This window comes from Equus asinus, chromosome 2, assembly GCF_041296235.1.
Source record: "Equus asinus isolate D_3611 breed Donkey chromosome 2, EquAss-T2T_v2, whole genome shotgun sequence".
NCBI classification, from domain to species: Eukaryota; Metazoa; Chordata; class Mammalia; order Perissodactyla; family Equidae; genus Equus; species Equus asinus.
In genome coordinates this window covers 126685090-126754649 of record NC_091791.1, presented here as the reverse complement: position 1 = coordinate 126754649, position 69560 = coordinate 126685090, and the positions used below count along the sequence as shown (strand labels likewise).

The 69560-nt window shown below is 53.6% G+C and overlaps 2 protein-coding genes across 3 annotated transcripts; both read left to right on the top strand.

Moving 5' to 3' along the window:
* Positions 1-3203: 3203 nt before the first annotated feature.
* On the top strand, positions 3204-16893 carry TBC1D21 (TBC1 domain family member 21). Of its 2 annotated transcripts, XM_014849741.3 has the most exons (11): positions 3204-3263; positions 9179-9286; positions 9427-9530; positions 10745-10839; positions 11318-11428; positions 11556-11656; positions 12712-12808; positions 13150-13250; positions 14270-14386; positions 15051-15134; positions 15494-16893. In XM_014849741.3, the coding sequence occupies exons 1-11, from the start codon at positions 3204-3206 to the stop codon at positions 15524-15526; spliced, it is 1011 nt and encodes a 336-aa protein (XP_014705227.3). In that variant the 3' UTR covers positions 15527-16893. The 2 variants fall into 2 exon arrangements, with proteins under 2 accessions (XP_014705227.3, XP_070374183.1); XM_070518082.1 differs by lacking the exon at positions 9179-9286.
* A 25313-nt stretch (positions 16894-42206) lies between these two features.
* LOXL1 (lysyl oxidase like 1) lies at positions 42207-66817 on the top strand. Its single transcript, XM_044764555.2, has 7 exons — positions 42207-43811; positions 57721-57829; positions 60933-61070; positions 61580-61736; positions 62333-62428; positions 64337-64452; positions 66472-66817. Exons 1-7 carry the CDS (start codon positions 42677-42679, stop codon positions 66476-66478), a joined length of 1758 nt encoding a protein of 585 aa, XP_044620490.2. The 5' UTR covers positions 42207-42676; the 3' UTR covers positions 66479-66817.
* The last annotated feature ends 2743 nt before the right edge of the window (positions 66818-69560 follow it).

Here is a 69560-nt window from a genome sequence, read left to right as displayed (position 1 = left end):
CTTTGAACTTTTGTATTGATGTTACTACAAGCCTCGTGGAAGCAGGCAGCATCTTGGCTCAAGTCTAGTTCATAGAAATTTTTTGGACATGTCCTGGGCATTAGCAATAATAATGGGGATGCTGAGGTTAATAATAACTACCACGCGTTGGGTGCGCCTGTGCTCCAGGCCCAGGCTGGGCTCTTTACACACACTGCTTCACTGACCCTTCAGTTCCATGAGATATTATCATGCCCCCTGGGAAACATGAGGATGCTGGGACTCAGAAAGGTAAGAGATGGTGTCAAGAAAATGACACCTGTTACCACCTCTGGGAGGAGTCCCCCTGCACAGAGCACAGCAAATAGCGCAGCAATGCCTGCCACCAGGGGCAGCATCCCAGGATGTCAACCCAGTCCATGGTTTGCAGGTGCCAAGAGGGACACTCCTCACACTGGCCCTGGAGGTAACAGCGTTTTACTCACATAGAGAAGAGTCAGAGCAGGGGCACCTTCAGTCCCCCCAGACACGGGTTCTCAACCCACAGCCAACACAGGGCCACGGTCTGCACGCACCCCTCTCAAGCTGCAGACAAAGGGCCCCATTCTCTCCCTGCCAGAAAGAGGCACAGCGGTGGGATTGGCCAGGCGCCATGTGATGCACACACTCAAGCAGAACAAAGGGGCAGACGTTGAGTCTGGAACGGGGAAAGACATGCCCAAACGAGGCGGTAAGTCACAGCACAGGCTGTGAGGGCTCCTCTTGGTGATGAGGTGTTCCAGCCCCAAGCCCCCTCTGAGGCAGCTAAGCAGAGGTGGGAAGACTATGCACAGATGGCCTTTCCCAACAAGTGGGACCAAGGTCACATGGTTGGCAGGTGGCAGGGTCAGGACTTGAACCCGGGTTTTCCTGGCACCAAAGGCTGTGAGATCTCTCACTGCATGAACAAGTGCTCTTGTGAGGATGAGAAGGTCTTCTCCAGGTGCCTTCCAAGCCTGGCCTCCCGCCTCACCACCACAAGGCCCTCAGCCAAGGCCCAGCCAGCTTCCTCAGAGAAAAGATGGGCTGGGAGGCTTGCTCCTGGCTCCCAGCACTTTAATGCAAATTCTAGGTCTCTGTAGCCCACACTCCAAAACCAAGAACAATATTTTAAACCTGGGACTCTCATGCCCCGAAGGATCACCATGTACAGAAATTTAAAGCAGAAAATTGGGCTCCCCAAACTCTGGTTTGCATTAGGGCCATTTTCCCCTGTTGAGTGGGAAATGTGAAAAGAAAAGTGATAAAGGGGAATCTAAAGAATTTGGGAAATCATGTCAATTCATGGACATGGGAAGGACCATTCAGCCCTGGAGAAAATGAGATTGGCACATGTCAATCCATGGTGAGAATCAGAAAAAGGGATCAAAACCCTTCTCGCTTCAGCGCAGGGTCCTGCAATTCCCTTTGAACACTAAGCCTCCGTGTGGTTGCTATGAGGCTTTTGCAATACGACCAAACTATCTTGGCTCATTTGGGGAAGGATTATTATCTTGGATTCGCAGACAGGGAGCCAGAGGTGAAAGGAAGTTCAGCAGATGATCTGTGTCTATCACGTCCAGTTCAGAAGCCACGTCGGATCTAGCACGCAGACTTTCCAACTCCCTGCCTGATCCTCAGCTTTTTAGGGAAAAACTGCAGTTAATTCTCAGCTGTCGATGTCGTCAATGTGGAGGAACAGAGGCGGAGATAATCCCAAACAGTGAGTAATGCTCATGCCGTGCCTCCCACTCTGGACTTTTGCTTTGGAAGCTTCTCGCAGACCTCAGGGTGAAGGCGCCTGCTGCAGGAGGCCGTCCCCTGCTCATCCCCCCCCTCCCTACTCAAAGGCGCCTGCCTCCCGCTCCCGTGAAGACGTAGGGGCGGACTAAGGGGAAGAGGCCATGATGCTTTCCCAGGTTGGGAGGGAGGCAGAGAAGAAGGCGTTCTGATTTAAAAGCCCTCCTGGAGTGCAGAAAGCTAGCGGGACAGTAACAGTAAGTGAGGCAGTGAATTGTGTCCACTGAAGACTTCCATGTGGATGCTGATTCATTGTGTTAATAAAGACGTGAAAGCCCGAGGTTGACTGTATTCTGATTTCAGTGCTGGAGACCCACGGCTCAGAAGAGGGGAACATCCAAATTTGAGGTTGGAGTCCAAATTCCAACTCCAAGCTCCTGATTCCAATTTGGTTGATTTAGTTACTATCATCTCCTAATGACTAAGGATGCTTTAGACCAGATGGCTTTAATGGCCAGGACCTGAGTAGGAATGCAGGCGATGCTTAATTAAGGTGGAGAACTGGTGAGGCTGGAACCAAGAGGAGCCGATTCCTTGGATTCGGTCATCAAATACTGAGCACTTTCCAAGTGTCAGGAGGCCAGATTGGCAGTAGGAGGGGAAAGCACACAAGAATCAGACACTGACCGTGGCCTACAGGAATTCAGGTAGGAGGGGAGACTGGGCATGCAATACATACAGAGAGGAAAGTGAGATGAGACCTAAGGGAGCTTCATTTATTTTTCCCTTTAATTACATCATTCATTCGGTTGCTCGGGCACTGTCTTAAGTGCTCTGGGCATAAAGATAAATAAAACTGGTCTCTACCCCCAGAAGCTACTATTCAAATGCTGGATCTAAGTCACCCAGGGAGCTTTTCAAAATACAGTCCCCCGGTCCCAGTCCAGACGTGCTGATTCTGAGTCTCTGGAGGTGGCACCTGAGAAACCGGAAGCTCGGACTCCAGGTGTTCCCAGGTTTGAGCTCTGCTCTGGTGGGATAACGAGTGAAGGGAGCCCCGAGGAGGAAGAGCAGGGGCAAGGAGAAAGACTGCCTGTCCACTGCCCGCCTGATGAGCCTGGCACCCTGGCCTGCCTGTCCTATGACCCCCACCTCCGCTGAACACCCTGCGTGCGCCGCAGTTCTTCTGGCTGACTGGTGGCTTCGTCTCCTTGGGTCCTGGGCACGTCTTACCTCTGAAGCTGAGTGTGCCCGTGTTCCAAGGTCATTGTGATGAGGGTTCTAGGGACCTTGTGACACACTGTTAGTGGCTCTGGCCAAGTGTGGGAGGTCAGGAGTGGCCCATTGTTCCTGGGAATGCACCTCATCTCCCAAAAAGAACATCACCTTCCCCTGCTAATTAGCATCGTTTAGGGCTCCAGGTGAGCTCCAGCCAGAGGCTACTTTGAAGACAGAGAGCAGGGGCCATGACCACCCTCTCCCCGGAAAACAGCATCTCTGCCAGGCGGTCGGCCTCCTTCATCCTGGTGCGTGTGCTTCAGCCCAAGTCCCGCCCTCCCCAGCCTCTGGTTAGGCTCATTTTCCCTTATTGGGTGGGAAGGACTAGGACCTTGAGGTGGCCTAGAAGGCGGAGCAGGGTAGGTCGTACTTTGGTCTCACTATCAGCACCAACAAGGGGGCTGGGAAGCCACGGGCCCCTTTCACCCTTCTCTCTAAGCCAGTGTTACCTTTTCGCTATATGTGACTTTCTAACTTCAGTGAGTTTTAGTTTTGCAAATTGACTCTTGAAGATGCTGATAAATTTTCCTTGGTGCTTTTGCCAACAATTTTGGTATGCTGCCACCAGGTGGCAGTAACGCTTTTGTTAGTAAGTGGTGCCAAGCCCAGTTAACAAGATTCATCTATTCATTAGAAGTCAGCCTCAGTCACAAAGATTTTCCACGTAGTATATTTTTCAAAATCATAATAACTATAATGACCTTAACCAATCTCAAGTGTCATTAATCATAGTGATTAGGAGAGTGATACATTAAAAAATCAGAAATGCAAAATGGGCACGTCTCTCCCTGAGTATTAAATGTTACTGTTTTATTGCAGACTATCACCAGGCCTTGATTTGAATTTTCTTTATGTCTTTCTTCATTTCTCTGAACTTAGAGAAAGATAATAATAAAATAACAAACTGTCACATAGCATTTATTATGTACAATGACTGTTCTAAATGCTCTATTTTTAGTCATTTATTCTCAGCACAACCCTATGAGGCGGATGATGTTTTTTTCTTCATTTTATAAATGACAAAATTGAGGCACAGAGACTAAGTAACTTGCCTGCAATCACACAGCTACTAAGTTACAGAGCTGGTACTTAGACCCAGGCAGGTGGGCTGTGGAGTCCGTTTTCTAAATCAGTGATTCTCAAAGTGTGGCGCCCAAATCTGCAGTATCAGCATCAACTGGAACTTGTAAGAAATGCAGATTCTTAGGCCCTAGATCTTCTGGGCCAGCAACTCTCGGGGGTAGGGCCCAGCGATCTGTGTTTTAAGCCCTCTGGGGGATTCTGACGTGCAGCTAGCTTTGAGACCCACTGGTATGTTTTTTTTTGAGGAAGATTAGCCCTGAGCTAACATCTGCTGCCAATCCTCCTCTTTTTGCTGAGGAAGACTGGCTCTGAGCTGACAGCTATGCCCATCTTCCTCTACGTTATATGTGGGACGCCTACCACAGCCTGGCTTGCCAAGTGGTGCCATGTCCTCACCCGGGATCCGAACCGGCAAACCCCAGGCCGCCGAGAAGCGGAACGTGCGCACTTAACCACCGCACCACCAGGCCGGCCTGAGAACCACTGTTTTAAACCATTCTTTTGGTCACTGATGACACTCCCCCTGCACCTGGGTTGATAATAATCATCTGGGGGGACCTTTCGAGTGCACACAGGGACCCCCCCTCCCGATTTTACTATGCCTGCCCTCCCTGGGCTCCCTCCCCCTCCCCCAGGCGAGGGGAGTGCGTCTGGTCCCTCAGGTGAACGAAGTGGAAACAAAATTGAGAACCTTAAGCACAGGCAACAGCCCTTCCCAGGCTTTGCTGAGGGCTTGTTGCTGTGAGAATTTGCAGCAGTGGCATCAGAAGCCCTCACAGAAAGTTTTCCTCATCTTCCAGTGGCTTCCCTATTTTACTAAAAATATTAGAGAAAATCTTTAACCCAACGATGCAGAAGGGGAAGGAGGGTGGGAGATGCAGACCCCCAGCAGCAGGAAGCTCTTAGACAGAGCGAGCCCCTTGCGGTTCCCGCTTCTGGCCTCCTTCTCCAGATGAGGCAAGGCTAAGGTTCCCCCAGGTTCGCTGGTGGGGAGCCCACCGTGAAGGTGGGAGATCTCCACACCTGCTCTCCCCAGCGGTGCTCTTCCCGGGAGACTAGCGAAGGAACTGCTGCAGAGCCAGAGGCCATCCAGCACTTCACAGGCTACGTGGTTCCCCCTCTGGGTACCAGCTCATTGTACCCACATGGTGAGGTAGGGCGTTCATAGGTCGGTGGAGCAAAGAATGGGGGAATATGGGAGGATGAAGATGGATTCGAGAGGCTATTGAGTTGACAATTGCCATCACTTTGAAGGACCCCAGATACGGGTTCCATGGTTTCTGGCACAGACAGTGTGGATGCACAGGGAGACGAGAGGGAGGGGCCTTCCATGTGGAAAATTTCCCTTTAGCCCCCTGCAGGTCAACAGGCTTCTGTACTTGCCCCTGGCTTGCAAGCAAATGTTTTAGATGTTCGTATGTGTGGCCTGTAGTTTGCTTAGGTTTGGGGAGACACAGGGAAGTGGTGTGGCTAGAGAAACAGAGTTTCCTGCAGGAGCAGGCAGTGACTTTTCCTAAATGAACTCAGCCCCGCAAAGAAGGCAGACGGCCAGCTGTGCATGTGGAGGTTTGGTAACACGGAACCTCTGACCCCCAGCTGATGCCTGCCTGCAGTGTTTCCATTCCTCTCCGCCTCGCCGCACCGACGCTGTATCTTTTATGATGGTGTGCTGTGCACATTACTTTGATTACTTTTCTACCCTTTCATTGTGTTTGACCTTTTTTCATATCTTTGTTCATCATTTATTTTTAATCTTTTTATGGCACTTGATTTTAAGGTATACCTTTTGTTAACAGCTTGTATAGATGCGTATTTTTTTTTATTCAAGCTGAAATCCTCGCCTTTTACCCTCCCTGTGGCATGGCATTGGGGTTAAGCACCCTGACTCTTGCACCAAATAGCTCTAGGTTCAAATCTCAGCTCTGATGCTTGCTTTGTGACTTCGGATGTACTGATTAACCCTCCCACAGCCTCAGTTCCCAGGTCTGTGAAGCGATGTAATAACCACAACTACCGTATGGATGGCTGTGAAGATTAATTAAATGGTCAGCATCTATGAAGTGCTTAGAACAGGGCCTGGCACGTGATCAATGCTTTTAAGTGTTTACAACTAATAAGAGAATTTAATGCATTTATTTTCATAACTGATTTCTTTGGGTTTCTGTCAAGCTTATGCTTTTATTAATTTCTTGGTTTTTTGTATTATTTGCTTTTATTTTTTAAAATGAGTTAGAAGGAAAGTGTCCTGTTCCTATAAATCTAGCATTTTTAAAGTCACAAATAAAACAGTTTCTTCTGACTCCATCCTCAAATATGATAAATAAATTGAATTTGAGGTTAAAAATCTCCCCAAGGAAACTCCAGGCCTAGATGGCCTTACTGGTGAGTTGTATCAAACATTGAAGAACAAAATAGTAGCAATTCCACACAAACTCTTCTAAAAAACGGAAAAGCAAGAATGCATCCCTACTCATTCTGTGAGGTCAACATCACCCTAACACCAAAATCAAGGATATTACAAGACAAGAAAACTATAGATCAATATCTTTCATAAACATGGATGCAAAAATTCTTAATAAAATTTTAGCAAATAATATCCAGTGATGTATTGAAAGGATAATGTATCACCACCAAGTGAAGTTTATCCCAGGAATGCAAGGCTGATTTAACATTCAAAATACATTCAGTATAATTTACTAATGAAGTAAAAAGAGAAAAACCATATGATCATTTTAATAGATGCAGAAGATCATTTGGAAAAATCTGACATCCATTCCTTATAAAAACTCTCAGCAAACTAGGAATAGAAGGGAACTTCCTCCATCTGATAACGGGCAGCTACAAAAAGCCTGCAGTTAACATTATTCTAAATTATGAAAGCCTGAGAGCTTTCCCTCTAGGACTGGGAACAAAGCAAAGATGTCTACTCTCACCACTTCTATTCAACATGGCACTTGAGGTTGTAGCCAGTGTGTAAAACAAGAAAAAGAAATAAAAGACATCCAGCCTGGAAAGGAAGAAATTAAACTGCGTTTATTCGCAGATAACTTGATCATCTGTATCAGGGTTGGTCAGTATAGTACGTATTTCAGTGTGCGTGCCATGCGTCTCCGTTGCTTTAGCTCTGAGTGAACGGGTGTGGCTGTGTGCCAATAAAACGGTATTCTAATCAACAGTTTGGAGATCAGATTTGGCCATGGGTGGTAGTTCCTGATCCTTTGCCTACATAATAAATCCCGTGGAATCCACAAAAAAAGCTCCCAGGACTAAAAAGTGAGGTTAGTAAGGTTGCAGGATACAAAATCAATATATAAAAATCCATTGTATTTCTGTATACTAGTAATGAACAATTGGAAGTTGAAATTTTAAAAAATAACACCTTTTATAATAGCATCCAAAAAATAAACATTTATGGGTAAATCTGACAAAATATGTGAATAACCTATACACTGAAAACTAAAAAATGTTGCTGAGAGAAATTAAAGATGACCTAAATAAATGGAGAAATATACTGTGTTCATAGGTCAGAAGACTCAATAGTATTATCAATTCTCCCCAAATTGATTTATAGAGTCAGCGCCATCCCCATCAAAATCACAGCTATCTTTATCATAGAAATTGACCAATCAACTAAAATTCACATAGAAATGTATTGCTAAAGTTGATGCATTCCCTTTTATAATCAAGGATCCCGGGACCCAGCCCAGCTTCCCCAACCTCTTCTGCTTCCAGCCACGGTGCACGCTGAGGGCTGCCGTCTCTGACTGGCTGTGGATTGGGAGAGCGTGATGGCCGTCAGAGGGTTCAGGAGATAGAGCTTGTATGAGTTATTAAAGTGCATCGCTCAATCCATTGCTATCAAACATGGAGTGAACAGAAATTATCCCAAATTTGGGCCTTTGGACTCTGATTCTTAATTTCCGGTGCTGTTTGAACCTCTCAGAGCTTGCTACTCATGTGGTCAGCGGACCAGCAGCAGCAGCAATCCCCTGGGAGCTTGTTAGAAATGGGTCATCTTGGGCCCAACCCCAGACTTTCTGAGTCAGAATCTGCATTTTAAGAAGATCTTCAGGTGACACTTGTGCAAATTTAAATCTGAGTTGCACGTGTGCATATCCAGGTGTAGATTAATGGGAAGCTGGGAGGATGTGTATCAGACATACCAAGCTCTATCCGTCAGCGTAGCTTCACGTCTGCAATGGGGCATTTCCAGATGTTCCTCTCTCCAGTAGAAGAATTTTCTCGAATAGAGCTTCTGTTGGAACTCTACCTCCTCGTTATTGTTTTATGAGCATTTTAATCGCTTTGCATGCAGTGCGCTCGCTTACAGACATACCCTTATCTAAACCAGAAGCCGGTCCTCATGAAGAACTGTTCTACTCTTCCAGGAAAGGTAAAATGGAGCTCATGAATGGGTTTAATTAGTGCTTATTTTATATTTTTCCATGATCAAAGTAGTATACATTATTATAGAAAAATGAGAAAATACAAAAAAAGGAAAAAAATTGCTTATAATCCTATTGCTCAAAGGTCATCACTTTTGTTTTTAGTGGGTTTTTTGGTGGGTTTTTTTTTCAGTCTTTTTTCTAACAATTATTTCTAGAGGTTAATTCACTATATAGCAGAGTATATAAGGTGCAGCTTTTGTAATATATAACAGAGATATACAGAGTATAATACATAGGAAGGATAGATGCTGAATACACAATCTTATATTCTGCTTTTTTCTAACATTTGTATTTTTACAGATTATTATTCATTCCTTGTAAGCATCATTTTATATGCCTCACAATATTCCATTGAGTATATAAACCATAGTGTACTTAACTATTCCCTTATTGCACAACATTTAGAGTGCTTGCATTTTTCATTTTGGTAAGTAATGTGCAATGAAAATTACTGTCCATATAGCATTTTTCTGTATATTTTAGTAATTTCTTCAGGATGTATTTCCAGAAATGAGTCAGAGGCTGTGAACTTTGAATCATATTGCAAAATCCAGAGTATATAATTTAAAAATCACACTTAAAAGAAAGGCCAAAGGTTCCTAGCAGAAGGCTGAAGTGGCTGTCCCTGGCAGGTGAAGAGAAAACCCCCCATTGACAAGACAGAATGGGATGGCTTCTTTGACGAGAATGGTCATTTGGCCAAGTCACGAGACTTCATTTGTGTTAACATCCTGGAAAGGGTATGGTCCCCAAGTTACCCTTGGCCTTGCCCTCGAACTGGGAGGCGTGGCTGGGCAAGGGGGCAGGCATGCCATTGGAAGGGGTCCTTTTGGCAGGCATCCAGAGGGCCATGACCTCTCACCTGCCACTTCTACCACAGGGTCTGCACCCCTTGGTGAGGACGGAAGCCTGGAAGTTCCTCACTGGCTACTACTCATGGCAGAGTTCCCAGGATGAGCGGCTCACAGTGGACAGCACAAGGAGGTAGAATGTTCCAGATGCTGTCAGGGGAGGGTGGGTAGCAGAGCAGGTGAGAGGGGGTGTCCACCCCAGCCTGGCAGGTTCAGTCTTCTTCTCACAAACAAACTTCTTACTCTGAGAGACAAAGCCCCATGGTGCTCCCGACCCAGGCCCCACACACAGGCCGTGCCAGCGCCTTCCTCACCCTGCCCAGCTCCATTTCCCAGCCCCCACACTGCTGACACGGGCTTAATCCCAGCAGCTCCTCTCACCCCACCACAGGCCCACCCCATCCTTCCCTAGGGCCTGTGCCCCCTAATAGAGGTAGAGAAGATTCATGCACAGGGGCCAGCCAGAGAATATTCCAGGGCAATAGGGGATCAGAGGGCTCGGCTGAGGAGTCCTGAGAGCCCCAAGGGCCCATCTTTGTTAGTTTCCTGAGGCTGTTGTAACAAAGTACCACAAACCAGGTGTCTGACAACAGCAGAAATGTTCTCTCTTGGTTCTGGAGGCCAGAAGCCCAAAAGCTGGGTGCCGGCAGGGCCGCGCTCCCTGCGAAGGCACTATGTGAGGACACTTCCTTGCCTCCTCGAGGTTCTGGCGGCTCCTGGCATTCCCTGGGCTGTGGCTGCATTGCTCCAGTCTCTGCCTCTGTGGTCACGTGGCCTTCTCCTCTTCTCCCTGTGTCTCTCCTGTGTGTGTCTTATAAGGACACTTGTCACTGGATTTAGGGCCCACCTGGACAATCCAGAATTATCTCATCTTGACATCTGCAAAGACCCTTTTGCCAGATAAGTTCACATTCATAGGTTCCAGGGGTTAGGGTGTGAACTTCTCTTTTAGGGGTCACCAGTCAGCCCACTACACCACCTAAGCATCTCTAAAGATGGGCACGAAACACTGCCTCAGCCAATCCTACCAATCCTGAGGCCTAGGGGCCAGCATCATCTCCTCTGTACACAGGAGGAAACTGAGGCTTCCAGAGGGAAAGTGCCATCCCCAGGGCTTGACCTTAGTTGCAGACACCCAGCTATTAAGTTGTGGAGCCAGGATTCAGGTGCTGCGGCGGGGACTGCACGGCCCATCTCCGCCCTGCACTGCAGGAGTCCGTTAGAGGACAGTGAGGGCTGGCGCAGCCGAGGTGAGGGAGCAGCAGAGGTAGCGGGTGCAGCCCAGAGGCCCCGTGATGTGCCAGGAGGGGACGGCTGCCTCGTTCAGCCTCCATTCTGTTCTCACAGGAAGAATTACGAGGCCTTATGCCAGATGTACGAGAAGATTCAGCCCCTTCTGGAAAACCTGCACCGGAACTTCATAGAGACTCGGAATAACATCGGTGAGCAGAGTGGGGTGGGCAGGGCTGGGCAGAGGGGAGGGTAGGAAGCCATCTCTGCCCCCTCCCCAGTCATGTCGAGAGGGGGTGATTCCTGGGTTCCTGAAAGCTGCCTTGACATGCTCATCCACCCATCTCCACTGGGTGCCCCAAGACGCACAGCACTGTGTATCCCTGGGTGCTTGCTGTTCCTTCTGGTTTGTCTTCGTCTTTTCCCCCCTTGGCCTTGAACTAGGTTGGATTTGAATTGGACGAGGAGGGGAGGCATTCCTGGCCTGGCCAAAGATTTGGAGGTGGGAAAAAACCCAGGCAGCTCACAGTGTGGTGAGGGGTAGAGCCTGGTGGGCTGATGCACCTTTCACAGCTCCCTTCTCAGGAGGCTCTGGGTCCTATTTCTGGGGTGGGAAGAATAAACTCACCCATGGACCCCTGTGCAGGAGGGGATCTGGTGCCACCCACCTGTCCCTTGCTCCCAACCTAGCATATGACATCCAGAAGCTCTACGACAAAGACCCCCTGGGCAACATCCTTATCGACAAGAAGAAGCTAGAGAAGATCCTGCTCCTGAGTTATGTCTGCAACACCCAGGCAGGTGCGCCACGGGCTGAGTCTCCCCTCAGCCCTCTCTTCTCAATTCCTTCCCGGAAGTCCTTCCCTGCCGGAGCCCAGGCTCCGCCCCTCCCACCAGGCCCCTCCTCACTGGCCCCTCTCCACCCCAGAGTACCAGCAGGGCTTCCATGAGATGGTGATGCTTTTCCAGCTGATGGTAGAACATGACCATGAGACCTTCTGGCTTTTCCAGTTCTTCCTTCAGAAAACGGTGAGAGTTGGGCCTTGCTCAGGGGACCCCGCCCCTTCCCCTTGAGATTAGGCAGGCATTGGCAGCCCCAGTTATTTCCTCCAACCCTGAAACAGCCCTCTGGACCCAGAGGAGCCTAAGATGGCAATGCCAGCCCCAGTAGGTGTGTTCTAAGGGGGAGGGGGCAGGCATTGGAGTTGAGAAGCAGGGTGGAAACATGCTCTCACCAGACCTTGAAAGAGCATGGCTGGCCAGGCCTGGAGATGGCACGTTCTCCTGACATTCCCTTCCCAAAATGCAGCTCTGCTCCCACAAATCCTCCATGGCTCCCCATGGCCTCCAAAATAAAATCCAATAACCTTAGCCAGGTATTCAAGGCCTCCATCTTCAGTCTTGTCTCTCTCTGCTCCCTTCACACGACCTGCACTCCAAGCATACCAGGACTCGGTATTTCCCAGGTGTAACCCATACTGTCCAGGTTGAGGGCTTTTGAAGTTGCTGCTCCCTTGAACACCCTCCCTGTAAAGCCTTTCCTCATGATCTGTCAGAGGCTGCCCAGAACCCACCCTCATCCCTTTCTCTATCCCGGCAACAATGTGTTCACTGCTCTTTCCTTGTCCTGATTGGTTCTAACCCATGTATGTGTGTGGAGGAGTAGTTGGACTCACTGCATTGTGAACCACACCTAAGACATCTCTGCACCCCTGCCACACACACACACACACATTCACAACACAGATGCACACACATATACAAACACACACTGCACACACAGATGCACACACATATACAAACACACACTGCACACACAGATGCACACACATATACAAACACACACTGCACACACAGATGCACACACATATACAAACACACACTGCACACACAGATCACAAGGACATAGACACGATGTGTGCATGGACGTACACACACATACACCCAGACTCAGACAGACATGGGCTGGGCCCAGAGCCAGACACACACAGGGCCTCCAGAATTGGGGAATTGGTGAAGCAGGGCTCTCTTCTGGTGCCTTCGAGCCTAGAAGGTCATGGTTTCCCTCCCCACATCTTCCGCAGGAGCACAGCTGTGTCATTAACATCGGGGTGGGCAAGAACCTAGACATGCTCAACAACCTGATCAACTTCCTGGACCCCATGTTTGCTGAGCACCTAAGTGAGTGGACCCCCTCTTGCCCCGATACACCCCTCACCCGGGGCAGACAGGGGCGGTGGCGATGCCCAGTCACAGGGAGAGGGAGCAGGGTCGTTCGATCTTCTCTCCAGGCCCTGGGAAGAGGGTACATCTGGATGGGATGGGAGTCTGAGCAGCTGAAAATCCACCCTAAACAGTCTCCAAGGGCAGCTGGCAAGTTGACAGCCAGGTGTTCTGCACTTCCCAAGTGTGTCTGCAGGCTCTGTCGTTGCCTCGCTGTGTGTTTTTGCTTCATGGTGCATGCCATCCCCTGTTTTCCCTGACCACAGCCTCGGGCTGGCACCCCGCTTCTCTCCCCACAGAAGGGAAGGGTGCGGGGGCCGTGCAGTCCCTCTTCCCCTGGTTCTGCCTCTGCTTCCAGCGAGCCTTCAAGTCCTTCGACGACGTCTGGAGGCTCTGGGAGGTGAGGCACTCCTCTGGAGACAGAAGGGAGAGGCCCCTCACACAGGTGGTGGGAAGCCCTTTTCCTGGCCTCCCCTTCACCACTGTCTGGATGGAGTTCAGTAGCTTGGGGTTCATCGGGCCAGTGACCCTGCTCCTCCTTGTTAGAAGAGGCCAGAGTACTATTCATCCAGTCCCACCCACCATACCTTCTCAGGGCAGGAGGGGTGGGGGCCTCACACCTGTGCCTATGGAAGCCTGGCCTGCCATCAGCTCTCCTGCTGTCCTGGCCTCACTCTGCTCTCACTTACCCAGCTGCCCCGCCTCCCGAGTGCCAGCTCCTTGCTGAGTCCTCACTCCTGAAGAATGCGGGGCCCCCAAGGACACGTCACACCTGCAGTCCTTGGATCACAGTCCCCAAGGCCATCAGCAGATGAACCTCCCCAGGAATATGCCCACCACCTGTCACTGCCCGGCCCACGGCCTCCACTGCCTGCAGGATCCCACCCAATGTTCAGCCTGGCATTCAGTGCCCCACGAGTTGACTCCCACCTGCCTCATGCCTCCTTCCTGGCCTCTGGTCTCCACGCCCTACTCCATGAGCACCCCAAGCCTTTGGCGGCACCCTTGGATTGTTGATGTCCCATCCACCGCTGCTTTGCCCAAGCTCCACTCGAATGCTACAGTTACCCAGTCTTTCTCTCTCCCTCTCCTCTCTCTCCTCTCCCCTCCTCCTCCCTCTCCCTCCCTCCCTCTTCCCCTACCTCCTTCCCTCCCTCATTCTCTCTCCTCCTCTTCCTTCCCTCTATCTAATGAGTTCCCTGAAGCCTTTTTCTCTGAGTCCCCCGTAGCCAGCACAATGCCTAGAAGCCCAGAGGTAGCTGTGAGCACTTGCCTGAAAGAATGAATGAATGAGCATGTCAGCAGCAAGGCCCAGGTGCGGCTGACCCCAGCATGTTGTTGGTGGGTCCCTCACCATCCTAAGGGCGTCTGCAGTCCCAGGCCATAGGGCCCAGGCTGAGACCCGCCCGCCACCTGCAGGTGCTGCTGACGGGGAAGCCCTGCAGGAACTTCCAGGTGCTGGTGGCCTACAGCCTGCTGCAGATGGTGCGCGGGCAGGTGCTGCAGGAGAGCATGACTGGCGACGCCATCCTCCTGGTGAGAGCACCATGGGCCGGGCCCAGCCCCATCAGCTCCTGGAGGCCCCCGACATCCCACACCATCCCTGGCCAAAGGCTCCTGGTTTGTGGGGTGCTGGGCTTCAGAGCCCTTTTTGCCCCTGGGCAGGAAGAGTGATGAGACCTGAGACTCCTGAGTGCTTTTATAGACTAGCCCGTTTAAGCCTCATGACAAGCCTGACACAGAGTGGTGACAACCATCATATCATCACCCCTGTTTTGCATATGAGGAAACTGAGGCCTTGAATGGTTCTTAACTATTAGGCTTGACAGCCTCACAGTTAACCCTTTGGCCCTAGGGTCCTCGGCAAAAGACCTAGAATTTTCTAACATTTCTAAAGAGGAGCTGAAGACTTTGTTCAAAGAAATCTTAGGTGGCACCCCAATTATAAGACAACTCCTCTTTAGAAGCCCCTGAGATACTCGGTGGAGCCCTGGGACTCGCTGGAGCCCAGTATGAAAACTACGTCTATCTCCCCAAAATATAAAATTCCAGTGGGGAAATTTTAGGCACTGTGCCAGGCTGGTTGGGAAGAGATGGCGTGGCCCCAATGACTGCTGTGAGCAGCGGCCTTGTCCCCTTGAAGCATCGAGCTGCCCCCTGTGCCCCTGGAGACCTGCTTCCACCCCTCCTCCTGGCACAGGCCTGCAATAACCTCATCGACCTTGATGCCGACGAGCTGATCTCTGCAGCCTGCCTGGTTTATGCTGAGCTCATCCAGAAGGACGTAAGTTGTACTGAGTATTTGTCCTCCTTCTCTTTCTCCTCCAAGAAGCCTTCCCTGATTGCCCAAGCCCAGCCCATGGGAGGCATTTTCGGCTTCAGAGACGCAGTTTGTGCCACTTTCTCTGCCACCAACTCATGGCTCTGCGTGGTCTTCCCACTGTTTGTGTGTGCAACTCCTACCTCCCCGAGCAGACTGTGCGTCCTGAGGACACAGCCCTCACTCCTCATTACCAGTGGCTCTAGGTGCAGGGCTGGGCACCCAGGGGCTCAGAGAACGTCACTGGCTGGATGAACTGAAGAATGAGAGCAACAGACCAATGTCCATCCACCTCAACTTGCCAGAACCTTCCTTTACCCCAGGTTCCTCAGCCATTACAGGATTTCTTTCTCTGAGGACACCCGCAACAAACAGACACCCTCAACGGACAGGAATAAGGTGGTTCTTCGGCCATGAGGTCAGGATCAAGTCCACTGGGGTGTTGGGGTGAGGGTGTAGGTAATACAGCTGCAACAGAAACAGCCGTCTAGAGTCATGATTTGTGATGGGCCATGTGTCTCCTAGGGGGGCTCACACGGGCAGAGACAGGATGGTCCAGTGAGAAGAGAGACCTGGTGGGTGAAGAGAGAGATTGTGTGGGTTTGAGAGAGGGTGTCCGCTAGGAAGAGATTGTGTGGGTCAGCAGCTCTTCTGTGGCTGAGGGTTTCAAAGGCTATGGTGGTCCCACATCAGGAAGCAAATGATTAAGGTCATAACCAGCTTCCGGAGCTTTCCCACCTCCTGCGAGACAGCATTAAACCTGTCTAACAGGCTTGCTCAACTCCTGGGACTCAGGCCTGAGAGGAGGGCCTGACCCCAGGGCTTTGCCAGCCCCCCACAGCCCCCCTTACTCCCAGCACACTAAGCACGTGTTAGGTTGTTTTTCCAGAGCGTCCCAGCAGTCTGTGGAAGGACACACCCAAATCTCTGGCTAGCAGGTGGTTCCCCTCCTGGTTTCAAAGCCTTCCTCACAGGTGCACCTTCATTTCCCAGCCTGGAATGCCTCCTCAAACTAAACTACCTGTTGCGGCCTGGTTCAGTCTTGTTCAGCCTCTCTAGAGAATGCCATCTTTTCCCTGGCTGAGCAGTTCAGCATTTCTCTGGGGCAGAGGCTCATGCCACAATTCTCCCCAGACTATGCCACAGCCCCAAGCCCCCCGCCGCTGGGGGGCCCATGCTCTGAGGGGTACCCTGAGGGCGGACATGGAGATTGGCCAGAAGGCACTGAACTTACAGAGGGGCTGGGGCTAGCTGGGTGCCCCCACAGCTGCTCTGCAAGTGTGTACACCTGTATGCACATACACATGCGCACACAGCCCCGTCCACTGGCTACATCTTTGTCAGAGGAAGCTGATGGATGGCAGGAGGGATCCACTGGTTTTGCTGTGGACCCTGGCCCTTAGGGATGAGGCACAACCATCCTTCTCACTCTTCAGCCAACCTCTCCTCCCTTTTGCTCCCATCCTGTCACTCTCAGTGCCTGTCACTCAAAAGGCGCTATGTCCCTGGTTAGTGTCTGTCTCCTTCCCCTCAGGTGACAATCTCCCATCCATGGCTGGCTCTGAGTCTCTCGGCTGCTGTGTCTCTGCTGGAGGGGGTGTTGCTGAAAAGCGGGGCCCTGTTGCCCACACCAGGGTCTTCTCTGTGTGGGGAAAGAGCCAGCATTTGCTGGGCAGGAAGACACATGCATAAATTCATGTACTGTGCTTCTCCTTTGGTTTATGTTCCTGAGACAGTTTATTTAAATAAAGTTTCCTGCGTGGAATACGGTTCTCGAAGAACAAAACTGTGTTTTCATTTTACCAAAGACCAGAGTAAAAGACATCTCGGTGAGCTGACTGTGGCCTTGGGAAGAGAAGAGTCCATGGAAATGTCAGCTGTGCATTTCTTAATGCTTCTTTTGGCCTGGTGGCATTAGTTAGCCTATGATTTTTGATTGGAACATATACAAAATGCCAAATATCTATCCCAAAACTAAAAAACTCAAGAACTTACCTTCTAGACCAACAGTTTTCAAGCTGGTTTTTAAAATCCTTGGTGCCGTATTGTTACACAATTGTTCCTAGGAGCCCAGTGGCTGAAGTTTGCGCAGGCAGCCCAGAGCCCTCCTCTCTGCGAGTCCCCTGACACCCGTCCTTGAACCTCACATCGTTCCCTGTGGTACTTCCAAGGAACCTCTGGCCTGCTGGGAGCAGGTCTGAAAACCTCTGTTGGTCTTAAAGATGAGCTGGATTAAGTCTTAACACCAAATCGATCCAGGTTCAGATAAATTTCAGGTGATGTAGTGATGGAAGTAAAGATCTTAGAAGAACCAAACTTCTCTCAGCTCATTGGCAGCACTCCCAGCCAGTGGACTGGAGGTTAGGATCTTCCCACCATGCTGCTGCGCATATCATGGAGCCAGCACAGGCTTCTCCTCACTTAGTTTATGACTTATATCACCCAGGGTTATTTTTTTCTAGTAAGGTCCAATCTGGAAATAGCACTATAAGAAGCACTAAAATCCTAGAGCCTAAGTTCCCTTTAGCTTAGGGACTGTGCTGGTCTAAATAACTTGTTAATTCAACACATATTTATTGAGTCTCTACTGTGAGCTGCCCACTGTCCAGGCACTGAGAATTCAACAGTGGGTGAAAGAGAGACACAATCCCTGTTTCTGTGACACTTAGAGTTGAGCGGGGACCAGATAATCACCCTAAAGGATGTATAATTGCGAATTTCCTTTTGTGCTCTGAAGGAAAGGAATATGGTTCTAGGAGAGATGATAACAATTAGTAGTGGTGGCAGTAATGTCGATATTGATGGTAGTGATGTCAGTGATAGTGGTTGTGATGATGGGTAGAAGGAGTTGTGATGTCAGTGAATGATAGTGGAAATGATGTCAGTGAGGACAGTAGTAGTAATGTCAGTGATGATGGTGATGGTGGTAATGGTGATGTCAGCAATAGTGTAGGTTTGGTGGTGGAGGTGGCAATGTAAGTTTTGGTGGTGATGATGGGGATGTCAATGGGGTTGGTGGTTATCAGTGATATTGGTGTCAATGATGTGGTATGGTTGGTGGCAGAGGTGTGATGCAGTGTGATGGTAGTGGAAGCAACTGGGGTGTCAGTGAGGTTGGTGGTTGGTGGTGAGGTTGCTGGTGTCAATGATGTAGTAGGCTTGGTGGTAAGGTGTGATGTTATTGATGACAGTGGAGGTGGTGGTTGTGGTGATATCAGTGGTTGCACCAGTGACAGAGGTGTGATATCAATTCCGGCAGTGGTGGAGATGAAGGTGTCAGTGGTGATGGTGGTGGTAGTGCTGACTTTCATTCAGTCAACAAAAGTCTACTGAGTACATATCTACAATGGCCATCTCTGTATTGATAGAGATGATGGTGTTGGGGGCGATAGTAATCATGGTGGAGATGAAAACACTGATAAATTCATTCTGGAAGAACTGGTACCTACCATACTTCCAACGAGCAAGATCTAAATATAATATTTTTAAATGAGTCATAGTGGCCATGAGCATAAAGATAAAGAAAATGGAAGCACCCAGGCCCTATCCAAGCTTTCCAAAGCTTGGTTCTGAGCCGAATATGAAAACTTGGATTGGCTGTGTCCCTTGTATGACCTCACCCCACCTCGCCTCCTTTCACTCCTATTCCAAGCCTCTTTCCTGAAAGTCATTCATTTCCCCTTCTCTGGCCACCTTGAATGGCCTCATGCCCAATCTTTGTTCCTGTAGCCGAGATAACGACTCTCTACCCACTAGCAGCTTCACAGAGGCAGCATATATAAAGATCCATGTTCTCTAGGCCCCAGAGTCTGTGTTTCAGACTCAGAAGGAGAAAGGAAGTGGGCTCTACACCTACCCTCAGGCCAGCCAGAAGTCCTGGGCTGAAGCCTCAGACCTTTATCTAGTGAGGGGGAAGGGCCCCTCCTAGCTGCAGGAAGAAGGACATAGCTAGGGGGAGGGGCCTCCACTGCCCAGGACCCAACCCCATTGGTGTGACTGGACTGGAGGTTGGAGCACTGGCCTCTCAAGATGGCAAGGGAGGAAGGAAGGAAGTGAAAATGAAGTGAAGGAAGAAAAAAGAAGTTTTAGAAAACTGGAGGAGGTAGTGAAATAGGAGGGAATGTGCAGTTTCTTCCTCAACTAAACTAAAGGTCGTCACTCACGTTAGGGACCATCAACAGAGCCATCAGTGTTGGTGGAACATGGCAAAGTGACAAATGGTACTGGTGTACTGGTCTTCAAGGCTAACGCTTCTCACTGATGTGTTTCTCAGACCACTCCACCATCCCAACCCCAACAGAAACGTGTGCACGCACACACGCTCCATCCACTCACACTGCAACCTTGGGGTATCCCTGATGGTTTTGTTGTTCAACCTCCTTGAGATATAACTATGTTGGAAATATCTCCTTTTTGTCTGCCTTTCAGAAAAAGGATGTCTAGCTCCATTTAGACCCAAGGAACTATGTACCCCTCCCACACTGCCCCCCCCCACACAGACACACTTCAATCTGTCACCACGTCCTGCTAGTTCTACTCCTACATAGACCAGTTGCTCGGTTCTGTAAGTCCTCAGGGAGGGAAGGTGGCCCTGACCATGTCCTCTGACCCTTTTCCCTCTGGATGGACGCAGGCCAGGGTCTGCAAGTCCAGAGCTCATCGGCGCTGGCGCCTGAGCTGCCTCCTTAATGCAGATGCCAGGAGGGGCTGTCCCAGCGCCGGAGCTCCTCCTACTGTCACCACCAACCCCACTGAGAAGACTCAGACCCCAGAATCCGGAGCTGCAGTCCCTACCCCAAAGGGCAAGCAGCAAGTCTTCTCCAATCCCACCCTCCCACTGACCACTTAACGGCCTAAAACCCCAGTGGGAGGGGACGGTGACATAAGGAGTGGGCTGGAACTCCAGGAGCCAGGAATGAGGGCTCCGACCCTCACAATAACCACAGCTGCACTTGCTGAGTAGTCACTATGTCCTAAGCCCTGTGCTAAGCACTTCATAGGCTTTCTCTCCCTTAGTCCTCAAGTTCAGGAGACAGGTACCGTCATTACACTCTTTTTACTGGTGAGGAAACTGAGGCACTAGGGTAACAGCCAGGGATGATAAAGTCAGAATTTGAATGCTGACAGGCAACCCCAGAGCCCCACTGTTAACACCACAGTATTGATTCTGGGGCAGCTCCCCATGTTCACCTCTTTGCCTGCCCACGGCCTCACTCAGGGTCTGCCATCTCCCCCATGGCGCACACTCAAGTCTCTTGCCTGGTCCTCTGTGGGGCAGACACCTATCTCACAGACTACCCCTGCCCTTGGCAACTGAGGACCCCCAGGTGGGCCGAGATGTTCCGGGCTGGACCACAGGGGATAGGGGCTGGGGTAGGGTGGTGCAGGAGGCTTTGTCCCACTTCCCTTATCCTGGGCTATGCCTGTTATGACCCCAGGAAGTTTGAGGAAGGCCAAATTATAGCCAAGGTTACTACATCTTGTTTTGAAACAACGTTCATGATGCTCTGGACATTCCTTCTCCAGGATGGGGGCTGGGCTGGGGCCCTGGGGTTATGAGGAAATCAATGTGCAAGGGTGAGAGGAAGGAGCCAAGACGGCAGCCATGCCGCTCTGCCCGGTGTGGAGACAGCGTCCGCAAACACTGGGAGGCTGGAATGGGCTAGGCAGTGAGTCTGGGAGAGGAGGGGTGGAGGAGGGCTGAACAGGAATAGCCCCCTGAATCCCTGCCCCTGGAGACCCCTCTCTGGACCAGCCCCAGGCAGGGAGGGAGAATGGAGCAAAACCAAGGTAGAGAGGGGGGAATGTACAGTCAGTGCCAAGCGCTATCCTGCCACATGCGGGCCATCAGCCACACGGCCCAGGACAGGAAGGGATTTATTTCTGTGATGTTGAACCAAAGCACCAGCATCCAAAGTGTCTCGCCAGACTCTGGAGCTAGGGGAGCCTACAGTGGGGAACAGACTGCCAGCAACTGGAAATGAGGGAGGCGGGTAGGAGGATGGAGCCACAAGCAGTAGCTTTTCATCTTGGCTGCACAGTAGAATCACCAGGGAGCTTTGTGAAAATAACCCATGCTCAGGGCCCACCAATGACATCAGAATCTCTGGGGGTGGGGGCCAGGGCTTCGGTATTTTTTAAAAAGCTCCCCAGGTGGTTCCAATGCACAGTCAGGGCTGAGAACTCCTGTGGTTAGAACAGGCGTCCGATGGACGAGGATTCATGGTTTAATGCCCTCCTTCTACGTGGAAGGGGAGGGACCTGCCCAAGGCCACATAGCAAATGGACTACGCCTGGAGAGGACAGGAGTGGCTGCGCAGGAGGCTATTCTGAACTGATCTGAGGACCAGAGATTGTCTCTGCAGCCAACCCCCCACCACTGGGTCTATCCTGGACCACATCAAAGCCTCCAGCTGCCCTCTCCCCACCAGCTCTTAAGTGGACCTCCTCACCTCTTCGCCTTAAAGCCCTTCAGCTAAATGACTCTAGAATTAAGCATTCCAAGGTCTTTTCTGAACCAGCACATAAAAGAATCTCTTTAGGGAATTAGTAGATGCCCAAGTTTAAAAGGCTTGGACTCTCACCTGCAGTGATATGCAAATGGCACCTGAACACCCACAGTGCAGCACTCAGAAGCTGGGAACAAATAGATGCAAATGTATGCAATAATTATGCAAACAAGGGCAGCCCCAGATTAACAGCCTCGATCCTTCAACCAGATAGCAGCTCTTGCTTTAGGCACAGGCGTGGCTGACAGGGAGGGCTGAGCTGTCTCCTGTCAGAAGAATCCTGAGGAAGGGTCAAGAGAACGGATTGTTCTGACGCTTAGCTTGCTGATGGTCGTCTCTGAGAAATCTGAAAGGGAGTGTCTGTCAGGCAGGAGAACGTTACTCTCTGACTGGGCTCCTTGCCCACGTCCCAAGTTCACTGTCAGACACTGAGTGCTGGGGGAGAGAGAGGTGGTGACAGGGATGGTGGATGTGGTGGAGGTAAAAGGAGAGATGATAGTGGAGGTGACAGAAAGTGATAGGAAATAGTTGAGAAGATGGCAGAGGTGAGGATGGTGAAGTTCCCGGCAAAGGTGGTGATGACAGAGGTGAAAGCGGGCTTGGAGGAGATGGTGGTTGTGAGGGTGAATGTAATGGAGGGAATGGTAGTGGCAGCAGTGGTGATGGTAATGATGGAGGCAATGTCAGGTGTGGTGCTGTGGATGAAGTGGAGATGACAGAGGTAATGGTAATGCTAGCCACGGTAGAAAGGATGGCAAGGGGGAGGTGAGGGTGCTGGAAATCATGAGGAGGAGGAGAAGAGTGATGATGGTGATGCAGGTGATAGAAATAATGGCAACAGCAGGTGATGGTGGCCATTCAGAAGATGATGATGGAGGTGCACGTAATAGAGGCAGGGTTAGAGTGGTGGGGGTGGCAAAGTTCATTGTAGTGACCAGTAAGAGACGAGGATGGGAGAGAAGTGACAGAGAAGGTGAAGGTGGTGGGGGGGACGTGGTGAGGATAGGTTCTCAGAACTCAAGCTTAGTAGGGGTGGGTGTTAGAGAACCTGTCAGGACAAACGCAGGGGGAAGGAGGGAAGGAATCTGAAGAAGAGACACAAGGTCTGCCGTGATGGGGAGAGGAGAGGTGGGCCCAACCACAGACCTAAAGACAGCTCAGAAACAACTCCTGACTTCTCCCTCCTTGGCAAAGACTCAGCTACAAACTCCACTTCCACTCAGTGAGGGTTGCAGTCCTAAGGTCTACAAGTGACCAGTGGGGTGACCTGTGGTTGGAGAAATCATAGCACCCACTGGGCCTCAGTTTCCGCTCTGTGAAATAGGAGGAAGTGTGAAAAACAAGTGAATGACTGAGTTTGTTCTCTCCTTCTGGGGCAGCTGCGGCCTTATCCACAGAGATGCCTGTGGCTGACCAGCCGCATATGTGCAGTGGCATGAAGCTGCCTTGTTGAGGGGGTGGGAAAGGAGAGCATGAATGTCAGGAAATAGAGAGCACGTGGTAACTGGGCTTGGGAGACATTGACAAACGTCTTCTTAGGAGAACTCAGAAGTGGCCTGGTGTCACCCCTATCCTATGGCCCAGATCCTCTCCACTTCCCCATCACTCTCACCTCATCTTGGTCACTACACGACAGTCACCAGAGCTGTATGCCTGACGCCATCCTCCACTCTGTTCCCCTCCTGGGGGACCACACCCTAAGTAACCTGCAGAGTAACTGGTTTAGTCTGTGGCTCTTGAGTCAGACTCCAGGTAACAGTTGTGTGACCCTGGACAGTATACTTAACCTCTTTGAGCCTCTGCTTTCTCACCTCTAAGTTAAGAATAAAAATATCTACATTATAGGTTGTAGTGCAATGTCTATAACGTGTTTGGCCCAGAAAACTTCAACTCAGAGAACTGGTAGCTGTCGGGCAGACATCGCAGGAGTTAGATGCATCATTATCACTTATTTTGTAACCCAAGAGGCAGAGGGCCTCTCCAGGACCTGTGGCTTCCCACAGCCCCAAGGGACGGCCTCTAGAATGAGCCACCACCTCCTTCCTGTGGAACCTACACTTGCACGTTAGGTCCTGCAGAGGGCGCACCTCCTCTGCGAGTCGGGGCTCTAGGAAAGCTAGGCTGCCCTGGGAAGGAGGCACTCTGCAATCTCTGTGCTCTGGCTGGGGTGGAGGAGTTGCAGGGGAGGAAACCTAGGCCCCTGGTTCAGAGCTGCTTTGGGAGGCTGGAAGAGGGGCAGGGAGAAGGAATCTGTTGTCTGTGGCTCTTGGAGGTCCTAAGCATTCTACTCTGGCTGCAGACTTGCTGGGAACCAGCCGTTAGCTTGAGACAGAGGAGCCATCAGGGTCCCCCAGAAACATCTCTCGATAATTCCAGAACAGTGAGCACCATGACCACCTCCATGCCCCCTTTCTTGCATTGGAATCCCTCCCTCCTGCACTTACACACTGTGGTCCAGTGTGATTCTCTGAGAGTGGCGATAGTCATCCTAATGGCCCATGTGATGGCCCGTGTTTACCCAGGGTAGCCTGAGGAAAGCAAGACCTTGGCTGAGTCATCTCTCAGAACAGTAACAAGGGCCGCCTGGATGTGATCTGTCTGTTGGCCTCCTTCCTGGGCCCAGCGTCTTCATTCCCACACAACATCTGCTCGCACACCCAGGATGCTGCTGTTCCCACCAGCAGAGGCTCTGCTCTGAGATGCTCCCAGCACAGGGAGCAGCTGCACTAGCCATGCCCTCCTGCCACGGGACAGCAGCCTCGGGGCCAGCATCCGGGCCAGTGCTCAACGCTGGCTGCAGTCAGGGTTCTGCATGGGGCTGAAGTCAGAAGCCACCTCTATTTCCTCTAGCAATTTCTAAATACTACCTATTTCACAGTGGGAACAACCATCCAAGGACCTCTCCTACATTTTTCTACATCCTAGACCAGCAATGTCCAATAGAAATACAACGTGAGCCACAAATGTATTTTTTAAATATTTTAATAGCCATACTAAAAAAGTAAAAAGAAACAGGTGAAAGGATTTATTTAACCCAGATAACCATATTATTGTTTCAATATGTAATCAATATAAAGATTATTAATGAGATTTTTGCATTCTTTTTTTGTACTGTCTTCAAAATATGGTGTGTATTTTACACATTCAGCACATCTTACTTGGGACGAGCCACATTTCCAGTGCTCAGTAGCCACATGTGGCTCGTGAGTGGCTCCTGTATGGGACAGTGCATCTTAGACAGTCACTTACACTTGTCACCTTCTGGTCCCTGGTCTCAGGCAGTTTGTGTTGACGGTCCGGCTTGCAGGCTGGTGGTCTCCCGGGACTCCTACAGCAGCAGTGGCTGAAGGGGCAATGAGCCTCAGGTTCTATACCTTTGAGTCTCCCAGCTAGGGGGCTCCTGGGAGCATCCTGGGGACCTGGAACCCTGTCAGAGCTGGATGGGCCATCAGTTCCTGCCTAGGGAGTCCCCATCTCACAGGAAGCTGCCGTCTGGTGCAGGCCCCACAGAGGGCACGTCAGGAGCCCTCTCCAGACTCAGTCCTCAGGGCACTCAAGGCACCGCCTGCCCTCCCAGGGCTCCTTGCTCCAACCCACAGCCCCACCTGAGGCTGGTGGCCCTCTGCCCTGCATGAGGGGAGGGGCTTCGTGCAGCCTGTAGGGAAGTTAATATTTAGATAGTGGAAAGAAGAGGGTAAGGACAGAGGTCCAGGAAGGCAAGAGCCTGGACAAAAGTCCGGAGGTGGGATCTGGGGGCAGGAGATAACAGGGAGCCAAAGGGAAATTAGAGGAGAGAAAGGAGAGGCTGTTCACCTTGGAAGGGTGTGTGTGTGTGTGTGTTGTGTGCTAAATGCCAGTCTAGGCAAGGTGGAACCATGGCAGTTTCTGAGCTGGGGACGGAATGCAATGAAGTCAGGGTTTGAGGTGCAGGAATCTGGGCCCCTTCAGAAAGGACTGGGAAGGGGGAGATGAGTAAGGAAGTAACCCCCGGGGGCAATTACAAATGTGGACTTGGGACCTTCTGCGTTGGCTCCAGGGAGCTCACCCCGGGGTGGGGGCCTCCATGAAGAGGTCTGCAGAGAAGTGGGCCAAAGGCTTAGTGGTGGGTAACCCAGGAGTCCCTGGGCTCCCTCTGCGTGTCCCTGGGAGGGCCTGGCAGCTCCCGTGGAGGGATTCTAGTGGCTTCTGGAACCATGACTGTGAGCTGGGTAGGGTTTTGCCTCTCAGTCCTCTTCTATATTGAATTCCAGGGTCTGAGGGCTGAGCTCCAAGCCCCTGGCTCCTGCAAAGCCAACACATTCCCATCCACTGTGAACCTATACAAGGCTTTTGTGGGCATTAAAAAGGCTCTTCCCTCTGGGAAGACGCAGCCCCTTGGAAGATGGTGCTTTGTGCCAAGCAAATGTGCCCAGTGTGGGCTGGGCACCTCCCACTCAGCTGAGGCCCAGCACACAGACAGTATGACCACGCACAGCAGTCCTGTATAATTCCTAGCATTGAGGGAAACCGTACAAAGGTGACAAGTCAAACCTGAAAATCAGAAGCAGCTGGAGAGGAGACCTTCCCAATCCTGCTTCCTCTTCCTCCCCTGGATCAAGGGCCCAGTGCTATCAGGGGATTGGATGAAGGGGAGGCGTGTGTGGGGGTGAGCTATTGCACCCAGTGTGTGAGAGCAGCAGGGTCACAGGCCCAGCCTCAAAGCCTGCTACATCTTGTCTCCTTGGAGCCAAGTGAAAACAGCCCTAAGAGGGAGGCAAGACAGAGACTAGGATCCCGTTTTCCAAAAAAACTGAAGCCAAAAGAGGTTAAGTGACCTGCTCAAGATGGCATGGCTAGTGAGTAAATGGTGTGGGATGGGAGGCAAAGTCCAGAGCAGTGAAGAGGTACCAGCAGACCTAGGGGAGCATGCAGGCCCCGGCCCTGGGCATTCACTTCACCTTTCTGAGTATCAGTTTGCTCATCTGTAAAATGGGGATAAAAGCTAGGGCTTTTCCTAGGATTAAACACAGCAGTGCACGTAAAGCATTTAGGACAGTTACAGAAACTGGGACCAAACCTCCAATTTCTTGCTCAGGGAGAGAGGTGGACACACCCTAGTGCTCCTCAGTAGATGAGGAGGTCCTGGATGTTAGAAATTTGTTAAAGTACCAGGCCTGCAGACCAAAGGAGGAAGGCTCAGAGAGGTGTGCCCTCCACAGCCGTGAGGAATGCTGAGCTGTGCCCCTGTGCCCACCTTCAGGACCAGGGTGAAGGTGGCCTGCTCAGGCTCACAGACCCTCCCTACAAACTGCTCCTGGCCAAGGCCACACCCCCTGCCCAGGGCAGCCCCAGTCAATGACTGCTCAGTGCAGGTCACTGGCCAGGCTCTCACCTCAATCTGGGGCAGCTCTGCAGGGCCATACGGAGCCATCCGTCACTCCGCAGCAGTTCAGCGGCCCCCTCTGCCCGCCTCTGCTTCCTGTACTCCCAGCAAAGAGCACTCCCCACTCAAGTCCCTGCTCGCAGAGCTTCGTTGCTGAGGCAGCTTCCCAGGAGTATTCATTTCCTCTGGCTGCTGTAACAAACCACTGCCAACTTGGTGCCTTAAAACGACGTGTATTTATTTTCTTACAGTTCTGGAGGCCAGAAGTCCAAAATCAGCCTCACTGGGCTCAAGTCCGGGTGTCGGCAGGGCTGGCTCTACTTTCTCCTTTGATCTTCTTGCCTCCCTCTTATAAGGACCCTTGGGATTACATTTGGGGCTCACTCAAGAATCCAGCATAATCTCCCATCTCAAGATCCTTAATTTAATCACATCTGCAAAATCCCCTTTGTCACATGAGGTCAGATTCACAGGTTCTGGGGCTTAGGATGTGGCTATCTTTTGGGGGCTATTTTTCAGCCTACAACACCAAGGAACTGAACCTGTGCCAGCAGCCTGCTCCCCTCAGCTGGAGGCTCTGTGTGACACGCCTCATTTCCTTCCAAGCATCCTCTTTTTGACACCTCCCCAACCAGGGCAGTCTGATTCCACCAAAGGATAGTGGGAGGGGTCTGGCTATGGAAGGCCTGCTGCTGGAAGCAGTGAGTCCTGAGAGGGTGTGATATCCAGCTGCCAGGAAGGCTTAAGCAGGCTGGGAAGACTTTGAAATCCAGGAATGCCTGCCCCCTCTTTGCTCTACCTCTGCACGTTCCTCATCTTTCAAGGCTCGGCTGCCCCAGCTCAGGCAGAACAGCTGCTCCTCTCTGGCCTCCACCATGCTTGCTGGCACCTCCACTGGCGTATGCCCCAGTGCTGCATGCATCTGTCGTGGCACATCTGCACCTCCCTAGCTATGAGGATAGGTCTTTCTCATTTTCTCACCCCTTTGATGCCTAGCATGGGGTCTTCTCCCCTGGAGAGCAGAGGCCCTGTCTGCTTCCAGTCAATCAAATAAATGCTTGCAGAACTGGGTCATGCTGTGCCAATCCATGACTCCAAAGGAGAAGGATAGAAGTGCAACATGGCAGCTCAGTGCCCTGGCTGTTCATGTGAATCTGGCAAGGCCCCCACCTACACTGCCATCAGTCTAGTTTGGCAACTGGTTAAGGGGCATGCTGCTGCTCCTGCAGGTCCACCTGCTTGCTCTCCCTGGCTCTGGGAAACTCCCCAGTCTGTTCCAGTTTGCCTTTTCCCAGCCCCAGGTACCTTCCAACGTTCTCCCATTTTCCCTACTTTTCAGAATAGTTTATATGCTCTCTATTGTCTCTCAGAGTCAGTTCTCTCTGGCTTCTGCTCATTTATCCCACTGAAACGGCCCTAACTAGGGTCGTCAGCAACTTCCATGCCACCCAATCCGAAAGCATCTCTCAAAAGACACTGGCCAGAGCAGGGCTTCCCACTCCGGTACCCACCCCTGAGGCTTCTTGGCCTCTCTTCATAAGAACATTCTCTGGCCCTGGACTGAACTTGGCCCCTATGTGGGTCAGACTGGAATTCCAGCGGCATTAACACCACAGAAGCAACCCTCCACCAACAAGGGGTGAGAATTGGTGGATAAATACCCTTGCTTCCTCGCCCCTCTATGGGACAGTTCTGAGGCATGTTCCCTATGTCAGCAGGTCCACACCAGGACTGGGCCCAATGGCCCACAGCAGTAGCCTACTCATTAACACACCTTGATCGACTTCCCTCTCCATCCTGTCTCACTTCCCTACTCCCTCACCTGCTTCCTGCGATCATCCCTCAAGCAAATGGCTTCACCCAAATCCTTGTTAAAAGGCCTGTTTTGGGAAAACCAAACTAAGGCAACAGATCATGTTACTGTCCTCATCACCCACTAGAAAAGACCAGGCTCCTTCACTCAGTCTTCAAGGCCCTTGATGATCCCGGCCCATGACTGCCTTTTCTGCACCATTTCTCACCCTTTCCACCCTCAACCTTCATCCTCTGGCTGCACTGAGCTGCTCGTGGTCACCAGCACCACCCACAGCAGCTGTGTTCCCCCCACACTCTGGCTTCTGCCCTCTTCCTAGAATGCTCTTCTGCCCTCTCTTGCGCTTCTGCTTTAAGTTCAGCCTGGCGTTTCATCTTGGAAGCCTTCCTTTGAGAGTATGGAGGTCAACCCTTGGCTGCCTGCCCCACCCCAACAGGAGCATTACTGTGAAGTCAGCTGCAAGGATGGAGTGGGCATTGGTCCAAGAGCAGCCCCATCGGGCCCAGGGAGGCCTTGCCCTGTAGGCAGTCCCCCAGGCCCTGCAGGCGGTCAGGAAGCACCTGCCCCTTGCCCAGTGGTATGCTGAAGTCCACTTGCACTGGCTTGAAAGAACTGAACGCATGCATCTCTTCCCAATTCTGCATTCAGTGACGTCATGTTGGCAGCTTGAAATCAGTCATGGCGAGAGTATTTACACCATGGAAATTGGCAGATGGTACAAATCAAGGATTTTGTTTTCTTCAGAGAGCCACCACTGCCTTTGCCCCCACAGCCTGTGGCTCCCTGGTATAATGAAACCCTGAGTATGTGTGGGGGGTTATAGCACAGGTTCCAGCTTGAGTTCCCCTCAAGAGGCAGGGCAGAATCAGCTTGAGGGAGGGGTGTCACTTGGGCAGCATGGTGCCAAGATGGATGTGGACAGGAACCAGGTACCAGAGAGCACGGGGTAAGGTGGAAACTAGAGCAGGGAGGAGCTAGAGCTGGAAGACAAGGGCCAGGAGGGTGTGTGAGTCTGTATGTGTGTGTGTCTGTGTTTGTGTGTGTCTGTGTGTATCAGGGTGTGTGTGGGTCTGAGTGTGTGTCTGTCCGTGTGTGTAGAGAAGAGAGATTCCAAAAGAAACAGAGACCAAGAGAAACAGAAAGAGACAGCAAGGAAGAGACAAAGAGAGAAGAGAAGGATAGAAAGAATGGAGAGAGAACACAAACACACAGAAACACAGAGGAAGGGAAGACCTGGTGAGGCAAGGCAGATAGAGACAGAGGTAGAAACGGAGAGGAAGAAAGCTTGAGAAATGGAAGGGAAGACAGAGACATGAACAGACCCCAGTGACAAGAGCGAAAACTGGGAAGTGATGAGCAAAGACCGCAGCAGCAGAAGAGGGCGGGAGGGCCCAGAAGGGTACGCGGCGCAGGCCTAGTGATGGGAACACTGCTCACAGCGTGTGGGGGCAGCTTGAAGAGAGGCCCAGAGAACAAGGTCTTCTGCGCCCACCCAGCCACCATGTGAATACCTGCTTAGGTGTCAATCAACTACCTGATTCAAAGATGCAAATATTTGATTGCTTCTTCAATTTCGGCACTAAATCCCTCCATAATTCAATAATGCATTGCCCAATTACTCACACGACAAGCGATTTTAAATTGAGTAAAAAAATATTTAGGGGGCTGGCCCCATGCCCGAGTGGTTAAGTTCACGAGCTCCACTGCAGGCGGCCCAGTGTTTCGTTGGTTTGAATCCTGGGCACGAACATGGCACTGCTCATCAAACCATGCTGAGGCAGCGTCCCACATGCCACAACTAGAAGGACCCACAACGAAGAATATACAACTATGTACCGGGGGGCTTTGGGGAGAAAAAATAAAAAATAAAAAATAAAAAATTTAGGCAATTAAATTGCTAAGTGATTTGATTGTTTCTGGAAGAAATTCCCTCCTGATGCTCCCTTGAGTTTTTCATTCTTCCTTCTTAAATCAACCTGTGGAAGGGACATGCTGGTCTAGGGGTCCACTTGGTGGCTCTCCCCAGGTGAATTCAGCAAATCCTAGAGGTTAGCATCCCCGGAATCAAGCCCTGCCCCTTGCCCAGTGGTGTGTTGAAGTCAGCTTGTACTGGCTTGAAAAAAAAAGGTGCACATCTTTTCCCAATTCTGCATGCAGCAGTGTCATATTGGTAGCTTGAAATTGGTCACCAGGGGAGTGTTACACCCTGGAAATTGTCAGCTGCTACAAACCAGGGCTTTTTTCCTTCGGGTGAGTTCCTTCGCTCACCTCCGCCATCCCCACCATGCATCTGTGGCTCCAGGGTTGTTGAAGCCAGAGCATGCCTGTGGGTTTGCCGCTTTTGCTCCAGGTTCCGGCTGTGGTCCTCCCTCAAGGGGCAGCGCAGAAGCTGTTTGAGGGGCAGTCAAGGGGCCAGCATGGTGCCTAGATGGACGTGCCGGGGCCCGTCCCGCAGCCCTGTGCCTCCCATCAAGGCAGTGTGGTCTGGGGCTAAGAGCACCAGCCTGAACGTCAGGTGAGCTTAGATAACCCTGAGTGTCAGTCAGGAAAACCCAGGCCCAGCAAAGGAAGTGGCTGGCTCTCAGTCACCAGTAGCGTGGATGGGATGGGCCAGGCAGGTCTCCTGGGCTCCAGGTTGTGGCCTCTCTGCAGCCTAAGCTGCTCAGACTCAGAGTCCCAGAAGGTCGGTCGTGCTACTTCTCCATGTAACAAGTTTTGTTGTTATTTATATCTCTCACTGCCTTCTCAGGAAGCTAAGTCCTCATGCCTAGTGGCCGTTTGAGCTGCCCACCCTGAAGGATTTGAGTAGGCACATTGGGGCGGTGGGCAGCAGGGAGGTGGGAGACCTATGTGGGGAGAAGGATGGAGAGAGGCTGGAGAGAAATGTCAAAAGAGCATTTCAAGTGTTGCTTGTGGGCAGGCTGGGCAGACGCACAGACCTCGCATAGGAAGGCAGGAACTCACCTCTCTGTCCTCTGGGAGCGGATTGCTTGGGAAAACCAAGCCCGAGGCATATCCAGAACGACTGCCTCAATTTCCTCTTGTGAGGAAGAAGAGGGATGTCCTGGCCCACAAGGAGGGGCCCTGAGGTCAAGTACCTCAAAGGGGCAGACCTAACCCCTAGCCCCATCCAGGACAGACCTGCAGTGCAGAGAGACAGCTCCTTGGATCTGAGCAGTGCCGTGTGTCGGACTAGAGAGCCCCAGCATTCCCAAGCTGGAATGGCTCATAGACCAACGTCATATACACGAAGAAGACACCCACAGGCCTAGAAGATTCTCCTCCGCAAGCCCTGTCCTCTGTCCCACCAGCCTGGGGATATGGTCAGGCCTTCCTTTCCTCAAGAGACCCTAACCAGCCGTGGTTCCATGCACAGAGATCCGACTCTGAGGCCGAGGAGCCAGGCCAGGCAGCTGGGCACCTCATTCATTCTCTCTCTCTTTCCTCCCCCGCAATCAGGGCCCTCACTCCCCACAGCAAACAGCTAAATATAGTCTCTTATTCCTTGACTCCTAGAAACTGGCCACAAACTGTCCATCAACATTTATTTCTCAGCTCAGTCGTTCTAGCCATGAGCCAGCCACTGCTCCTGGAACTTCACTGGGCTGCTCTTAAGCCCATCTTTGCTGGGGTCTGCATGTGAGGAAAACCCAACTTCGAGAAGGCAGCTTTAGAAGGTGTGAAACGGACAGGGGCTTTGGAATCAGAGAGACTAGGGTTCAAATCTTAACTTCACCGCTGCCAACCTGTGTGACCTCAGATGAGTTACTTAACCTCTCATAACCTCATCATCCTCATCTGTATAATGGGACTAATATTGCGTGGCTCACATGACTTTTGCGATACTCAACCAGGATAATAAGTGTAAAGCTTCTAGTAAATACCTGGCACAGAGGGAGGCCTGGAAAAGTGTTCATTCCCCTCCCTTTGCACAAAGTCATTCTTTGCCTGTCCCACAGTGAGACAGAAACTAGAATTATAATGTCTGCCCAGAAAATGGTTTCAGTGAGATCTGTAAAGCCAGTGGCTTGTTATGGACAGAGTGTCTGTCCCTATGGCCGGACTCTGATCTTCCTCTTTGACACTGCGAGGCTATCAGATGTGCTTCCTGGGAGGATCAGATACACATACAGATACCAACACACACACACACACACGAGGGCATGTGCACATCTATCAGCTCAGGGTGCAGGCACACAGGCCACAGGCTCACTGAGGCAGGAGGAGTGGGCAGGAAGCGTGCAGTCCTGCCCTGCCCACCCGCCTGCCTCTCTGCTCTCCCCCCTGGGCCGGCCTGGCCTCCAGGTATGTGAAGAGGCTTTGGTGCCCTCTGGTGACAACCGTGTTGCCTACAGCCCACATCCAACCTCACTAGCGCCTGTGTAGCCCTGGGTGCCTGGGCAACTCCCCTCCCCCCAGTGCAGGGAGAGGGAAACCAGAGGGAGGTGAGAAAGGAGGTGGGGGACAAAGGGAGAAGGGAAGACTAGCACCCAGGTCCCTTCTACCCTCAAAGCCACCAGGGTGGAGGATCCGGCTATGTGGCCACTCCGCCGGCAGCAGCAGCTGTTTACAGGGAATCACCTCGGATGCTCGTGCCCACCCTCTGGAGGCCTCCCGGCGACACAGCCAGGAGTTCCCCCAGGAGTTTCTCAGGCTCTGGGCGTGATGCCTGTGAGTCCTCATGATGGAACTGCACCCCGGGCCAGGGAGACTTCGCTACTTTCTCGGGAAATATCAAGGCCCAGATGTGCAATCCTGGAGGCAGGAGAACTCCATGGTAAACGTGGACCTGGGAGCCAGAGAGACCTGAGCAGAGTGCCGGTACTGCCCCTCTCTAGCCACGTGACCTTGGGTTCCTAACCTCTCCACGCCTCTGCATCCTCATCCTCAAAATGGATGGAAATAATTCAGTTGCTGTGAGGATTAAGTGAAAATTCATGCAGAGCACAACCCAGGGCTTGGCCCATAGTAAGTGCACAATAAATGCCAGTTGTTATTAGTGCTGTTGTCTCCCTGGGCTTCAGGAAGGGTGAAGGGCACAGTGTCATCATCAGAACCTCTGCAGCTTACATGGCACCCTGGCAGCTGGAGGGATGGTTGGGGTCGTCAGAGCCCTGTCTTTGCAGAAGGTCACAGTGTCAGACTGTCCAATTCCTGCCAGGAACACCAGTCGTGACTGCCTGACGCTTTCTCCTGGGTTGGCCCTTCCCTGTTCCTCTGCGGAGCTGCCCTCACTGGGCCAGGCTGACAGTCCAGGGTGTGCATCCGGCCTGACCTGGCCAGTGATGCCCTCCTATGGTATTTTTAGACTTCACGCCACCGAGAGTCAGTTCTCTCTGGTGGCAGAACCTCCAAGTGACAACACTTGGAAGCTGTCAGGGGCCATATTTTCTGTCTTACGGATAAAACCAGTGTACAGTGAGAGGAAAGAATGAAGCTGACCTGTAGCAGGAAGTAAGAACGAGGACTTGCTGCTGTGGCTTGCAGACCCCTGGTTCCAGATGTCACTCATGCCCACCTGCATCACAGTCCCTCCTGTGATTCAACTTTGGACTCTTACTGAGATTCTGTGAGATACTCCAGGATCCTTCAAATAAATCCCTATGATTTCACTTAAACTTTTGCTTAAGCTAGTGTGAGTTGGGCTTCTGTCATTTGCAAGCAAAAGGACAAGGACTTGTTCCTGGATCCCTTTGGTCCCCTGCCAAGGGTCTCTCTCCATCTTCACTCACAGATGCTTACATCCCACACTTTGCACATCCCCTACCCCTGTAAAGTTCCAAAGCTGGGTTTTTTATGCTTTTGCTTTTAAGGAAGATTTTTCTCAAGTGCAACACATTTATTGTAGAGTCTCAGTGTGTTGGTATAAATACAATGTGGTTTCTAACAATTTTCCATCAGTCATCCCCTTTCCCGCTAGGCGGCAGGCTCTTACTGACTGATTCCTTGGCTGCATCGCACAACTCCCTACATTTTCATCTATTAGAATGGTCTCGGTTTAGTAATCAAGACTAGCTCCTGTTCCTCTCTGCCAGTCATCCCCACCTCTGCTCACAGAGCTGTAAGCCCCAGCTGCATGGCCCAGAGGGAGGGGGCGTCCGGCTCAACCCCTAGCCCCTCTCTTCTAGGGATCTCTTGGATTGGGGGGCCAAGAAAGGGATGTGGAAGCAAATCTCACAAGATGGTCCTCTCTTGGGTGGATTGGTACTGCTTCTCTGGCTATTCTGACCCATCCTGTTCTAAAGCTGCCTCCCTCTAGAGGGCCCGTACATTCTTTGAAGCCCTAGAGCCCTAGCAGCCCTGGGGGCGGGGCACCAGCACGGCAGCTTGAGCCCAGCTCCCTCAAAGTGCTCTCTCTCCACCCGCCATCTGTCTCTTTCCCTACCCAGCGGCTCCAAGGTATACCTCAGAGACTTCAGATTAAGCAGACACCCACCTGGGGGATGACATGCTTGTCTGGCTTTATAAGAAATTCCCGGTGGCCTCAGGGAGGAACAGCACTCCCCTTCTCCCTTGGAGAGGGGAGCGAGCAGCCTCTGCCAGAAACACTGCCTCCCACCCCAGGGCAAATGACTCTCCCCGACCCCTGCTCCTCTCACATTCACTTGGGAGGCTGTGGTGGTGGATGAGAGAAGAGCCAGTCCAGCCCCAAGCAAGCCCTGCAGAAGGGAGGCAGCCCCAACTCCCGGCTGCTCACTGACACCTCTCTGGATGTAGGGACACAGGGTCACTAGTGTCTTCCATACTCAGTTTTGGGTCTTAGCTACATTCCAGAACAGGAGGAAAAGTCCCATGCAACATCCTGTCACGCTGGCGCAGGGCTCTCCTCGCCCACAAATCCCAGCTGAATTGATCAAAAGAATATAAAAGAAGGGAAAGCCTGCATCAGCCTGGAAGCCAGAGAAGGCACATTCCCATGCCAGGGATCGTGGGGATCTGTGGAGAATGTGCAAGACGCAGATTGAAGGGCGACCCCAATCCGTATGATTATTCCCATTTTACAGAAAGAAAAAAGGCACATTGAGTCACACAGCTCACAAATGAGGGCAGGAACCAAACCCAGGCACTCTGAGGCTGCTACATAGCAGAGGTTTATGTTCAAGGGTGCTCACTACAGCATCATTTACAAGAGTGAAGAAAATAAAATGAAACCAACAAAAGGCCGTTAACAATTTCTGACTTATCCATATAACTCAGTCATCAAAAATCTGGTTGAAGAAAAATAGTTTTAGACGTAGCCAGGTGCTGACCCAGGCAGAGCTCGAGGAGCTCCCGTTAGAAGCTGCCAGCGGCCGCGATGGTCCAGGGCTTGATCCGGGCGGTAGTTCCAAAGGTATATTCACTTTGCGATCATTCAGCAAGCTGTACGCTTTAGATCTGCGTACTTTTCTGTGTGTATGTTATAGTAAAAATTTTTAAGTTATTTCAAAAAATTTAAGTTGCCAGATGCTTCTCCTCCTAGTGGAACACAAAAAATCTGTGGAGTGGGTCTTCTGGGCCCCTCTTAGTTATGTAGGCATAAGGTTGGTAGCCACCACTTGCTCCACAGGCAGTTTGCTACCAACCTTTTGGAATCAGAGAAAGCCTGGTCCTTCTGACACTACAGGAAGTGGCCGGCCTCCTGGGAAGACAGAAACTAAGGCAACCCTCACCATTCCACCTTCCTATCTCAATCTCAAGTTGGGGTTGAGATTCCCCAACTTAGATCTGAGCTTATCCTACCAGAGCAAAATGGAAGACCTGACTATAGGTTCAGGATCCAGGTCCAGCCTTGAAGGAGATGAGGTTTTAATCAGGGAGGGGCTGAGCCTGAGCCTAAGCCAGCCCCACATGGCCCCAAACAGAGGGCTCTGGGGGAACAGTCTTGAGCACCTCCTTATCTGGGCAGGGGGAGCTCCTGTGATCAACATGAAGCCTAAAAAGAGAACCAGGTTACGGCAGTTACCCTGACATGGGAAAATGTTCGCCATATATTATTACACAAACAAGCAGGTTAGAAAACAACATATGCAATATGGCCTCAATTTTTTTCTTTTTTTGGTGAGGAAGATTTGCTCTGAGCTAACATCCGTTGCCAATCTTCCTCCACTCTGTATGTGGGTTGCCGCCACAACATGGCTTGACGAGTGGTATGGGTCCTTGCCTGAAATCCAAACCTGCAAACCCCAGCTGCACACTGGACCCAGCCCCACACCACAGAACCTGGCCCTCACTTTTTTTTAATGAGGGGGAAAAAAGTCTGGAAGAGTGATTTTCTCTAGATTAGAGAACGAGTTTTGCAAATATCTCATCTCCACTCCTCTTTCATCACTTTGTGGGCCCTTCTTTTTCCAGACCCCAGGTGGGCAAAACTGAACTCCTCAAGGACTCTTGGGAGTAGGGGTGGGGGTGGGAGTTACAGCCACCGAAGTACAGGAAATACCATCAGTAAGGAGCCTTACTTTGTCCAGTCTTGTGGCACAGAATAGGAGCTTAATCCACACCCATGACCAGCATTTATCTCACCCAGAACCGCCTTCAGATCAACACTCTGTAGAATCCCAAGTGTCAGACTTAGCGCCTCAGAAGTTCACCGAAGCACAAAGTCACAGGGCAGAACCATGTCCTGGCACAGCAGCCCTGTCCCCAGCCCTTGGGCAGTCACGGCTGTTAGCAATGGCTCCAAGGGCCCTGCTCCCTCCATCACCCACCTCCGCCCTCGCCCCAGACCACCAGCTGTTCTGCAGCTCCACTGCCTCCTCCACAGAGGGATGTAAGCACGCTGCATGCGTCCTGCAGAAAGAAAGCCACCTCACAAAGGTGAAACAAGGATAGAGTCAGAGGGGGACAGGGATGGACGGATAGACAGACAGACATCAAGACTGAGGGAAAGAGAACTGTCAGAGGTCACAGAGTCAGTGGCACGTCTTCCCCTCCCCTCGGGACTCATCACTCTGTACTTGTCCGCTCACGTGTGTCACCCTCACTGGACTCAAACACTCTGGGGACTAGACAGGTCTGGTTTCTCTCTGTAACGCCCGCAGCCAGCACAGGGCCTGGCGTTCACCAGGGGAACACGCTGAGTGAATGAGTGAGTGAAAGAATAATTGGGGAAACATCAGCAGACAGAGACAGAGCCAGAGAGAGAGATGTGAAAGAGCAGAAACGGAGCGAGACAGAGAAAACGAATGAATGAGTGGGGAGGGGTTATTGAAAAAAGAAACAAAAAAGCTAGGGAAACCCAGAAAATGAAAGTTAACGACACAGAGGCAGGAAAACAAAATCTGAGAGAGCTAGAGAAAGAGAGAAAGGAGAGCCTTCCCTTGGCCTTGCCAGGTCCTTATTAGTCAGAACCATTGGGTTTCCGCCTCAGTTTCCCTGCTAGTTCTCCAGGCTGAAGCCCAAAGGACTAGCGCCCTGCTTGGTCTTGCCAGTTCCCTCTGTTGGGCCGGGGACTCTGTTAACAGCCTTTTCCACATTGCATGCTGGCTGAGGTCCAGCCCCTAAATTTGACATTGGGGGCCCTCCCACTCAGGCCCCAGCCAACAGCTTTGGCAAAATCCCTCCACCAAGAAGACCCCTGGGATGAGACCCCTTCTCCTCCTTCTGCAGTAATGTTCCTCCCCTGCCTCCACCAGCTCTGGGCCCGGGTTGGAGGGGTGGGAACAGGGAATGTGACCATTCAGCAGGCCCCAGAGCCGCGCCTGCCTCTTGGGAGGGGGACAACGTCAGGAAGGGGAGAAGCTGGCTGGGCTGTGGGCCAAGGGGGCTTCCGGCCTCCATGAGGCTTGCCTTGATGCCCAGACTGTTATATCAGCTCTGGTATTTCCAATTCCCCAGGGAACCATGGGGGAAGGGGCCTGGAGAGCTAGAAGGGTAAACAGAGTGGGAGGTGGTCAGGACCACTGAATCCCCCTGGGTCCTAGAGAAGGGTGGGTTCCTTCCCTCCCCTCACCCAACTGTCCCTCAGAAAGGCTCTGACCTCACCTCCCCCACTTCCAGGCTTCTCTGGAGTTCCAGCCCTGAAGAGAGACACGTCCAAACCAAAGGGCCCCAGCCCCCTCCACGGCTGCCTGGGCTCTGGGGACTGAAGCCCCCCTGCCTCCCCGAAAATTGCACCAGATGTGGCTGCAGGGGAGGGGTGGGCGCAGGCCCAGCTGGCAGTGGTCAGTTGGTGGTCCTCTCCCTGCGGAGTCAGCGTGTTCTATGCCAGCTCGCCAGGCCTCCTCACTCAGCACTTCCTCCAGCCCACTTTCCAGAGGCTGTGGCTGGGGCCCCGCACAGTCCCATGCTGGCGGCTAGGGCTTCCTCTCCCCATTCAGCACAAATCCCATCAACCGCCTTTCCTAAACGGCCCACCCAGGTGTCCCGGCCTAGGCTCAGGAGCCAGTGATCACGGGGAAGAGGGAGAGTCCCAGCCCTGCCCCGAGTGGGAGACTAAGGGCAGGGGTTCCCCGGAGCCTGCCTCATCCCTTCCCCCCAACCACATTCTGCCCCACAGCCAGCCTCCTGGTCCTTTCCTCTGCAAAGCAGAGAGGCATCTCCCCTCCAGTCCCTTCTCTGCTCCCCATCCCTCTGCTGGTCATGCCTGACGCCTCCTTGCTCCCTCATGGATTTTCCAGAGCCTGGAGGTCTGTCACAGGGTCACCAGTCCCAGGCTGCTCCATGGGAGGCCCAGCAACAGAGCAGCTCAGCCCAGAGCTGCACACAGAGTAGGCACTTAATAAAGACATGCACTATCAACAAGCCCTTTCGCCTCCGAGGTCCCTTGAGACTGTCATAGGGACAGGGCCTAGAGAGGAGCTGCCCACCACACCCCTCACCTCCAGACATCTCAGGCCTGGCCCAGCCCAGCTTGGTGACTCAAAGCCCTCATTGACCCAAGCTCTGCACTCTCTGCAGCCTGCAGGTCTCTCTCAGGCCCTGCTCTGCAGGTTTCAATCGAAGGGTGCCAGGACGCCTCCAGCTCCTGAGGCAAGGCCTTGCCCTTTGTGCAGAGAGGTGGAACCAGGCAGGCTCCCCTGGGATCACAGAGCTGCGGGCCCTGTCAGCCACCTCAGGAGACCCAGACTGGAAGAGAGAAAGAGGTTGAAGGAGGAACTGGAGAGGAGGGAAGAGGACAGGCTCAGGAGAGGTGCTGAGCCCTGCATAAGGTTTACCCTGAGCAAGGAAGGATGCTGAAGACAGACAAAAACAGGAAAGGAACAGAGAAAACGGGGAGGGGAACATCCTTGGGAGATGAACCCCTCCCTTCCCTACCAGTCCAGAGGAAAGAAAGAAAACAGTGGCCACATGCCTGGCACTGTGCTGGGTACTTTTCATAATCCTCTCATTTCATCCTCCCAAATATGCCACTAGAAAGGTATTACCCCTAGGTTACAGACGAGACTCTGAAGCTCTGAGAGCTTAACAGGCTTCCCTGGGGAGTGGCTGGGGGCCAGGCCAGGACCCTGGCTCAGTCATCTGGGGACCCCAGGTCCCCAATCTCAGTAGAGACGGCTTGCAGGGCTGCAGCCCTGGCCCGCGGAGCCTGTGCAGAGGCCCAAGCTATGTTCAGAGCAGAGTTTATTCAAACAGAGCCCAACAGGAAACTTGGCTCCTCTGACTCACTCTGATTCGACCTTATTAAGAAAAAAGAAAGAGGAGCAGGAGCCAGCACTGGGTAGGGTTTCATGCCAAGAGCTGGCTCTGAGGCAGAGGCCGGCTGAGCATGCTGGCCTGTGCCCTGGTCTCCCCATAGCTGGAAAGCCCTGAGGCAGCCCCTGTCCCCCTGCCTGGCTTGAGAAGAGGGGTCCTGCGTTCTCTACTCTGGGCCAGTGGGGCTCCCCCTACCTCACAGCCATCCTCTGTCCTCCCTCCATTCCTCCTCTTCCCTTCCCCTCCCCGCCAGGGGTACCCTGAGGCCTGTTTCCACTTCTCCTCCTCCTCTCCTGGTGCTGCTGCCCATCTGGCGGGAGGGCCCTACAGGACCCCAGAGATTCCAAGCAGCTGAGGCCAGCACTGCAGGGGGCAGGCAGGAGGGAGGGAAGGCTTAACCCTCCAGGTCCCGGCCCTCAGTGAGCCTGGCTCAGCATCTGGCTTGGTGTCCTCAGCCAAACTAGCCAATCCTCGCAGGAGGCCTGTTTGGAGTCAGACCAAACCCCACACTGGGGAGCTGAGGGGCCTGTGTTGAATGGTTGCTGGCTGGATTATGAAGGTAGACAGATGCCCCAAGTGACCTGACCCAAGCCTCCCCCTGAGGCACAGCGCTACGGGTGAACAAATGCAGGCTGGCAAGGATGAGGGGGCAGGGGTCCAGAGTCCCCAAGGAATGTCCACTCTAGCTGTCTCCTTCCAAGGTGGGCTCCAGGAGTTTCCAGAAGGGGAATCTGCAGGGGCCAAGTTAAGAGCAGGTTCTTCATACTTGGTGTATAAGCACAAGAGGGGAACTTCTGCCCTCCAGTTGCCAGGAGCAAGGCTGGAGAAGGCAGCCCAGGGGAGGCATTGAGAGTGTGATTTCTTGGACACCAAAGTGTTCAAGCTTCTGGGACTCCTCCTATCTCTGTTGTCCCCAGAGAGAACAGAGAACCTCCCAAAGCACTCTTGGGGACCATTTGGTCTAATCCTCCATTGATCAGATGTGGCGACTGGATCAGAGAGAGGAAGGAACTTGCCCAAGATCACCCAGTAACTTAATGACAACAACAGGACTAGGCCCACTTCTCCTGAATCCCCCTTTCCGCTGTTCTATGCTTACAGTGCACAATGCCTCACAAGGACCCCTTTCCGACATCAAAGACAGCCTCTGTGTTTCATTGGAGCCATGTGCATATTCAGGTTATTTCCAGGTTATGTTGACTCAACAGATGCAGGACACAAACCACACAGGACAGGTGAGAAGATGATCTCTCCCATGATTTCACAAATTCTATTCAGCACAGGGGTGTACCCCATTCTACAGACCCGGAGAGTAAGACCCAGAAGAACGCCAAGAGGGAAAAGGCTGAAGCTCCAGCCCCTTTGGACTCAGGTCCAAAGAACTGACGGTCCAGAATTAGAGGGTGGCTCAGCTGGGGTTCAACATCTCCCCAAGGAGGCCCACCAACAAGAAGAGTGTCTCTTAGCATTGGCTTTAGGGAATGGGGGTTCAGGGGTCCTTGGCAGAGTCTGGAGTGGACAGGAGCTAGGGGCTCATTCAAGCCCAAACAAGAAGCCAATAAATAAGGTGAGACCAGGGATGCTGAGTCCAAAGCAGGGAGAAATGGCCAGAGAGATGCTGACACCCCAGCCCTGATCTGCCTGCCAGGACCCCACTAACCAGGCCTGAGTCCCCAGAGGCTCCCTCCCACTCCCTGTCTCATTCCCTTCCTGAGAGACAGGTCTTTGGCTTGGCTGGGGGCTCCAGGGACCGAGGGAGCACAGCAGCTGTGGCACAGGCCACATAGCTAAAACCCGGCGGGCCATAGGGCCCCGCGGAGGAGGCCCCAGCAGGCAGACCAGGCTGCCCGACACCTCCCAACGCTCCCAGCCTCTTGCTTATTCATTCAGAGTGGGAAAGCGCCTGCCCAGCGGCCAGCCAGTGCCGGGCTGGCCATGTAAGGCCCCCAGGCAGTCTTGCCTGCCCGGTGCCCTGCGGAGAGCCTCGTGCAGCCCTGGGCACCGCCCCTGCCCTGCCCTGACCCCTTGGCCTCGAAATGCTGTCATCGGAGGAGCCGTCCCGCTCGGGACAAGGCCAGGATGGACAAAGCTAGAGCTGGGGCAGGCAAGGAGCCGTCCTGTCCTCGAGACCGTGGAAAGAGAAGCACGCACAGGAGGCCACTCCTGAGAGCCTCTCGGTCCACCAGGCCTCTGCAGAGGGGCCACCATGGCTCTGGCCCGAGCCAGCGGGCAGCTGGGGGCCCTGGTGTGGGGCGCCTGCCTCTGCGTCCTGGTGCACGGGCAGCAGGCGCAGCCGGGGCAGGGCTCAGACGCGGGGCGCTGGCGGCAGCTGATCCAGTGGGAGAACAACGGGCAGGTGTACAGCCTGCTCAACTCGGGCTCAGAGTACGTGCCGGCCCGGCCTCAGCGCGCCGAGAGTAGCTCCCGGGTGCTGCTGGCGGGCGCCCCCCAGGCCCCGCAGCGGCGCAGCCACGGAGGCCCCCGGCGTCGGCAGGCCCCGTCCCTGCCCCTGCCCGGGCGCGTGGGCTCGGATACCGTGCGCGGCCAAGCGCGGCACCCCTTCGGCTTCGGCCAGGTGCCCGACAACTGGCGCGAGGTGGCCGTCGGGGACAGCACGGGCATGGCCCGGGCCCGCACTTCGGTCTCCCAGCAACGGCACGGGGGCTCCGCCTCCTCGGTCTCGGCCTCGGCCTTCGCCACCACCTACCGCCAGCCGCCCTCCTTCCCGCAGCAGTTCCCCTACCCGCAGGCGCCCTACGTCAGCCAGTACGAGACCTACGACCCCGCCACGCGGACCTACGACCAGGGCTACGTGTACTACCGCAGCGGGGGCGGCGGCCTGGGCACGGGGACGGCGGTGGCCTCGGCGGGGGTCATCTACCCCTTCCAGCCGCGGGCGCGCTACGAGGAGTACGGCGGCGGCGAGGAGCAGCCCGAGTACCCGCCGCAGGGCTTCTACCCGGCCCCGGAGAGGCCCTACGCGCCGCCGCCGCCGCCGCCCGCCGACGGCCTGGACCGCCGCTACTCGCACAGCCTGTACCACGAGGGCACGGCGGGCGTCGAGCAGGCCTACCCCGAGCCGGGCCCCGACGCCGCGCAGGCCACCGGCGGCGCCTACGGCGGCGACCCCCGCCTCGGCTGGTACCCGCCCTACGCCAACGTGCCGCCCGAGGCCTACGCGCCGCCGCGCGTGGAGCCGCAGCCCCCGTTCCGCGTGCTGGAGCCGCCCTACCTGCCCGTGCGCAGCTCGGACGCGCCCCCGCCGGGGGGAGAGCGCCCCGGCGCGCAGCAGGGCCGCCTCAGCGTGGGCAGCGTGTACCGGCCCACCCAGAACGGTCGCGGTGAGTACCGTCCGCCGCCCCGCTGTCCGCCCGCCTGCTCACTGGTGAACCCTCCTCTGTCCTCTAGCGAAGGCCTCCCCGGAGCTGCTAAGGCAGGACCCCCTCCCCCTCAACAGTCCCAGTGCGTCCCACCTCCCAGTCTTCCCCACGTCCACGCATCGTCAGTGCCAGGATTTGGCCGGGCACGCCTGGGCTCTGATCCTGGCTTGGTGCGTAAGGGGTGGAGGGACTGGCTTTGGAAGAAAGCACTTTCCAGACATGGCTTGGGTCATTTGGGGACAAAGGGAAGGAGCCCTTCTCCCTACCTCTCCCGCATTCCAGTCGGGGCCTGTCCTCAGCCCTGGGGATGCCTCTGTCCCAGCCTCACAGGGTGCCGCAGGGAGCAGCAGGGTCGAAAAGGCGTTGGGGATGCCTCTGGAGTGTGGCACGTTCCGTTCCGGCACCATCACCGGGTGTGTGTGAGCTTGGCCTGAATGGCAGAAGGTTAGAGGCAGGAGTCCAGACTAGATGACCAGTAAGGAGTCCGCTCAAGGCAACACTGCAAGACCTGGACTAGAGAGGCGAATGGCACAAAATTTCATGGGGTGCCAAAAAACTCAGTAATCAAAATAAGTAATCTTTTAATGCATTTTTTAGATCAGAAATAATGCAAAAAAAATGATGAAAAAATATCCACATTTTGAATAGAATCAGTAACGGTGCCGTGCCAAGCCACATTCAAACCTGAGGCAAACTGAAAAATCAGCAATACTGATCCTGTCTCTGTTTGAAATTTTGATGTTTTGTTCATCACATTTTCTGCATTAATTTGAATTTTTACAAATCTTGCCTCAAATATTACTTATCTTGGTTATTGAGGTTTTGGGCACACTTAAATTTTGTGTCCCAGGCCAGTGGCTCACTCACGTCCCTCAGCTCACCCTGGTCCTGGTCCTAGAGGCGAGTTCCAGGAGACAGCTGTGGACAGGCCTCTCTGGATTTTTTTTGGCTTGGGGGGCAGTGGAGAGGAAGATAGGACCTAGTCTTGGGAAGGCCCAAGCCATGTGCACTCAAGGACACAGTAGAGGGGGCAACCTTCCTTCTTCAGATGAACAAGTCCCCATGTGCTGTCAGCAGGCGGGCTACTGCGGCAAGGGCCCACCAGTGGTCTGGCCGGGACTGGATGGTTATGCTCTGCTGTCGTAGAATTCCCCTTCCTGTTTCTGTCTCTGCAAATCCAAAGTCAGCTTCGGTCAAGGTTTTCCATTCAGTCCCCAGTGCACATGGGTTCCACCCCTGCCTTGCCTCTTTCAGGCTACAATCAGTGCTCTGATTCTCTGCTCCACACTTAGGGTGCTGTGCCAGGCCCACTAGGTGAGGGCTGAGCCCTTCGCGGCCCAGCGGCTCAGAGGAGCCTTTGCTTCTCTGCCTGTGTGAGCACAGGAACTGCTGCCTTGTCTTCAGCCGTACCAACCTTGGGTGAGAGGCTGCCACTGCAGAGGAATGGGGGGGAGGGGGTGCTTCTCTCTCCCTAGGGACCGCTGGAGCTCAAGGCTAGGGGACAGGAGCGTCCTCACTCATAGCACCCACTCCCTCACATCCAGGGAGTAGCACTCAAGTTGCATGCTGAATCCCACTTTGAGAACCTACAGGAGGTAGATGGAGGGCCCTTCTGTGATGTGATGAAGGAGGCATCCTCCTGCCCACCGTGGCCTCGCCCACATCTGGTCCTGCTGCATCCCTGCAGCAGGGCGGATTACAATAGTGCATCAGCTGCTCCTAGAGCTCCTTGGAGGAGAGGATGTTTTATCTAAAGGGTGCTAAGATTTGGTGGTAGCTTTTCTTAGAATGCAAGACCGCAGAGTGGGGCTCAGCCAGAAGCGCCCCGCCTCTGGGCAGAGGAGAACACTCAGGCCTCAAATGCCACAGCACTGCTGGCAGAGCCAGGCCTGGGATGCAGCATCTGTGCTCCAGGCCAGTGGGTTTTCTAGGGCCCTTTTTTGGCCAGTCAGTTCTTAAGGTTCCCAGGGGACCGCCCAGGGCAAGGCATGTCTGGAATGGCGGTGCTTGGTGCTTAGCAGGGCCGCTGGCCTTGCCCTTGAGCCCCACATTCATTTGGGTTAAAGACATTTCTCCGATGAAGGTGGTATGTTAGGTGCCCAACCCCGTGTGCTGGTTTGCTCAAATCCAAACCTGCCCGGGGAGGCACAGCAGAGGGGGCACGACAGTGCTGTGATTGGGCAGGCACGGGGGATGGCTAGGGGAGCTCAGAGGAGGGGCTGCCCCAGTCAGGGGCTGGGGCTCAGGGAGGTCTTCCCAGAGGAGGTACCCAAGCATTGCTGCCAGGGATGGACGTCAGCCCCTCCAAGCTCTCCTTTCCCCAGTCATGGAGGGGATGGTGTGTGGGGTGGGAGTGGGGGCTGTGTAGGCTGGTTTGGGGCTCACAGGGAGGCCAGGGAGGAGCAGTACTGTCTCCCTCATCATTCGTTCCCCCTCTCTACCCTGCTAGGCCGGGACCATGGAAAATCCCAGTTCAGGAAGGGCCAAGCCTTGTGCTTGAGATCAGACCCCCAGGCCTGGTGTGGGAGTCCAGGGCGGATTCTCCGAGACTGACCTCATTCCTCCTGGCCACACACCCCAGGGTCTGAGGCCGGGCGCTGGCGGCCTGTGTGTGTGTGGGCGTGGACATGTCCTCACAACACCAAACACATGTGGGTACCGCCCACATCCCTTCATGTTTGGGCAGTTTCCAGACGTCTGTCTGGAGCCTGGTTTCTTCCTCGGGCGCCTGAACCCTCTTCCGTCCCACCCTCGGTGGGGGTGTCCAAGGCCTCCTCAATGCCATTGTCTCCAACTTTGAAATGTTTAACTCGAGAGAAGACGAGGAAACAGAGGCCCAGAGAGGGTCACATACTTTGCCTGGCTCTGAGCAAATCCTGCTCCCCAGGCCCGGCCGTGTCTCCTGCACTATGCCTCTCCCTCTATCACAGCCAGCCTCCCAGCCTCCTCACCTCTGCTCCTGCCTCCCTGTAGCGTTAGCTTCTCTGAGCTTGTGGTGTTAGTACCGACTAACATGACTCCAGTCCCCGGGAAAGCACACCTCTCCTCCTCCCAGGGCCTCCCCCTTACACCTCTGGCCTGATTCACTGGCTCTGGCCATCCTGTGAAAGTAACATGGAGTGGGCTGCCCTTGCCTCCTCCTGGGGCGTCTCTAATGGCTGCACTAGCCTTGCCTGGCTTGGGTCCTCCGTCCCTGACTTCACACGGCCAATCAGAGGCCAGGAGGGAGCTGTGGCTGCCTCTGCTCTGGCCCCCTGCTCCCAGCCTCTCCCTCACCAGTCCATCCTACACGTGGGGCAGATAAACCCATGTAGTACTGACCATGTTACTCTCCTGCTCAACAAGGTCTGTGGCTACCAAGGCCTTCAGGACAAAATCTAAATGCTTTAGCCTACTGCTCCAGAACCTGAGGCCCCTCCTTCCTCTCTTCTCTTCCTTCTCCCTCTCTTAGGCCTCCAAATCTCCCGTAGGGACTCCGCTGCTCCTAGGCCTAGATGTTTCATTTCCTGCACACCTGGGCAGTTTCTAGGGTACTCCCCTATCCATCTAGCCTCCTGCACCAGGACCAGACAGGACCCCTTAGACACTGAGTGTAGCTCTAGCTCCCTGCCCCTACCCCCACTGCCTGGGCTGCACCCCCACCCCAGGTCACCTACCCACCTCCACAGGGCTTGGAGTAGATGCAGGGAAGGACAGAAGCAGGCCTCCACCCAACAGGTGTCCAGAGTTAGAGCCCAAGGCAGGATGATACTAACAGCCTGGCTGAAGAGCACCTGCTGAGCTTAGTGGCTGAAATGTGCCGTTTCATTCACTTTCACAGCCCCGTGCAGAGGTGGAGAGTATGGCCCTCTGGTACAGAGGAGAAAACTGAGACTAGGGAGGTCTCACAGCTGGATGTGGCTGATCCAGAATTCAAACCAAGCCTGTCATCTCTGCATTGCACTGAGTTGACCCAGGAGGACCCTTGTTCCACCTGTGAGCCAGGTGGGGCAGTTTGAGAGCCTGGGCCGCCTCCACCAGCTTCCCGTCTCTGGGTCTTAGGTCCCCTGGCTGCACCCACAGGGGATAATTATGCTAGCATATATTGGGCACTTTATGCATCATCTCCCTTAATTCCCGCAGCAACCTCACGAGCCAGGTACCATTACTAGTCCCATTTCATAGATAAGAGGACAAACTCCTTGCTGATTGTCACACAACCTCTTAGTAGTAAAACCAGGATCTGAGTCTGCATGACTCCCCATCCTGAGTTCTCAACCACCATACATTATTTTTTTCCTAAATTTTTAGGTATTTACCTAAAAATAAATTTATTTTCTCATTCATTCCTTTGGTCATTCCACAGATGTTTGACTGCCTACTGTGTTCCAGGCACTGGTTGTGATAGGGTGAGATGGGACAGTGAGTATGCAAGGCTTGGAAGTGAAGACTACCTCCCCAGGGTGGTGGTGGTGTGAGGCCTTGTCCTTCTGCCTGCAGACTCCAGAACATTTATTTAACCAACGCTTGTATAGTTCTTAGCACGTGCCTGACACTCCTCTTGGAACTTTACAATTAGTCACTTAATCCTCATAACAACTCTAGGTATTATTATTGTCCCCATCTCACAGATGAAAAACTGAGGCCCTCAGAGGTCAAGCAACTTGCCCAAGGTCACATAACTGGTGACTGATGGAGACAGAATCACAGCTCAGCATCCCTCCTTCCTTCCCTGAAGTTGTCTCAAGTCGCTCCTTTGGAAAAAGTGGAGTCTTCAGGCCAAGGACATTATGGTAAAGGGTCAGACTGCTGTGGAGGCAGAGGGAACTGGGTCGACTTCCTCCTTCCCCATTCGGCAGTCGAAGGTCACTAGTGTCAGAACAAACAAGTAGTATCCTGGGCAGCCTCATCGCAGGCAGAATTCCTGTCTCCTCTCTTATCATCCAGTTTGCATAGCCACATCCTCTCTCCCCTGGTCCGAACTGGACTGTCCCTGCAGGAAGAGACGGCTCCTACTGTAAAGGACAACAGCAACTGACATTTACTGAACCCTTAACATGCGCCAGACACCATACCAAGCCTTGTATTTTCATTTTTTCATTTAATCCCCCCAGAAATCTTGTTAGATAGTAGTATCACCTGCATTTCACAGACAAGGAAACTGAGGCTAGAGAAGTTCCGTAACTCATCTAAGGTCTCGGAGTTCATCAGTGGCCGGGCTTAGACCCAGGCTGACTCTACCCCACTGGACTACGCCAACCTTCCCGCTGCCCCTGCTGCTCAGAGAAGGGTTTGTCTCTGTGTTCATTGTTTCCCTCAGGTCTAAAACCCCTGGAAAACCAACAGTTGAATTTTCTCCTTGAGTCTGCAGGCCCCACAGAGCCTTTTGGGGTGGTGGCAGAGCAGGCTGGGGAGTCATTAGGGGCTTCCAAGCACCAGGCTACTGCTGCACGTGGCCTGGGAGTTCTGGCCTTCCATCCCTCCTCTCATCCCGGGGGCCCCTCTCAATGTCCTCTCATCGCCAAAGGGACACCCCTCCCCAGTAGTCCCAGCCTGAGTCCACCTCATTCCTGTCCAAGCCAAGAACACACAGAAAACTCCCCAGGGCAGTGGCTGGAATGGCAGGAGAGGAAGGGCCAGGGGAGGAGGCGGGTGGTCCACCCACGCAGCCCACACCTGCTTCCAATTCCATGCCAGGCATTCCTGCGGAGCAGCAGTTAGCTAGGAGGCCGGAAGGAGAGGCTGGGTCTTGTCCCCTCCCCTGCCCTGCCCCAGCGGCCTCCTCGCCACAGGCAGCTGGCCCCAGAGGGCCTTTTTGTCTGCGTTCAGGATTACAGAGCCAGGGCTGCACCTGAGTGCCTCTCCCCCTTGCTGATGGGCACCCAGAAACTGAGCACTTCAGTATCACCTGGAACTGGGGTGATACTGGTGGCAGAATGCCAGAGCAGGAAGGGACTCAGGTGGGGAGGGCGAGGCCGGAGAGGCCTTTGCCATCAAAGCCTCAGGAGACAGCCCACCCCTCCTCCTGCTCATGGGCCAACTGGAACCACAGGCTTTCCAACTCCAAAGCGAATCCTTTTCCAAAGGAAAGGACTTTTGGAATCAGGCCCAGGCTCTGCTTGATAATGAGGTCTGTGCTTACACAGGCAGATGCCCCCAGCCGCTTTGTGGGGTGTAGGTATTTGTGCATGTGCTCGCCGAGGGCACCCAGGTGCCAGGCCTTGAGCTGGTGCAGGCAGTTCAGGGGTGCCCCGGACCCATCCCTGTCTTCACCAAGGTCTCAGCCCAGAAGCAGGATGCAGCGGCCCAAGCCCACTTCCATCTTGCCTGTCTCTCCATCTCCCAGAACATGCTGCGCACCGAGACCTAGGCCTGCAGCTGGGCGGCAGGCAAAGTCCCACCCACCCCTTCCCCCAGGGGTTCTCTTCTGGCTGAGGAGAGCAGATCTCATCTCCTGAGAAAATTTAGCCATTCAACATATACTCATTGAGTGCCTTCCTGGGTACTGGGAGCTGGGCTGGAGCTCGGTATTCATTAGTGTAAAGAAAGACAAAATCCTTGCCCCCGTGGATCTTATATTTTTATGGATAAACAAGTAATAGAAGGTGGCAAGTGCTGGGGAAAAAACAGAGATAAGTAAGGGAGATCTGGAATGTTGGGGGAGGTTGCATAGGTAGTCAGGGTGGGCCTCATGAAGGTGACATTTGAACAAAGACTTGAAGGAAGTCTTTGTAGCTCTCTGCAGGAAGAGCATTCCAGACAGAGGAAACAGCCAGTGCAGAGGCCCTGAGGTAGGAATTCCCTGGGGTTTTCAAGTGAGTTCCAGTGTCGCTAGAGCAGAACGGCTTAGGAGTGGGGCATAACAGGAGACGGGTCCGAGGCATAAGAGGACCTAGACCATGGAGGGCCTTGACCATGGAGGGCCTTGACCATGGGGGGCCTTGACCATGGAGGGCCTTGTAGGCCGCTGTGAGGACTTTGGCTTTTATTCTCCGTGCACTGGGGAGCTACTTCAGGCTTTGAGCTGAGCAGTGACATTTAAACAGGGTCCCTGGCTGCCATGCTGGCAATGCACAGTGGAGAGGCAGGCAGGAGACCAAGAGGAGGCTGGCACAGAGATCCAGGCCACGATGATGGTGGCCAGGCAGGGTGGTAACAGCAGAGGTGGTGGGAAGTCAGATTCAGGATATATTTTGGAGAGAGCTGATGGGATTTCTTATGGATTGGATGTGGGATGTAAGACAGAGGGGTCAGGCATAATGTGAAGAATTATGGTCTGTGAAGCTGAGAGGATGAAGTGGTCATAAGCTGAGAGGGAAGGCTGTGGGCCGAGTGGGTTTTGTAAGAAAAATTAAAACTTCAGGTCACGGTGAAGGGTCTGAGGGGCAGGGAGGGAACCCAGGAGACTGTGGCATGCAGGAAGGCTTCTGGAGATGGGGGCAGGCGGCACTAAGCAGAGCCTACAGCGTGGGAGGGCAGAACAGGTAGGGGCTGTGTTCATGCTGAGAAGCGTGTGAGTGAGCGAGGTGTGCAAGGAGGCGGCAGAAGGCTTGGCCGACGGGGAAGGGAGCTAACTTGCCAAAGGTGAGTGTCGGCCTCCTCCCAGCGCAGCCCGGCCTGCTTCCAGGGCAGTTCCCCCAGGTGAACACACACACACAGATCCCCTTCTCTGAGTCAGGTCCCGCCACACAGTTGAGTGAGGCCATTGCTGCCACCCGACTCTCTCTCCCCTCTCCCTGTCAGGTGGGGGCAGCAGACATGTGCTGGAAGAGGGAAGGGAGGCACAGGGTGGTGGCAGAGGGGTGGTCAGGACTAACAAGGTAGGCTTTGGGGCCTGAAGACTGTGTATCCCAGGGAGGGCAAAGCTGGGCCGTGTGTACGCGTGTGTGTGTGTGTGTGTAGCAGGGAATTCCAGGACAGGGGCACCGTGGGGTCAGAGGCCAGAGGCAGAAAAGTCCGGGTGTGCTAGAGAGCTGCCTATGGGTCTTTGGGATTAAGAGATCTGGAAGGGCAGGTTAAGGCCAGACCATAGAAGGCCTTAGCTGCCACCCTGAGATTGATCAATCTAGGCTTGATTCTGTAGACGTTGGGAAGCCATGGAAGGTTCTAGGCCTGGCTTTATGGCCATGGTAGCTACTTTCCCTGGGCTAGGATTGGCCCTTCATGGTAGGACACAGTGGATCCTACAGCCACCTTGGCTGTCTGCTCATCATGCAGGTGTGGCACCATCAGGCTGGTGCCAACAATTTAATGTGCCGATTATTAGATGATAATTTCGTAGGCTACCGAGCTGCCAGCTCCTGCCCTGGAGGCCTTCCTGGTTCATCTTTATTCCGTGAGCTTACTGCTTTCCCCACCTAGGGGCTCCTCTGCAGTCTAGCTGCGTGAGCCAAAACATCCCGCTCTGCACGTATTTCACAACTGACTGACCAGTTCCTGCTGGACATTGTTTATCCTCCAGCCCCGGGCTCAAGAGATTAAGGCCATTTTGCATTCCACTTTCCTTCATCTGCTTCTTGTGAGCAGGAGGCGTGGGGAGGAAAGATTTTGAAGGATACGAGGTTTATGGAAACCACAGAAAAGGGAAAGCCAAGAGGAAGACAGGTGAGATGTGGGCAAGCAACAGGAATGTGCCCACAGGCCCTGTGCACTGGGCAGCCTCCAGGAACCACTGAGCACAAGGGGACAGATTTCTCATAAAGCCGGAAGGATTTAGGTCAGACGGTGGGCAAATTTCCTGGCTGCTAAAGTATTGTCTGTAGAGGTTGTGAGAGGTCTTGGGTTCTTGCCCAAGGCTGGGGAATGGACTGAATAGCTCCTGAAAATATTTTAATCTCCCAAGTATTTATGGAGCCATCCAACCTGCACTCAAGGGCCAGTTAGTCCGGTCTGCCCATCACGCAGGTGGGGGAATTGAACCTAAGAAGATGGAAGAGACCTAGACAGTGGGGGTTTGGATGAGATGGCAAATTCACCTGCTTGAGTCTTTGCCACAAGACGGCCCCAGCTGGGTCCTGCCAGGGAAGGGGAAGACGATGGTCAGCTTCCCACAGAAAGCTGGCATGTGAGCCAGCCAGCAGCTCTAGGCTCAGCCTGGGTTGGGGGTGGAGGGGACAGGGTGGGCTGGGCCTGAGCACATTGGCCACCAAGAGACAGTGTGAAGGGATCCCCCACAGAGGAAGCTCCAGGGGCAGAGTGGGGATGCAGAACGCTGGTCCTTGTCCCTCAACTCTGTCTTTACTGCCCTGCAGGGTCTGACAGAGGCTTCTTCCAGAGCAGAGGCTGCCTGCAGAATGGCCTTGGGACCTGATTCACTCATGCCCGCCCTCTCCCCAGCTGAGCAGCCTAGCTTCAACCATCCCAGGGGCTTTTGCTGCCCTGTGACTCAGTGTCCCCCACAACCCTGGCCGGGGCTCTGTACAGCCTGAATCTGTATGTGCACAGCCCCCACGGTCAGCGCATTCCTTCTGGGCAAGAGCACCCACAGGGGGCCGGCCAGGGCTTCCAGCCCTGAGTGGGATAGAGGACAATCAGATCTGGATCAATGGAGGCAGAGAGGCCTGGAGAGGGCCCAGGCCTGCCCAAGATCACACAGTAGGTCTGTGACAGAGTAGGGTAAGAAGTCAGGTTCCTGTCTACCACCTGGTGCAGAAGGCAGGACACTGATGGTGACTGGGGCCTCCCTGGGTAGCCTGGGCAAGACCATCCACCCAGCCTTTGAGTGGTCAGCTCCATCCCCAAGGGTCCATCCCCAGGAGACTGGCTAGATTAGCCATGGAGGGTGCAGACTGTAGAATCTTATTTAGCAATGACAAGCAATGAGCTAGATAGATTTTAAAAGTCTACGTTGACTGAAAAATCAAGAAACAGAATGAGATCTATAAGACAATATTACTTATATACTTTAAAACTGTATACCCACATCCAACACACTGCAGATTTTAAACAGAGGCACAGATGTTCAAGGATATGTCTGAAGGTCAAAGGTGAGGATGAAAGTTAAAAATTTTATTACAAGAGAGGAGCCTTGCATAGACCAGTGATAATTGTTAGTTTGCTCTAAAATGAGAATTATGATTAATTCAGTTCTATGCATTTATTAAAATGGGAGTGTCCAAGAAAAGTTTTCATTGGAATCTACTTTATAAAGTCTCCAAGCGCCAGGTCCAAGGGCTGGATGACTCCATGTATTTTGGTAAGAGATCCCAGCCCCTCCTTAAAATTACATCCCATGACTGACATTCTCCCCGCCTTCTGATAAACCTTACCCTCTCTCAGGATCTTCCTTTAAAATGTACAATTCTTGGGATGGGGGATGAGCACATGGTCTGGTTATAACTAGACTTCATCCCACATTGGCCACCCTGCCTGGAGGGCCTGGTTGTGCCCCACCCCTACATCCACAAGCCCCTGCGCAAGCATTTCCCCAGCCCTCTTCCAGTGTCACACAACCCAACCCCACGCCCAGCCCGTGGAGGGGCCAGGAGCGCGAGCCTGCAGGCCTGGCTACTGATGGAATGCCTCCTTGGAGAGCAGGCCAGAGAAGGAGGCATTCTTCCTTCCTGGAAGAACATACCAGCTGAGGGAGGGGGCCTGCTGTTCCCAGGGGCCTGGGCAGGGGATCTGAAGGGGGTCGGGTGCCCAGCCTGAACTCCCAGCTCTTTTCCAGCAGCTTCCCCCAGGGCATTGAGGATGACAGAGATGGAATACAGTCACGGGGAGCCAGTTAGGGGAGTCACAGGACCCCTGTGATGGTCAGAGATGTAGAACAAAGAAAATAATGGAATGATTCCATTTTGCTTCTAGAAAAGGCATAACTAATCTAAAGTGAATAAAAAACAGATTCGTGGCTACCTGGGAAGGGGAAAAGCAGAGTCGGGAAGAGCGGTTTACTGGGAAGGGGCAGGCGGGAACTTTCAGGGATGGTGGGATCAGTCCATAGCTTGATTGTGGTGATAGTTATACCGTCTACACATTTGTCAAAACTTATCAAACTCTACACCTAAAATCTATGCATTTGACTGTATGTAGATTATACTTCAAAAAAGTTCATTTTTATAAAAAGAAGAATGACAAGTGGAGTCCTGGAAGGGAGTTGGGACCTGGGAGTTCCACCTGGGGCTGCCCCAATTTGCTGTGTGACCGTGGGCAAATTCGTTGCCTTCTCTGAGCCTCAGTTCCCTCCAGCACCTGTGTATGCCCTGATGGGCTTGCAGGGTACAGGGTGTGGCACATGCTCATGGATGATTGGAAGGTAAAGTATTAAGCCACTAACCATTCAAGAAGCTTGCCTGAGAAAGGCTGATGGATGGGGCAGTCAGTCAGCTCCAGTGCATGGTATGTTGCCCCACTGAGCGGGTAAGTGGGACCCAGGCCCTGCCCTCAGGGAACGCATAGTCTGGAGGGGAGTAGACACAGGCAAATATGATGAAATCTAATTATAGATCAATACAGATCTAGTAGTGAGAAAGGAGAAGTGTGTGCAGCCTGGAATGTCACTGCCAGTCAGGGAAGACTTCCTGGAGCAGGAGGCGCCTGCCTAAACCTAAGATTCCTCAACAGTGAGGGGAGGATGGTCATCTGTGGCCAAGGTCAGGGCTCAGATGGTGACCAGCAGCTCTGAGGTGTCTGTCCTTAGTCTTCTTCCTGAATCCCCACATGTAGACGCTACAAGTGCCCTTCCCCCATGGCTCTGGAGCTTGCAAAACAAATTCACTCCACTTGGTTATAATAAAAAAGGATTGACAATGTGAAAGCAGTTCTTTTTAAGGTGCTTTTGTTGTTTTTTTTTTTAAGTACAGAGCTTTTAGTCCATCAACAATGAGTCTGAGGTTCAGAGTTGTTGATAGGTATCAAACCTCAGTGTGTGGCCAGGATTAGAGCTCAGGGTGACCATAGGGCTCAGTCAGAGGCCAGGAGTGGCACCAGCCCTCGCTGGCCCTGAGTACCCCTGGCCTCTTTCTCAGCTGGCTCTTCTAACTTCCCTGGACTGCACAGCCAACTCATGGAATGGCCTAGAGAGGAACGGTCGGGCCAGAAAAGCTTTGTGGAGCCATCTGTGCAGTGTTTATTGAAACCGGGCCTGGAGTGGGGGAGGCGGGCTGTCTGGTGCCAAATGCTGGGTCTCGTGAGGCTTCAGGCCCAGCTGACCTACCCCAACATGTTGCTGAGGGAAAGGCACTGTGATGATGGCTAAGGGGACCATTCCTGTCTTCCTCACTTTTCCCCTAGAGGCTTCTGGGGACCAGAGTGTAAGGGCCAGCTTGGCCCTGAGGTGGCCCCTTGCTCTGAAGGCCCGGGGATCCCTTGGGAATGACTGCAGGCATTCCTGGGGGCTTGAGTAAGAGGACTGAGGCTGGCCAAGACGGCCCCCGTCAGCCAGGAGCCACCTCATCCTCACCCACCCCTGTGCTCCAAGCTTCCTCTTCATTCCCAGTAGGTGAGATCACGCTGGCTGCTCCCGCGTGAAGCCTGGGCCCCAGGGTGAGCAGCCTAGGGTCTGGGAGCCCAAGGGATGTGTGTGTGAGAGGTGGCATGCAGGCAGACACTTCTGTGAAAGGCTTAGAAGCCAGAGTCCTCCTCTGCCTTATCTTCTGGACCTAAAAGCTGACAAGACCGTTTTGGCAGCAAGAGGAGGGTGCTGGAAGCCTGTCTGCGTGACTCAAGCCCCCTCACTGTGCTTGCCCCCCACCAGCAGAGGGCTTGAAAGAAGCTAAGAGGAACTTACAGCCTCATTTTATCATTTATCTGCCAGAATCCCTGAAGCCTGAGAGAGGAGGGGACATAGAGGCCCCTGCCCACTTCCCTTTAAGTCGGTAGCAGAGCTGAGATGGAGCCCAGGGCTCTGGGGTTTCCCCGCCCACCTCCCATCCCACCCTATGCCCCACCGCTCCCACATTCCCACCATCAAGTTCATTTCTTCTTCTTCCATGCGGATGGGGTCTGGACTCCTGAATTTGGTTTCTGCTTATTCCTAATAGCTCTCACTGGGACTAACTTATGTACATAGAGGGCGCAGGCAGAATGTCAGACCCCCTGGCTCTAGCACCATGTGATCACAAGGCTGGAGTGGACTGCAGACTTCCCCTGGGCCCTGGGCCCTAGGCCCCGCAGGGGAGGGAGCAGGTTGGAGGCCAGAGGCTGCAGACAGGGGAGGGCCTGGTCAGGTCTGGGGGGCCAACGGCAGGAAGAAAAGAATCCTGAGAAGGTTGGGCTGGGCGCCCAGGCTGAGAATCCTGCCTGGTCAGCAGCCTGCTGTGGGGATGTGTTTTCCTGCTAGCCCACCCCTTCCTGCCCTCTCCACTGCTGCCAACCGCCATTCACCTGGCTCTGCCCACGAGCCTTCCTGGACCCACTCTGGGCCAGAAGCCCAGGGCTTTCTTGGTGGTTCACAAAGAATGCTGGCTGCAGGGGTGAAAGGAGCAGAGGCGTCAGGGGCTGGTGCCCAGAGGCCTGGGGAATAAGGACATGGAGGGGAGTGTCTCCGTCAGGAAATTACTTGGTTCACTCAGTCCTGCCTCCAGGCCCTTGTTCATGCTACTGCTCCTCCCAAGAATACCCTTTCCTCTTCTCTGGCTCTCCAAATTCTGCCCTGTCTCCCAGATCTTGCTCGTGTGCCAGCTCTGCCAGGGGTCTCAGCGGCTCCCACAGCATGGAGCCCCAGAGGTGAGCTTCTGCTCCCTGACCTCACACCTGTGCCCAGGGAAAATGGTTCCAGTCACACACCTAGCTCAGGTTGGGAGGCTTCCAGGAGAAGGTGACAGCCTGTGTAGAAGAATGGCAAAGGGTGTTGGGGGTTGGGGAGGTCTCTGGGCATTGACCGTGGCCAGCCTGACCCTCCTCAATGCCATGCTCTTCCTCCCTCCTCCCTCTTTCCCATTGCCCACTCCAGGTCTCCCTGACTTGGTCCCGGACCCCAACTACGTGCAAGCATCCACGTACGTGCAGAGAGCCCATCTGTACTCCCTGCGCTGTGCTGCAGAAGAGAAGTGTCTGGCCAGGTAAGGAGCTGAGGGCGAAGCCTGGAGTGTCAGGACAGTTCCTGGGAGTCATCCAGAACCCATGCTCATGCTAGCCAGGCTGCCTGCAAGCTGCATGCCCCTGGCTAAGCGTCTGAGCCTCTCAGGACCCTGACCGTTTCATCTGTGAGCCTTACCTGCACCAAAGCGGGGGGGGTGGCGGGCGGGCGGGGAGGGAACAAGCAATTATCTGATATTGCTGTTTGCATCACTATATGAGGAACTTCACTTTTGCCATGGTATTTAATCTTCACACTGGCCCTGAAGGTATATGCTGCCCCATCAGGAAACTGGGAGCAATAAGAGGAACTAAAACCTTTCTTATCTGAGCTGCCTCATGAGAAGGTTCCTCATGGGGAGCCCAGGGTCCCAATACTCCCACAAGGGCCCTGGGAAGTCCTATCAGGGGAGGAGCCTTCTGGATAGAGGGCAGGATTATGGAGCTATCACCAGGGAGGACAGCTGTGGCCTCCGCTGGCCCAGGCTGCCTCTGCTTGGGTCACAGCAGGGGCAGGGGTCATGGGTGACAAAGGCCTTAGTTATGGGTTGCACTGGAGAGAGGAGAAGAGGACACCAGTTTACAGGAACCCAGAAGGTGAGCATAGCCAACTCTCCATTATTCCTGGGGGATTCTGCTTCTGAATTTATTAACAGCGAATGTTCTGTTCAGATGTGTATGCTTTGGGGACATCTCTCTGTGCTAGAAGAACTAGTTAAAGATTGTATTGCCCTACGTCTTTTGTTGACATCCCTCTATATTGAAAGCACCTATTTTGGGTAATCATTTGCTTTTTTTTTTACATTTGAATTCTGTTTACTTTCACTTTTTGGAATCTAGGAAGCCCTCTGGAATCTAACATTTTCTCAAGTATGGAACCTCTAGTCCACTGCCATTCAGAATAGCTGACCACAACTGTTCTCTCTGTAACAAGATAAGGAGCTTGCCCTAGAACGTAACTCAACTCACTGCTTTCTTCATCCAGAAAGTTCTGCTTCAAAAAACAATAGTGTCAGCTGAACTAAGCAGTGTGATTAGTGATGTAGTTGATTTACATGCTGGTACAAGTTCCTTGTCTTATTATAGCCTGGCAATAAACAATGCGTGAACTGGCCCGGGTCCAGGGACCACACATTGAGTACCACTCAGTCACCTGCCCATTCAGGTCTTGTCTCCATTGTCCCTGGGAAGACAGCATAAGGATAATGCTCCTGCTGCCATTCCTTCAGTGGTGAGGAGCGCTCAGCCTCCATGGCAGTCCATTGAAGCTGAGTTTTGAGGAGTTTGAGTCAAAGCCAGACTTAATCAGCCCATCTTCATGGAGCATCCCATGTGCCAGACCTGAGCTTCCAGATGGGCTGGGGAGGAGGCAGGCAGGGCTCTGCCTGGGGGATATCCTGGGCTAGCTGGAGAGAGTGGCCACTCACCCACGCCCCGATGACAGAACCAAGCAACAGGGAGTGGGAGGAGAGCTAGAATGAGCAGTTTGCAGGCTGGAGCTGTGTGAGGTCAGAGAAGGGAGAGGTCTGCAAGGTCTGAGGCACCGGAGGAGGCTGGGTGGGGATACAGACCCAGAAAGTGCAGCAGAGCTGAAGCCCTGGAGTGGTAGGGCCCTCAGAGGCCATTGAAAGTGTGGGCTGCAAACTGATGCCAGTTCACAGACAGCAGGCAGAGCCCAGACGAGGGAAGGGACTCACTCCAAGTCTCACCATGAGCTTGTGGCCACGCTGGGCCTAGAACCTAGATCCTGATGGTTTCCCACGGTGTGCTGAGCCGAACAGAAGGGCAGGGTTTAACTGAACAGAGGGAAGGAGGATGTTTTGTTCCAATCCAGACACAGACAGATTCCAAGCCTTCCCTAGACAAGGCCAAGAGCCTTACGTCCTGGCAGACAGGAGCCTGTACCGCCTGTTGTCCAGACATCCTCTCAGAGAGAGCTAATCCCCGTGACTGGCCACCTCCTGCCTCTGGCCTTAAGACCCAGACCTTAATGAGTGCCAGGGAAGTGCCCCTGGGGCTGGCCACGACAGCTGTCTGCAGTCAGCTGAAGAGGGGAGGAGCCTTCAGCCAGCCCTCCTGGTGTGTGTGTGTGTGTGTCTGTGTGTGTGTCTCTGTGTGTGTGTCTGTGTATGTGTCTGTGTCTGTGTGTGTGTGTGTCTGTGTGAGCATGCGCCCTCACTGCTGCCCCTCATTCCTTTCTCTTTTTATTTCTCTTCTCTCAAGGCCCATCTCAGTTGGGAACTGGGGTCAGTGAGTGAACTGGGAGCAGGCAGTCTGCCCTAGGCTGGGGTTCCCTGCACAGAAAGGGGCAGGTCACTGGCCCTGAAGCCACTCAGTCAGGGAGTGACGGCCTAGTCTTACCAACCTAGCTCATGTGGTATCAGGTTTGCTGCAGGCAGTGCTCTTAAAGCTCTCAGGCAGTCAGGATTCCTGTAAGTGGGGCAATCAGGGCAGACTTCCTGGAGGAGGGGGCCTGAGTTGAGTCTAGGAGGCTGGGTAAGTTCTTGATCAAGCAAACGGCATGGGCAAAAGTACAGATTAGTGAAAGAGTTATGTCCATTTGGGAAACAGTGTTGGAAGCTGGAACCCAGGGTTTGTGGGGGAGCCGAAGGGCAGAGAGGACCAGGAAAGTGAAGAGGATTTGACATTGAAGAGCCTGAGTCTGTTTCTTAGGCCCACACCCAAGACATGGCATACTTCAGTCAACACTTAGGGCTCTGTCTGGAGAAGGAAAAACTTACCAGAATATCCTTGATAGGGCCATTTTTAAAAAGCTCTCCAAAGATTTTGATGTGCCCCCACCCCCAGGGGCTGTCCTCAGCTGAGAGTCACCTGCAGTCATTAGAGGGCCATTCTCGGGCTGGATGCTCTTTAGAAAGACTCCAGTGGCAGCTGCTAGCCACATGATGGAGACCAGAAAGGAGGGGACAACCAGGCCTGGGTGGAGGTCAGGATAGAGGGGGAGAGGCCTGAGCCTCTGCCACAGTGCAGGGGTCAGATGTAAGGATCTTCAGGGACAAGTCGGCCTTCTGGGTGTCAGTGTCATGATACCCAGCCCCACTCTGGTCTCCCCACCTGTCGCCACAGCACAGCCTATGCCCCGGAGGCCACCGACTACGACGTGCGGGTGCTGCTGCGCTTCCCCCAGCGCGTGAAGAACCAGGGCACGGCAGACTTCCTCCCGAACCGGCCGCGGCACACCTGGGAGTGGCACAGCTGCCACCAGTGAGTGGACTGGCCTGCCTCTCCCAGTCTCTCCTCTGGGCCAGGGGCTTTGTGTCTGAGCTCCCCTCCCCCATTAGCCTCTGGGAGGGGTAGGTGCTGGTGGGAGGGCCCTGGTGAGGTGTTGTCTGCCAAGAATCCACCTTTGGGGCAAGAGTTTCTCAGAGGAGCCATAGCAAAAGCTGGACTGGAAGATGGGACATAGAAAGATCAGTCTCGATAAGGGACGGAAATGTCTAGAATACAGGGCATTGCCCAAGGGAGGCCAACACAGGTAGGACCCCAAAAGCAAATGAGGAGTCCTGAGGAGGTGCTCTCCTGGGGCGACACGGCTAGGTGGGGACACCAGAGATGCTGCCCTGTGGCACATAGGGGAGGAAGGAGCCTCAGGAGCCTAGACTGGTCAGGAGGCTGCTCACAGCAGGGTGCCCGGGCCCATCTCAGGAGGGCAGTGGGGTGGGAAGCCCAGGGTGACCAGGCTCTATTCTCCCCCCTCCTCTCCTCTGCCCAAGACATTACCACAGCATGGACGAGTTCAGCCACTATGACCTGCTGGACGCAGCCACAGGCAAGAAGGTAGCCGAGGGCCACAAGGCCAGCTTCTGCCTGGAGGACAGCACCTGCGACTTCGGCAACCTCAAGCGTTACGCCTGCACCTCTCACACGCAGGTTGGGCTAGAGAGGTGGGGCAGGGCCACAGGAGTGCGGGATGGAGCCCCACCCAGAGGAGACGGGGAGGCTGGGCCAATCTGAGGACACGCTAGTGCCAAGAATCCCAGCTGCTCAGCTCAGTCAGAGTGAGGGTTTTCTCGCCAGTCCTCAAGCCACCACAGGACCCCGTGGGTACTGCCCTCCACCCCTGCCCAGGCCCCTTCCTGTATCATTCCCAGGTGTGTCTGCTCATGGAAAGAAAGGAACATTCCAGTGACATCTAGATGGCATGATGTTCCATTTGCCTATTTGTCTACCCAGATCCATCTTTCTGTCAGTCTGTCCAAACATCCACAGAATGTCCATCCTGCCTGTCTTTCTCTTTATCTATTCCTCCCTCCTTCATTTCATCCTTCCCATATGTCTGTTATATCTCTCTATTGTCTTTCTGGTCCACCTACCCAGTGGGCTTAGAAGGGCAGAACCAGTCTGAGCGGCTGCCCTGGGCGAGGGTGGAGGTGAAGCATAAGGAGGCCCCAGGCTGCTGAAGTGGGCATGGGGTGGCTCTGAGGAGTACACAGCACCCCAACCTCTACTCCTGTCCCTTTTCCCAGGGCCTGAGCCCAGGCTGCTATGACACTTACAATGCGGACATCGACTGCCAGTGGATTGACATAACCGATGTGCAGCCCGGGAACTACATCCTCAAGGTGGGCTTCCTGGTCTGGGGCAGTCCCTCCAACCTACAGCTCATGCTCATTGTTGCCCACCTCTGAGATCTGCTTCAGCCTCTGGGTGTGCTTCCTCCGCAGCTGCTGAGCTGCTGATGATGTTCTGGAGGTCTGCGCTTCCCATCCAAAGGTCTTAGCGTCAGGTAGACACAGCCTCTTTCCATAAAGACACCAAGGAACCTTCTGCCCAGGTGTGGTGAGCTAGAGGAGGTGGTGACTCTGTCTTCCCTAAGTGACAGAGGACGTGGAGAGCCATGTAGTCCATCCTCCTGTCTGGGGGAAAGGCAGGCTCTGTGCCATCTGGGAGAGGACACTGCCCTTTTCTGAGAGAGATCCTCAGCTCCTCACAGTGACCCCTGCAGAGCCACGGGCTCCTGTGCCCAATAGTCCCTTCTGGCCTGAACCCCTCCTCCAGGTATCCTCACTCCAGTGCCCCCTCCCTTGGCATGGACAAGTAGAAAAGCATGGTAAGGGCACATAGCCCTTGGGGCCAGCCCCGTGGCCCAGTGGTTAAGTTTGCGCACTTGGCTTTGGAGGCCCGGGGTTTTGCCAGTTCCGATCCTGGGCGTGGACATGGCGCCGCTCATCAAGCCATGCTGAGGTGGCATCCCACACAGCATAGCCAGAAGGACCTACAACTAGAATATACAACTGTGTACTACAGGGCTTTGGGGAGAAGAAGAAGGAAAAAAAAGGAAGATTGGCAACAGATGTTAGCTCAGGTGCCAATCTTTAGGGGAAAAAAAAGGGACACACAGCCCAATGTGGGACATCCATGCAGGCTACATGGGGGCTCAGTCCTCATGACCTCACCTGAGGAAGCCAAATCTTGTCATGACCTCACCTGAGGAAGCCAAATCCCAGCCTCCTCTGAGCAAGTGCAAAGCGAGGGTGGGGCTCATTCTGCCAGGTCCCCTGGACCCACTGCTCCACATCAAAGTTCAGTAAAGGAAGGGCAGTGAAGACGGGCTGCTGGAGGGGCTCCCTTCACAACACAGCAGCCCGGAAGCAGCTGGTTGCAGCCCCATCCTGAGCACCTCTCAGCGGGCTCAAAGTGGCCTCTGCTCAGCCTCACCCAGGGGCCAGGTTGTCAAGGGTATTCTTTTCCTTCCCTCATTCATCCACCCACCAAACACGTACAAAGGCCCCTCTTGAGTTCTGGGCCCCAGGGGATTTGAGCTGCATAAGTAATGTGCAGTTCCTGCCCCAAAGGAATGCACCAGGATTTAAGAGGAACGTCATTGCATCTGTTCTTAAATGTTCTGCAAATAAGGTGGTATAGCCTACCCCAGTGGAGCCCCACCCCCACCCCCAATTAATCCAACATTTAAAAGGTTTCCTTGTGTCCCAACAGCTCTCCTTCAGACAGGTTATGCTTGGGCCATCATCTCAATGAGTGTCAGGTTCCAGGGCAGAGTTGCCACCTGGCACCGGACAGGCCTTCAACAGGTCATCTAGATAGGCATGCGTGGTGAAGGAGTGCAAGCCTCAGAGTCAGGGATCCCTGCCTGGCCCCTCACTCACTGCTGTGTTCCCTAGAGCAGTGTCTCGACCTTTCTGACCCTGAATGCCCCATGTGGGGCCCGCTGGTCTGGGCTCTGGCTCTGGGGAAGCTTCCCGTCTTCTGATAAGGGTGATCCAATGATGTTTTCTTTGACTGTGAGATGTCTCTTCTTTCGTCTCTCTGTCTCTCTCTATCTCCCCATGTCTCTCCAGTGTATCTCTGTCTCTGTGTCTCTTGGTCTGGCATGGTCTTTCTCCATTTCCCTGTGTCCCTCTCTCTGTCTCATCTGTGTCTGTCTGTCTGCCTCTCCACCACCTTCCCTGGTGACCAAGTGAAGTGAAGCCCCCGACCAGATCCCTTTTCCCTCTGTTCCCCTTCTTCAGGTGCATGTGAACCCGAAGTACATTGTTTTGGAGTCTGACTTCACCAACAATGTGGTGAGATGCAACATCCACTATACAGGTCGCTATGTTTCTGCAACAAACTGCAAAATCGTCCAGTAAGTGCTTGCCCACCACTCTCCCTGCTCCAGCCCCTTTCCTCCCTGGGGAGCAGGCAGGGCCACCTGAAGTACATAAGATACCTGCACTCTGGGTCACCTTGACGGCCAAACACAGCTGCCTTCAGGCCCAGCCCACAGGCTCAGCAGGAGGAACCTTGTCCATGCCAACCCTAAATCGAGTGCTCATGGTGGGGCTCAGGCCTCAGGTGTTGATCTGGGCTGCGGCTCCCTAGATTCTCAAGTGGAAACCAGCAAGAGGCAGCATAGTTGAAGGTGCATGGGCTCTGCCATCCTGGTTCTGTGACTTCCTCGCTCTGTGACGCTGGGCAGTTCACCTCACTTCTCTGAATTGCCTTCCTCAGCCATAAAAGTGGCAATTGCCACATGGGCTTGTGAGGAGGATTTAAAGGCCTAATGTCTGTGCATGTTCAAGAACCCTTCACAGTGGTGCTCAGTGAATGGCAGCTGTGTCATCACCGGTGTCCTTATCAAATGGGTTAAATTACACAGTCCCAAATACAAGTGATTCTGCCTGGAATGAGTCATCATTGGTCCCTCGGCCCTGTTGTCAAGGGGTTTGACAAACTCTGGGCCCACGCCTTTGGCACATGGCTCCTGGGAAGGGTCCTCAGCTGTCACTGCCCCAGGCTGGCTGTCCTCAGCCTCTCTCCTGATTTCCCACATGAAGTACTTTGCAGAGGGACCTCCTGCTTACAGACTCACTAAGAAACACCACCCTACTCCGTATGAATTTCAAATATTTGATCAGGTCAAAGCAACTCTTCCATTTAAAAAAAGAGTAGTCCTAGAGCTTTAGTCCATCAGCTGGGGCACAAATGGCAGAGATTCCAAGGCCCAGAGGAGCATCTTCCCCAAAAGTGTGTACTTATTACTGGTTGACAGGTATGAGAGGTTTAGCCCATGAGCAGGGTCAGGGCTCAGTGTGTGACCAGGGTCAGGACCTGCTTACAGACAGCCGTTTCACTGCTGGCTGCTACCACTAACCTGACTGCTCACAGCCCCCACCACACCATATGTACTAAAAAGGAGAACAGCAGCCTCTAGTTCAATACAGAGACTAGGCTCCTCATAGGCAGAATTAGATCAGATTATCCAGGTCACAGACTGTGTTTGTAACGACTGACTCCTGCCCCCTCCCTAGCAACTTAGCTCTTTCAGTGGGTTTCCAGCACTGTCTCACTTCTCAGGGCCTGTCTCATTCAGGCCTTCAGAATTCAGGGGACACCTAAATGGTAGAGGTTTTCTGGGATGCAATTCTAGAGAAGGAGAAGAAGGGAGGAAGGAAAGAAGGAAGGGGCCTACAAGACAAAAAGGGCAGGGGGAGGGGGCGGCACAGGGAGGCAGGGAACCTCCATCGCCCTCTAGTCCCGCCTGCTGTTGGAAAAGGTGGATTGAAACAGCAGCCCCAAGCCCCCAGCTGGGTCCCCTGGGGCCTGCGGGCGCAGGGAAGGCCAAGGCCCTCTTTCTGAGCCCTTTACATAAGTGCTTGGAATGGCTCAGGTCTTATTAGAGAGTCTCTGCGACCCTGACCGCAGGCAGGCTGCAGGGCCAAGCACAGGAAGCCAGCGGATGGAGCGTTCCCAGAACGGCCATGGGACTGACGCCTGTGGGTTTCGATCATGTTTCTGAAGAGGAAAAAGGAGGCTTTTTTAAAAAAAAGCACTGAGTTAGAAAAAACAAGAAAGTATTTCCAGACGGTAGCAGCTCTGCTAATGGCCTAGAAAACAGTCTGGGACTCAGGGCACGGGGAGTGGATGGTGATGAGACCATGCCCAGGGTGGGTGGGCGAGTCTCTGAAAGCCCTCTTCCTGGAGCTGGGGCTGAGGAGTCAGCCCCTATCCCCTGAGCCCAGAGCATTGAAGGAAATGGAGGTCTGCCTGCCTGGCCATGTGGAAGAGAAGCCCTGAGCTGGGGACGCAGTGGGGGCCTTGCTGACAGTGCCTGAGGGGTCCTACCCCACAGCCTGCTGTTGACCTGCTCTCTTTCTTCCCTTAGATCCTGATCTCGGAGAGGGTGGACAGACAGCCAACCTCCCCGCTTCCCAAAGCAGGCCCTGCTCCCCAGGCAGCCTCCTGCCAGGACAAACCCGGCCCAAGGGGCCCAGCCCCCCACTCACAGGCAGGGGCAGCTGGACGCCAGGGGCATCCCTCTCTGCCGGCCTCAGGGAGCAAACGTGGACCGAAACCACAGGGATTCCGGATGCCAGGCCCAATTTTGTACTTAACTTTTCTCTACAGCGTTATTTTGTCGGTTGTTGGTTTTTATTTTTTATATTTTGGCCATGCCACAGAGCAAGATTGCCCAGGCCTGGGCTGAATAAAACAAGGTTTTTCTACTCTGTGGTTCTGCATATGGCCAGAGCGAGGCTGGGCTCAGGGGACGTCCTTGGGCTTCATCCTTCCCTAGCAGAATGTGGGGGAGGGCAGCCACCACTCTGTCAGGACCACAGCTTGACCCAGAGGGCATCAAGCCCACTGTGGAAATCCACTGGAGTTTATCCCAAGGCCAAGCCCCTAAGTGGGAAGAGGCACACAGCCCCCCGGGGGAGGGGCCCTGCAGCATGGAGTGGGTACCTCCAGCTCCTTCCCCCCTGGCTGGTCTCCTGCTCTGCTCCTCCTCCAAGCCCCACACCCCACCCCTGCCTCACCGCACACTCTCACCCTCCTTGCTCTCTCACACACTCACTCCACCAGCCACTTACTCCCTTACTCACATATCGAGCCCCTACTCAATGCCGGGCCTGTGCTGGGGCTGAGCGCACACAGGAAAATCAGTTCCTGCTCTCAGGCCTCAGGGAGCACACAGGGAGTGGAGGGGGTGCACGTCACACCTATGAGACAGCCTCTGGGCAGAATGCTGGAGCCTTCGTGTGGCAGGTGGTGTCTCCCCGGGAAAGAAACAGACAAGAGTATACTTGGCAGAGACTGGTGGGAGTGGGAGATGGGGGAGGCCCCATGGCTCCACTTCCCTCTCTCTTGCCCTGACTGTGGTATCTGTGAGGTCCTGGACACTGGGTCCGGGCAGGAAGAAGCAGAAGGAGGGCGCCTCCCTTTTCCTTCCCTTTCCACTAACCCTCAGGATACCTCTGCACTCACCTGCCTCCTGCCAGCTCCCTGCCTTCCCAGGGGGTAACACCAGAAAGAAAGGAAGAGAACCAGGGCCCTGGGTTCCAGGGCCAAGTCTCCTGCTCACTGGCTGTGTGACTTTGGGCAAGTCGTGTTACACCTCTGGGCCTCAGTTTCCCCGTCAGTAAAATGGGAACGTGCTCCTGCCTGGCTCACACTCTGGCGTGGAGAGCCAGTGAGTTCCTGCTGTAGAGGCAGGTGCTGGGTGAGCTGCAGGGTGTTGGACCCACCCCTCCAGATCACTGTGGACCCCAGCTCCTGGCCCTGCACTCAGAGTCCTCCAAGGACCACTTCTCTTGTGGCCGTCATGCTATTCATGCCTCAGGGTCCGTGGCAGCAACTAGGTCTTCTGATGTGGTGGAGAGGGAGGGCTTCTTGGAGTCATGCTGTGCTTCCAGAAGGGTCCTGGCCCCAGCCCACTGGAGCCCCTGGGCCACTCTCACCAGCCCAGGCAGCCAAATGGAGTATGGCTGAGCCCCTGCCTCCTTCCCTCAGTCTTTACTCAGTCCCTGAGTCTTGCTAGGCTTCAGCTCTTTCCTGGCCCTGCCACTCTCCATCTGGTGCTGGACTGGGAGGGCTGAGGAGGAGTGTGGATAGAAGACTGTCATCCAGGAGTCACTGTTCTGCTGCAACCCCTGCCCATGTATGTCTCAGAGGTGCTGTCCTGATTCCAGCCCCTCCCCCTCTCCTTTCTAGGTGCCCCCAGGAGTGAGCAAGGGAGGGCTCAGACAAGGTCACCAAATTCCAGACTCTCAGAGGACTCTATGAGGTAGAGTCGAAAGTCCTCAATTCCCAGGTTAGAAAGGAAGCCCAGAATGGGAGCCTGTCTGAGGCCACAAGCTTCAGCAGATGGTCAAGGGAGGCTCCTGGGGAAGCGCAGTGCTCCAGGGGTGGGGCTGCCTGGCTCTGGAGGGGCTGGGGGGGCGGGGGGGGGGGGGGGGGTGAGCAAGACCACAGCAGGAGGAGCAGGGCCACCTTCCCTGCCTGAACCAAAAATGGGTTATTCCTTGGAAGTCACATTCTAAGAAAACAGTCTGGAGTTTGCCTGGTTGGTGAGGACCTTGGGGTGAACCACGATCCCTCTTGGTCCATGGCAGTGCCTGGCTGCCCCACCTGAGCTCGGCACTCAGCACTAGACAGGGTCTTACAGGAGAAGGAGGGGGGCAGGTGGGCAAGTCATCTCCATTCCTGACTCAGAACCTCCTTCTGGGGTGCACAGACCCAGAGGGTCTCCAGGAGCATATCTGGGCACTGATGTGCAGGAATCTACCTGGGCTGCAAAGGGCCTCCTGGCCACCTGCCCAGTACCCCCCCATCTTCAGCTTGCTCAGCCCCAGTGCTGAGAGGCTCACCACCCTCAGATGCTGCTGAAGAAACACTTTGAGGTGAAATGGGCCTTCCTGCAGCCTCCCCCTCAGTCTGGACCACAGGATCTGTTAAGTACAGTCAGCCCTCCGTATCCACCGTTCTCCATCTGCAGATTCAACCAACTCCAGATGGAAAGGCCTGCGATGATTGTGTCTGTACTGAACATGTACAGACTTTTTTTCTCAACATTAAACCCTAAACAATATTATTTACATAGCATTTACATTTTTTAGGTATTATAAGTAATCTAGAGATGATTTAAAGTATATGGAAAGATGTGCGTAGATTATACACAAATACTACGCCATTTTATATAAGGGACTTACATTCACAGATTTTGGTAGCCACAGGGGTCCTGGAACCAATCTCCCCAGGCTACCAAGGGAGGACTGTACTTACAGTTTGGGGTGGATGTTGCTGGAGAGCAGGAAGGACAGAGAGCAGAGGCCCTGTGAGTGGCAGGGGACCTGGCTGGGGTCCTAACTCTGTCCTCCACTGAGCCTCAGTCTCCCCATCTGTGTCCTGAGGAGCTGGGCTCCTTGGGCTCCAGTGCTCCCTCCTTGCCTGGCAGAGAAGGGGGCAGGGGAAGAG

Coding starts and splice junctions, on each gene's coding strand:
- LOXL1 (XM_044764555.2), top strand. CDS start 42,677: ATGGCTCTGGCCCGAGCCAGCGGGCAGCTGGGGGCCCTGGTGTGGGGC. Junction 43,812..57,720: donor GCCCACCCAGAACGGTCGCG/GTGAGTACCGTC, acceptor TGCCCACTCCAG/GTCTCCCTGACTTGGTCCCG. Junction 57,830..60,932: donor GAAGAGAAGTGTCTGGCCAG/GTAAGGAGCTGA, acceptor CTGTCGCCACAG/CACAGCCTATGCCCCGGAGG.
- TBC1D21 (XM_014849741.3), top strand. CDS start 3,204: ATGACCACCCTCTCCCCGGAAAACAGCATCTCTGCCAGGCGGTCGGCC. Junction 9,287..9,426: donor GTGTTAACATCCTGGAAAGG/GTATGGTCCCCA, acceptor CTTCTACCACAG/GGTCTGCACCCCTTGGTGAG. Junction 11,657..12,711: donor AGTTCTTCCTTCAGAAAACG/GTGAGAGTTGGG, acceptor CATCTTCCGCAG/GAGCACAGCTGTGTCATTAA.